This window comes from Copadichromis virginalis, linkage group LG22, assembly GCF_057382275.1.
Source record: "Copadichromis virginalis isolate Kocher_CV1m ecotype Utaka linkage group LG22, C_Virginalis_male_GT1.1, whole genome shotgun sequence".
NCBI classification, from domain to species: domain Eukaryota; kingdom Metazoa; phylum Chordata; class Actinopteri; order Cichliformes; family Cichlidae; genus Copadichromis; species Copadichromis virginalis.
In genome coordinates, this window is record NC_140638.1 from 25,620,088 (window position 1) to 25,691,212 (window position 71,125).

Consider the following 71,125-nt stretch of genomic DNA (forward strand, 5'->3'; position numbering starts at 1 on the left):
GCCCAAGGCATCTATAGAAATGTAAATCGCGGCTTGATTCATTCATTTTCTTAACTTGTTTTGGACCGTAAACAAAGCGCGAATAGGACACCGGAAACAAAGCTCCCCACAGGAGTTTCCGCACCGGAAGTAGCATATGCTAACGTGCACATAGTTTTTTTTTTTGTTTTTTTTTAACGTGCTCATAGTCTATCACCTGATTTCAACAGCAGCTGACGTAGGCCGTGTCCCAGATAACAGCGGCCTCCCATGGACGAACATGATAGAGCCTGCCTGAAACTAGGAGAAAAATTGAAACGGGAGTGGCATCCAGGGAGGGAAACGTGGGTGTACGGGGCGCGGGAGCCAACCCTGATGCGCGGCCTGTGAAATGCGACCCAGGGGTACTCTGGGACCCCCGGGGTCCGGAGCTGCCCCGAAGGGGAGCACAAGGGTTAAGCCCACGTTGGCAGCTTCAGTGCTAGCATAGCCATGGTCACTGACTTTAGCATGCGACGACGTCTTAACATTGGGGTTTGACGGCACAAATTGCAGCTTTGCATTCTTAATAACCTTTTAGACAAATTGCATCAATATGATTGTATTTGGTCCCCCTTTACAAGCTGGCTTTCTGTAACTTGAAGAACAGAGGAGTAATGACAGAGTGGTGGTGTGGGAATTGGTGTGCGAAGAAAGAATAGGATAACTTCCCTTTGTTTTTTTGTTGTTGTTGTTCTGTTGTTTTTGTTTGTTTGTTTTTAAACTATTTATTTATGTACTTATCCTTAAGCTCTGTTATTGAAGTTTAAAATGAATTAAATAAAAATTGTTGATGATAAAAAAAGTTTAAACTTCAAAGCTCATGCATGCATGCACATCCAGTGCTCAGTGTCTAATTGTGTGTTTGTGTTTTTACCTTTTTGCAGTAGCGCAGTGAAACATTTGGGCGGTGGATAAATAATGGAAAATAAAATTCAGACTACAGACAGCTTCAGGTGAGTACACGTGGTGCACAAGGACCAAATCTCACCTTCTCAACCTGGACAAAATGAATTATTTTACACTGATACTGTAAACTTTTGTTTGTGTGTCAGGTTTCCATACATCGGAAACAGCTGCTGCATCTGTAATTCTGTCCGTCCCGAGGAGGGTCCACACTCTACATCAGATCCTTGGCTCACCTATAATGACGCACAGGTGCTGCACACAACTAGATCTGCAGCTTGTGAGGAACAGCAGCACTCAGCCTACATCCTGTTTTACAAGATTAACGTAAGAAGACACAGCATCTCATCCTGAAGTGAGAGAATGGCACGCCAGCTGCAGCCTAATCCAATCTCTCTTCTTTTCTTTTTTCGGTGCCCAGACACCCTTCAGTTTCATCATGTCATCCCTAACAATACAATGTAGAGTTGGATGGAGGATGAAGACAGCAGAGAGCAAAAGAAACAGGTAAGAGCAGACAGGTAGTCAGAGTTAACAAAAACTTTTAAAGCCAGTGTAGCTTCTGTTTTGAACACATTTATTGATGACAATTTTACATAAATAAGCAGTGTGTTATACTGTTATCAGATGTGGAGTCTCACTAACCACTTTAATAGTGACTTGTGTCTCAAATACTGTTTATTTGTCTTAGTTACAGATAGTGAAATAAAAATGGAACGAGAAGCGTAGGATTTTGAATTGATACCATTGGTGCATCTACTAAAGTTCTGGGGTCAGTTTGAATATCAGTGACCTTGACCTTGAGTTCAAGTTTTCTGAAAATCTTGTGAATGCTACAACTCTGTAACGAGAAGTAAGTCTCCTAGGTCTTTAAATTTGTATATAGGTGAATCTAGTAGGAAGCTGAAGGGTTGCACTGCGGGCCATCTGTAGAGGTGTAGAGTCAACAACCTGTCTGTGAACGTGGACAAAACAAAAGAGATTGTTGACTTCAGGAGAGCACAGTGGGATCACTGCCCACTTAACATGAATGGATCCTCTGTGGAGGTCGTCAAGAGCACCAGATTTCTTGGTGTCCACCTGGCGGAGAACCTCTCCTGCTCCCTCAACACCAGCTCCATAACCAAGAAGGCCCAGCAGCGTCTCTACTTCAAGCAGAAGCTGAGGAAAGCCCATCTCCCACCATCCATTCTCACCACCTTTTACAGTGGGACTAACAAGAGCATCCTAAGTAGCTGCATCACTGTCTGGTATGGTAACTGCAGCGTATTAGATCGCAGTACCCTACAACGGATTGTGAGAGCAGCTGAGAAGATCATTGGAGTCCCTCTCCCCTCCTTATAACACCCGCTTGCTGGAGGACCCCACACAGCCTTCAAACACACTCTTCACCCTGCTGCCTTCTGGAAAGAGGTCCCAGAACATCCGGGCCCTCGCTACCAAACTACGGAAAAGTTTCTTCCCACAAGCCGTCAGACCCCTGAACACTCAGTGACTGCACTGGCACACGCACACCTTCACACATGTCACTACCAAGCACTTATCTGCAGTATCTCACACTCATACACATACATACAGACACCAAGTTACTTTTGCACAATACTCAGCATTTTGCACATTTCCATTGTCTTGTGTCTGTATCGTCCTGTTCTGTCTAGTTTTGCACTGTTTTGTCTTGTTTATTTTTGCAATTTATGCACACTGCACTTTATGTAGTCCTGGGTTTGTCCGTATATGTCATATATAGCACCAGGGTCTCGGAGGAACGCGGTCTCATTTCACTCTGTACAGTACCTCTGCACGTGGTTAAAATGACAATAAAAGCCACTTGACTTGACCTGTATTTTGTAGCAGTTGCTTGGAGACGAGCACCATACAGTTCAAATGAGCATACATTCCAAAATATGCAAATGAGCCCCATACATCATAATGCTGATGTTTGCTGTTCAGGGTATGAACGTTCTATGCTGAAAGTTTATAAATATACAACCTTTGACTGCTTGTTTTCAGTTGAACTTTTGCAAAGCTGAGGAGATTTTGGCTGCGATCACATCAAGTCCAAAGATGTTTAAACTTCTTTTTCACAGAAAGGTAAGTTTGAAGAGACTCGCAGCACATTTCTCTGAATGTTTTCTTATGGTAAATAAGCATTTTTGAAACTTTTAAGGAAGCTTCTTGGATGATTTCTGTAAAAACTGAATTTTGAATCCAAATGAAGGATATTGTATTTTCTTACCATATACTTTGTTTTATGCCATTACTGATGTTGCTTTTCTTGTTTCTAAACAGAAATCACACAAACAAAACGTGGCAGAGAAGGAAATTCCTTCTACGTCTCATCAGAGGTAAAGAAATGCGCCGCTCTTTAATGCTGCTGGAGATATTTATAGAGTAGAGTAGTAGTAGTAGAGTGTAAATGTACAAAATACATGATTTTGTTCCATTACAGTTATTAATTTTTATCTGCAATCTCCAGCATGTACTCCTTGTTAAAAATTTCCACTTTGAAAAATAACATTTACACTTTTGTCCTCATCAGCATCCCGGATGCTTGTGTTGCTGAAAATGGTCAAAAGAAGAAGAGAAAATGGAGACACCTCTGCTGTTCCTCGGTTTGCTTTTACACGAAACATATGAAATGCACATTCTCTTTAAATTGCACTTGTTAATTTAAAGTGACTTTACTTTTTTAATAAACTTATGTTTGTTCGTCCTCTGCAGCAAACTGACAGCGATGCAGAGGCAGAGAGCAACACTGTGAAGACACAAAAAAAGTGTCGCTGGTTTCTTTTTAAATTCTGGAAGGTATGTTTTATGGAAAGAGTCACTGTCATCAAGCATTTACTCATCACAGTTAAATGCGAAGAATTAAGAGCAATTTAGCACATCCATGTCCTCAAATTAAGTTCAAAGATGTTTAAATGTTTTTTTTTTTCACAGAAAGGTAAGTTTGAAGAGACTTGCAGGATGTTTCTCTAAATATTTTTTATGGTAAATAAGCATTTTTGAATCTTTTAATGAAGCTTGATGGATGATTTCTGTAAAAACTGAATTTTGATCAAAACCAAATGAAGGATTTTGTATTTCATAGGACAAACTTTAAAACTCAATTTAAAGCATGAATAAATTGTTTTTAATTTATTTAAAGATATTCCTATATATCTGCTTCATGAGCTGACAGCTCACTAAAGTGATAAATAATATGAAATAATACCAAATTTTCTAACTGGACACTTTTCATGGAGAGACTCCCTTGGTATGTTTGTTTTATGCCATTACTGATGTTGGTTTTCTTGTTTCTAAACAGAAATTACACAAACAAAACGTGGCAGAGAAGGAAATTCCTTCTACGTCTCATCAGAGGTAAAGAAATGCGCCGCTCTTTAATGCTGCTGGAGATATTTATAGCAGTGGTTTAGTTGGAGCTGTTTTATTTCCCTTTTATTGGCATTTTTCTTCCACCTTGTGTATTTACATCTTTTTTACTACTTTTGGACGTCCTCCAAAATGTTTCAACTTCAAAGCTCATGCATACATGCGCATACACTGCTCAGAATCTTGACATCTTTCCTAATTTTGTGTTTGTGTTTTTACCTTTTTGGAGCAGTGTAGCATGCGGTGGGAAAAAAATAGAAAGTCAAACTGGGACTATAGACTGCTTCGGGTGAGTACACGTGGTGCACAAAGACTCACTTTGTCAAAGTGGAGAAAATGAATTCTTTTACACTGATACTGTAAACGTTGCGCGTGTGTGTCAGGTTTCCAAACATCGGAAACACCTGCTACATGAACTCCTGCCTGCAGAGCCTCCTCAACATTGAGGAGTTCATAAGAGACATCAGGCGTCAGAGGGTTTTGTGGAGCACAGATCCAGAAGCTCAGCTCTTAAGGTGCGCTACGTCAACCTTCTACTTTCTTCAAAAACCTGAAGAACAAAGAGATCTAACAGCAGAAATGTCTGTTTACCCTTCCTTTCTACAGAAGGCTTATTGATGTCAGGGACTGTCACGAGTCAACAGATTATGGCCTTAAAGATCACCACCTAAGAGCTTTTAAGAAGGCATTCAGCAGTCAAGCTCCTGAATACACCGGCAGTGCACAGAAAGTGCGTCAGCTATTTGGACATTTCGTTTTTTGCTTTACCTTCTGATTTTGATGTACTGTTTTAAATCTCTCTGCTTTTCTTTCAGGACGCTCATGAATTCCTAACATTATTCCTCGATGAGGTCAAAAGGCTCACACCTCACCTGGAGAGGAACGCAGCTCTCCTGGGCCAAAGTTATAGCTGCCCAGTAGAAGACCATCACATTTTTAAAATGGAAAACATGAGGACATGCAAGAGGTAAGCCTGTCTTTCAGAAACGCAGAGCTGGTTGCAATATTTTCATATACCTCTTTTCCACGTACCTGATCTTTACTTTAACTACGTTACTCCTGAAATGTGTAGCTGCGGTCACCAATCATCACAGCAAGAGGAATTCACCAGCTTGTCTCTAGACCTTGTTCCAGAGGGGTCTATTATAAACATGTTAGAGACATACTTGAAGGTAAGATCACAAATTCCAATAGAGTTGTCGTATCAGCGATCTTAACACACCTTTTTTGTTAGTGTTTGTGTGCATGTGTGTGTGCATATGTTGAGATTTCTTTCTACCATAAAGCCTGTTTTCTCTGTGCTGTTGTTCAGGAACAAGAAATAGAATTTCGCTGTGATTGTGGAGGGACGGCCTCAGAACTGAAGTCGTCTTTTGATACACTGCCAAGGTGAGTAAGGTCACATCAGAATTGATCGACTGACCAGGTTTCCAAACTGTGGCGCATCAAATATCAGAGTTCTTCGAGACAATACTTGAGCAGTCGTTTTCTCCCATCTTCTGTTTGTGTTTGACACTCATTCTTCTTATTTTCTACCTTGTTTGTGTTTTTTTTCTTTTCTGCCAGAGTTCTGATCTTGCATCTAAAGAGGTTTGGCTTTACACAAACCTACAAGATTAAGAAGGTGGATGACCCCGTCAGGCTGCAGAGGGACTTGGTGGTGCCATCCAATCAGGTAAAAACAGACTGCAGAACGTCTCAGGCTACGTCCACACTAGCCCGGATAGATTTGAAAACTCCGTGTCCACACTGGCGTTTTCAGTCATTTTCAAATAGTTGTGCGTCTGCATTGAAACGGCCGAAAACGCTTACGTTCCAGTCCTGCGCATGCGCAAAAGTGAGTGAGAATTACAGAATTTGAAGAAAAGCTATCCGGAGCATGTACAAACTGATATTAATCTTTTTTAGGGCTGTCAAAGTTGAGAGCAATCAAAACAACTGCTGTCTAATGCACTCGGCTTATCTTTGTTTAATTGCTCACATGACTGCATCACATGACCAAAATGCGTCATCGTTTTAGAAAGTCTGCGTTTTCGAGTGTCCACACTGCGATGGGACAACTCCGTTTTGAAATGTATGCGTTTTCGAGAGCGTTTTCAAGATGCTGTGTTTTTCCTTGAGGAAAACGCCGTCTCGGTGTGGACGGGAGGTCAAAGCGGAGAGAAAACGATGCGTTTTCAAACGAAAACGCATTAGTGTGGACGTAGCCTCAGCAAATCAGCTTAATTATGGCACTGATGTGAGACTTTATGAAACTAACACTCTTTGGATTTGTTCCTTCTCAGGGTGGTGGCTGTTATAGTCTTTGCAGCATCATCAGTCATTATGGAGGCACAGAGTCAGGTAAAACAACAGACTTGTGACAAACAGAAAATGAAACTTGCTACTTTTCAGTGAAGGACTCACACACAAAAGCTTTTGATGTTCTAAGAAGCACTAAGTCAAAATCACTGTTTGCTTGAATCAGTTGACTTCCAGAAGTTGGATTCATTTGTCTTAATGTGATTTCAGGACACTACATCTGTAGTTCTGTCCATCCTGAGGAGAGTCAGCACTCTACATCAGATCGCTGGCTCACCTATAATGACGCACAGGTGCTCCACACAACTGGATCTGCAGTTTGTGAGGAACAGCAGCAGTCGGCCTACATGCTGTTTTATAAGAGAAACGTAAGAAGACACAGCATCTCATCCTGAAGTGAGAGAATTTTTAAATGTCCTGTTACCTTGTTAACCAGTTTTGTCTTCATTCTCAGTTCTGAAACAGGAAATGGAAGGAAGGAAGGAAGTTAAGGTCATCATCATGCTGAGAAGGAAAAGCAGTCGTCCCAGCCCACCATCGCACACTGGAGGACAAGTATAGGTAAGTATTGCCCTCAGGAGGGAGGGTCCTGCCAGAGAGCCTGGTCCTCCCAAGATTTCTTCCTCCAGGAGGGAGTTTTTTCTTGCCACCGTCGCCCCACATTCACTGGTCTCATCAGCAGGGACATTTTTAACCTCCTAAGACCTGAACTTTCATGGCATGCATTTTTAATTCCTCTGTGCCATTTAGGTTGATTGGGACCCGATGAAGGTAAAAACCAAGACATCAGATTCAGACTATCTTTTTTTTGTTTCTCAAAAGAATGAGATCCACATATGAGGACATTCATTTTAAATTTCGATTGAACAGTGGCAGTGTCATGTCCTCCCTCATAAGTGGATATCAGGTTTTTGAAGAGCAAAATTTTGTATTTTGGTCTAGACAACCCAAAATGTTATGTCTACATATGTGGACACCAGGTCCTAGGAGGTTAAAACAAAATCTACTAGAGATCGTCCTTTTCTGGACCAGTGTTTGGCTTGCTCTCTGGGAACAACAAATTAGTGCTGTCAGCGTTAACGTCATTAGGTAAAATGACGTTAACACTGACAGCACTAATTTGTTGTTATTATTATTAATATTATTATTAATTTATTTGTAAAATAAATTAAATTTAAAAAAACCAAAGAAATGATTTAATTCTTTATTTTATTTTGTTTTATTAAAATCAAAATAACAACAAAAACAAAAATAACTAATAAAAAAATATTAAAAGTATTCAGCAGTGTTTTGTGAATCTTGTAATGAGCCTTAGTTAAGTTGATGTCACAGAAGTTTCTGAATCATTTAGATTGTTCAACAAACTGATTCACTCAGGTAAAGATGGTGAGCTGGAGCAATGGTACCCTTGGAGTTCAGTTTAAGTTTTCAGACAAATATTCCCTCGATCAGTTGCAGCTTCTGCTTTTAAATAAATGATTTAGCTGCAAATGTTTAGCTACAGGTAGCAAAGTCCAAAAGTGACACCAGCCAAACATGCAAAAAATGCAAGATGGTGGTGCGCACAGATACAGCGGCTCTATGCTCTCCACTTACCCAATTTCACTGTGCAAGAAACTGCACAATGACAATAAAAAGCTCTAAGTCTAAAACAGTTTCCTGTCCAGTAAAATCGGGCAATTATTCGCTCCAGAGTTTTATCCTACTCCAGGTGAGCAGCCATCGACTTGTAATGAGCCAGCTAAAACAATAATTTCTCAGTGGCTCTTCTGGCACCAACAAGTGGGTGTGTTCTTCCATCGTGCAAGTGTCACGACACACTGAACATGGTCTGAACATGGATTTTCCCTCGATATGTCTTTTCCACCAGTACTATGGGGTATTTGTGAATATCCATGACTGACCCGGCCAGGTGGCCAGCTGGTCTTTGGACAGGGTCACGGCAGTTTCAAGGTTCAACAAAATCCCTTTCACTGACAGACTGAAGGAAAGCTCCTCAAAAAGGGAGGGTCTTCAAGCTCCTCAGTGGCAGGAAAAGGTTTCCCGGACCCAGTGTTGTATATTTGTTTCCCAAAAGATTGAACTAGTGGAGAGAAATCAGGTTCTGAAACCATCCAGAAGACAAAGTCTCCAACTGGTTTGTGGAAGTCCAGTTTCTCCAAATTAATCAGCGGGTGAAATGTCTCTTCATGGATGGTTTTGATTCTGTTGTTATTCACGAACAAAGCCGTCAAAGCAGCATATGAAAGAAAGTCATCTTTCATTGTTGTCTCCAGCGTGTTAAAAGAGAGATCGAGCTCAGTGATGAGTTTTGAAGCGGCTGCAGGGACTTCTCCAAGGTTTTGGCTCGAACAGTCGAAGGATGTTGTTCACAGTGGTGACACTGTTGACTGGTGATTGACAAGCACTGAGATACTAACATGACAAACACAAGAAACATCATGACTTATTCTCCTGAGTGCCTGCAAAACACAAACACAAAATCAAACTCAAAGCTTTTCTCTCAGATGCTGGTGTGGCACAATCTAATGATAAAAAAGGTCATGCTAACAGCTTTTGGAGCACAGCTGCACAAAATAACAGCTTTTGGAGCACAAAATGCATTACAGGTAAACCCAGTACCCAAACATGTTAACAAGGATAAAGAAAAAATCTGAAACAAAAGCAGGTAGTGTGGTGATTTATGTTGTGAGGATGCTTTCACTCCCATCAAAGTCACCCAGTGTTGAGAACCCAAATGAGCCCAAAAACCTCAAGTGGCTGCAACCAACAGCGAACGTCAAGAAGTGGATACTTGCATGTTGAGCCAGAAACATGCAGAAAACCCAAAAGAGGCAAGACAGCACATCTTGGTCCCACTCAGGCAGTACGAACACCTGGAAAGAGGAGCCCACAGTTCAGACCCAAGGTCACTGGTAAGGACACCAGCCAGTTATAAGTCTAGTTTTAATTTTCATTTTAGTTAGTGTTATGGCCTTTCTAAGGGTGGCCAGACCATAATATGAGGGTGATCCACCCCTGTCTGACCCCAAGCAGCACATCACACAACCAGTACAATTTTGATGGTGATTTTTTTTCACAGTGATTGAATTCTAACAAAGGAAAGGAGCGAACTATAGCTTCGGGGTGGACCCCAAAACAACAAACAAAAGGGACCGTATCTAAAGGATGTACAAAACTTATTTATGAAAAGAATAAAACCAAATGACAATGTCTTATCTCCCTAACTAAGAAAAACATGAGAAAAGGGTAATCAAATAAAAAGGCAGTCCACCCCTACATGCTCCTGTATAAAGAGACGGGTAACACAAAGCCTGCAGGTTGAGGTCCATGGCGGTGTCATCTTATATGTTGTCTCCAGGTCAAGGAGACAACATATAACATGGATAGACAGACAGATTTCAAAATAGCCAGCTGGAATGTTAAGGGGTTGAATAACGGGATTAAGAGGAAGAAAATATTAACATATCTAAAGTTATCAAGAGTTGATATAGCCTTTATTCAAGAAATGCACACGTGTAAGTCAGAAGCCTTAAAACTTAAATGTTCCTGGGTAGGTAAAGTCTTTTCCAGTCCTGGAACTGGTAAAAGTAGGGGAGTGTCGGTTCTGATTCATAAAGCAGTTAGCTTTACTGAAACAAAAGTAATAACAGATAAGGAAGGTAGATTTATATTGGTTTATGGACAACTACTGGACACACCAATAATTTTATGTAATATCTATGCACCTAATGCGGACATACTCGCCTTTTTTCACAACCTGTCACAGTATCTTTTGGAATTAGAAGGTGCACAAATAGTGGTAGGAAGAGATTTTAATCAAATACTGGATCAAGACCTAGATAGATCACTTCCTAGGAGAGGCACAGAGAGTAAATCTGTAGTTGCCATAAGGCAGATGACCTCAGGTTTAGGTCTGAATGATATTTGGCGGACAATGCATCCAGAAGGCAGGGAATATTCCTTTTACTCTCCGCCTCATAATGTTTATACTAGAATCGGCTACTTTCTTATTTCTGAAGCCTTAGTGAATAACTCTATAGATTCAAGTATTGGTAATATAGTATTCTCGGACCATGTGCCAATTTTTCTATGTCTTGGAAATATTTTACAGATTCCTCAAAGCCGCAGATGGCATTTAAATGTGTCCTTAATTAAAGACTCTGGGTTTATTAAATTGATAAGCGATGAAATACAATTTTACAAACAGACAAATAATCGAGAGGACACTACATTGGCTACTTGGTGGGATGCTATGAAGGCATACTTAACCCTCGTGCGCCCTGGACCAAAAAAAAAAAAGGGGGGGTCCCGCAGACCCCGGCAGCACGGACCCAGGTCTCGTCGCGAAACAGGGCGCCGGTTCACGGTGGGGACAGATGGGGGTCAGGCGGACCCCCAGCTATAGCGGGTCTCGTCACACCGTCGGACAAAGGCACCTAATTGGTTGTAACCCTCCATCGATCGCGTAAGTTACGATGGCAAACCTTGGGGTCTGGAGGGAACCCAAAGCGCCACGGCAACAACTCTCAACTTCACATCATCATCATCATCGTCTCCTTCTTGAGAGTGTTCGCGTAAATGGGCCTCAGTGAGGACCTCGGACTCTCCGTTCCTCCTCGTCTTCCTTGCTCCTTCTCTACCGTTGTCATGCGCCTCACTAGTGAAAGAGAAGCTGTTTGGCCTGCCTATTACGCGAACACCATCCTCCATTTATGCTCCTCGCTAGTGTACGCTTAGGTCTGCGGAGGGCGGGTTACCTGAACACAGCCTTCCGTTTAGACCTCGGACCCTCAGTGTCTCCTCATCCTCCTTTCCCTTTTTTTTAAAAAACATTTTCCTCGCTCTCACGCGCCTCGCTGGCGAGCCCTTAGCTTTGGGGAGGGTGGGTTTCGCGAACACCACCGTCTGTGAGGAACCCAGTACTTCCTTCACACACACACACACACACACACACACACACACACACACACACACACACACACACACACACACACAGGAGGCAGTGAGGAGTAGAAGGAGGTTGTTGCTACGCCTGCGTCGCGAAACCAGGGCTCATTGTGTGTGCGCCCGGAGGAGCTACGGGGGAAACACATGGGACAACCAACTAGTTTGGGGCCATGGTTTATTCAACGTGTATTTTCAGTGTGGTTTAACTTGCTAATCTGATCTGATATACTTTCCTTGAATGTGCCTTAATTCACCTCTTTTTTTCTTTCTTCTTTTCTTAGCTTACTGAAAATGTTGGCGACCAAAGGCCGGATCCAGGGATGTGTGCTGCTTGTGCTACTGGCGTTATGTGGGCAAACTGCTTGCTGTCAACATCAATACAAAGATAACAAAAAATAGCCTAGTGTAACGTAGTGTTTTATGTTTTTTTTTCTAGAATGATTCAAATGTTACTATCATTTCCCCAACCCTGCAGGCTCTGCGACCCGTGAAGAACTGAGACTCCTTCTGGTCGGTAAAACAGGATCGGGAAAGAGTGCATCCGGAAACACCATCCTGGGGGATGCGAACACTTTCAAAGAAGACGTTTCGCCTGAGTCTGTCACCGACGGCTGTCTCAGAAAAGAGGCAGAGGGCAAAGACGGAAGAAATATCGCTGTGATCGACACTCTGGGGCTGTCTTTTGGATGAAATTGATGAAATGGTGGATTTCAATGGAGGAAACCACTACACCAACGAGATGTATATGGCGGCCCAGAAGAAACTCGAAGGAGAAAGGCTGAAGAGGAGAAAGGAGGAAGAACAAAGAAAAAGGGAAGAAGAGGAGAGGATCGAATTGAAGGAGCGGTGTAAATTCTTCCGCCTCGCTTCCCTGGGATTATTTGGCACAGGAGCGTACTTTACATCTTATGTTCTCATGGGGCTCGGTGGAGCCCTTGGATATTCTCAGTTAAAGACGCCGAGCTTGATGGTTGGGCGTCTTCTTTACTCGTCGATACCGTGAAAACTGCGTAGGTGTATCACCTACTCGACCTAGTGATCAACGAGTACCGCACCGAAGCATGCAACGGGTGCAAGACCAATCACCCCAGCCAGAGACAACACGAGTGTCTGCGAGTCTTGGTGTCAGGGTCCCTGTGCCTACCCAGTCGGCTCAGTATGGCTACATATGTTTTTCATTTTGTTCCTGCTCTCTCCCTTCCTCTCTTTCCCTCCTCCCTCTGCCAGGGCGGAGCTCACCTGTGGGCTTCTGCCCTTGGTCCATGCACCTGGTCGCCATCACGCACCTGTGGCTCGTTACGAGAGTGTTCCAGCTCCTTTATAAGACGGCAGCTCTGTGTTTCTCGTCGCTGGACCGTTGCCGATCCGCATTCCCTGGACCAACCCCTGTGTTTCCTGAGTGATTGAGTGTGCGAGGAGTGGAGTACGTCATCGTGTTTTCTGTGGAGTGTGGAGAGGAGCGTGAGGAGTGGACGGAGTGCGTGTGGACTTTCAGCGTCTTTTCCCTTTGTGTGTGGACCCCCGGAGCCCGCCTTCCCCCTCACCTCTGTAAATAGATCACCTGGTGTGCTGTAATAAAGATTCTTGTGTTTCCCAACTCAGAGCCTGCGCGTGTGTCCGTTCCATCCCGCTGTGACACTTGGAGGATGACTTTTACGCTGAACATTATTACAGCATCAGGAAAAGACTCCTCATGCCGCGTTTCATTCCTTCCATTCAACGTCTCCTGATCATGTATTCACAGCCACCGAAGGCGCTGTACAGCACCGAGCACCTGAAACACGGACAGTTTGTTGATATTGTAATCAAAAATACAGCCCCGGGGGGGAGGGGGGGCATTTTAAAAACGCACCCTCCCTATTGCGCATGTCCCTAAAAGGTATGGCCTTCCAGATTGCCTCAGTTGTATCGTGAGTGTAATTTCAAATAAAATAAAACTCAGAAGCGTCTGTGTGTTGTATTCTTCTTCTTATTATTATTATTATTATCATTATTATCATTATTGTGATTATGCTTCATTTTTATGTACTGGGGTATCAATGACCCCCACGCTGCCGCAGCAGCTTCTGTGCGTGGCCCCCAAGTGCTACATTTTCTTTCCCGATCCCCTGACGAACCCATTAGAATCGCTCTGGGGCACTCTTCGACCCCAAATGATCGTTCTGGTTTTTTTTTCATTTTCATTCACCTGTCTCTACTGAGGGTGGGGTACTTTGGGACCCCCGGGGTCTGGGGCTGCCCCGAAGAGGAGCACAAGGGTTAAAGCCGGTCAGAGCGGACATGCTCCATTTTGCGTAACTATTTTTAAATCCCGGTAGCACTGCAACCACGTAAGCTAACGCAATAATTTTTTTTACATATGAAACCGGAGGAGTTGTGCTTACATCTTATGCCATCAGCTTGTCCTAGGTCACAGTTTCCTTCCACATATAGCTTTGCAGAAACTGCATAAAAAGCACTTGCAGCAACAAAAACATAATATTCCAGAAACACGCTTTGCCGATCCGATCAGCTGTTTGTAACACTTCCTACGTCCATCAGCGTGAACTGTCGCATGTCCGCCATGACCTGCCCGAAACCGGAAGAGACGTCATTTTGCGGAAATGTAGTTTTTTACGATCGGGGCCTTATGAGCCTATATTTGTGTTTTTAAAAGTTATGTTTGAGTTTATGACTTTCTGTGTCGTTTCTGGGATGCTTAGGACTCATATTGCACTGCTGGAAATAGTTTATTTTGATGCACATGCTGTTATTTTGCAAATTTGCATTATAATATTTATTTTCGTTTTTCCTGCAGTGTATAAAAATTGGTGTATTTCAAAAATAAAACTATGAAGACACTTAAAATAAATTTCCTGTGGTGGGAAACTAGTTTGTGCAACTTTTTTGTATTTACAGTTTTGAGGGAAAAGCCTCTTAAATTTCTCTGACTAGAAATATATGTTAAAAAAACAAAAACAATTTTCAATTTTTTTGTAGTTTATTGCACTTTTTTGCAATTTGTGTAATTACTGTGCACCTAATGCAGACATATTATTAAAGCTTGGGCTATAATGGTTGTATTGATGTATAGCAACTTGAAATGCTCCCAAAAATGGCTCCACAGCATGAAAAAATATAATATAAGCTCTGGCGGACTTGGTTCTATGGTAGGTCTTAAAGGGTTAATTAAGGACACATTTAAATGCCATCTGCGGCTTTGAGGAATCTGTAAAATATTTCCAAGACATAGAAAAATTGGCACATGGTCCGAGAATACTATATTACCAATACTTGAATCTATAGAGTTATTCACTAAGGCTTCAGAAATAAGAAAGTAGTCGATTCTAGTATAAACATTATGAGGCGGAGAGTAAAAGGAATATTCCCTGCCTTCTGGATGCATTGTCCGCCAAATATCATTCAGACCTAAATCTGAGGTCATCTGCCTTATGGCAACTACAGATTTACTCTCTGTGCCTCTCCTAGGAAGTGATCTATCTAGGTCTTGATCCAGTATATGATTAAAATCTCTTCCTACCACTATTTGTGCACCTTCTAATTCCAAAAGATACTGTGACAGGTTGTGAAAAAAGGCGAGTATGTCCGCATTAGGTGCATAGATATTACATAAAATTATTGGTGTGTCCAGTAGTTGTCCATAAACCAATATAAATCTACCTTCCTTATCTGTTATTACTTTTGTTTCAGTAAAGCTAACTGCTTTATGAATCAGAACCGACACTCCCCTACTTTTACCAGTTCCAGGACTGGAAAAGACTTTACCTACCCAGGAACATTTAAGTTTTAAGGCTTCTGACTTACACGTGTGCATTTCTTGAATAAAGGCTATATCAACTCTTGATAACTTTAGATATGTTAATATTTTCTTCCTCTTAATCCCGTTATTCAACCCCTTAACATTCCAGCTGGCTATTTTGATATCTGTGTCTATCCATGTTATATGTTGTCTCCTTGACCTGGAGACAACATATAAGATGACACTGCCATGGACCTCAACCTGCAGGCTTTGTGTTACCCGTCTCTTTATACAGGAGCATGTAGGGGTGGACTGCCTTTTTATTTGATTACCCTTTTCTCATGTTTTTCTTAGTTAGGGAGATAAGACATTGTCATTTGGTTTTATTCTTTTCATAAATAAGTTTTGTACATCCTTTAGATACGGTCCCTTTTGTTTGTTGTTTTGGGGTCCACCCCGAAGCTATAGTTCGCTCCTTTCCTTTGTTAGAATTCAATCACTGTGAAAAAAAATCACCATCAAAATTGTACTGGTTGTGTGATGTGCTGCTTGGGGTCAGACAGGGGTGGATCACCCTCATATTATGGTCTGGCCACCCTTAGAAAGGCCATAACACTAAAATGAAAATTAAAACTAGACTTATAACTGGCTGGTGTCCTTACCAGTGACCTTGGGTCTGAACTGTGGGCTCCTCTTTCCAGGTGTTCGTACTGCCTGAGTGGGACCAAGATGTGCTGTCTTGCCTCTTTTGGGTTTTCTGCATGTTTCTGGCTCAACATGCAAGTATCCACTTCTTGACGTTCGCTGTTGGTTGCAGCCACTTGAGGTTTTTGGGCTCATTTGGGTTCTCAACACTGGGTGACTTTGATGGGAGTGAAAGCATCCTCACAACATAAATCACCACACTACCTGCTTTTGTTTCAGATTTTTTCTTTATCCTTGTTAACATGTTTGGGTACTGGGTTTACCTGTAATGCATTTTGTGCTCCAAAAGCTGTTATTTTGTGCAGCTGTGCTCCAAAAGCTGTTAGCATGACCTTTTTTATCATTAGATTGTGCCACACCAGCACCTGAGAGAAAAGCTTTGAGTTTGATTTTGTGTTTGTGTTTTGCAGGCACTCAGGAGAATAAGTCATGATGTTTCTTGTGTTTGTCATGTTAGTATCTCAGTGCTTGTCAATCACCAGTCAACAGTGTCACCACTGTGAACAACATCCTTCGACTGTTCGAGCCAAAACCTTGGAGAAGTCCCTGCAGCCGCTTCAAAACTCATCACTGAGCTCGATCTCTCTTTTAACACACTGGAGACAACAATGAAAGATGACTTTCTTTCATATGCTGCTTTGACGGCTTTGTTCGTGAATAACAACAGAATCAAAACCATCCATGAAGAGACATTTCACCCGCTGATTAATTTGGAGAAACTGGACTTCCACAAACCAGTTGGAGACTTTGTCTTCTGGATGGTTTCAGAACCTGATTTCTCTCCACTAGTTCAATCTTTTGGGAAACAAATATACAACACTGGGTCCGGGAAACCTTTTCCTGCCACTGAGGAGCTTGAAGACCCTCCATTTTTGAGGAGCTTTCCTTCAGTCTGTCAGTGAAAGGGATTTTGTTGAACCTTGAAACTGCCGTGACCCTGTCCAAAGACCAGCTGGCCACCTGGCCGGGTCAGTCATGGATATTCACAAATACCCCATAGTACTGGTGGAAAAGACATATCGAGGGAAAATCGATGTTCAGACCATGTTCAGTGTGTCGTGACACTTGCACGATGGAAGAACACACCCACTTGTTGGTGCCAGAAGAGCCACTGAGAAATTATTGTTTTAGCTGGCTCATTACAAGTCGATGGCTGCTCACCTGGAGTAGGATAAAACTCTGGAGCGAATAATTGCCCGATTTTACTGGACAGGAAACTGTTTTAGACTTAGAGCTTTTTATTGTCATTGTGCAGTTTCTTGCACAGTGAAATTGGGTAAGTGGAGAGCATAGAGCCGCTGTATCTGTGCGCACCACCATCTTGCATTTTTTGCATGTTTGGCTGGTGTCACTTTTGGACTTTGCTACCTGTAGCTAAACATTTGCTGCTAAATCATTTATTTAAAAGCAGAAGCTGCAACTGATCGAGGGAATATTTGTCTGAAAACTTAAACTGAACTCCAAGGGTACCATTGCTCCAGCTCACCATCTTTACCTGAGTGAATCAGTTTGTTGAACAATCTAAATGATTCAGAAACTTCTGTGACATCAACTTAACTAAGGCTCATTACAAGATTCACAAAACACTGCTGAATACTTTTAATATTTTTTTATTAGTTATTTTTGTTTTTGTTGTTATTTTGATTTTAATAAAACAAAATAAAATAAAGAATTAAATCATTTCTTTGGTTTTTAAATTTAATTTATTTTACAAATAAATTAATAATAATATTAATAATAATAACAACAAATTAGTGCTGTCAGCGTTAACGTCATTTTACCTAATGACGTTAACGCTGACAGCACTAATTTGTTGTTCCCAGAGAGCAAGCCAAACACTGGTCCAGAAAAGGACGATCTCTAGTAGATTTTGTTTTAACCTCCTAGGACCTGGTGTCCACATATGTAGACATAACATTTTGGGTTGTCTAGACCAAAATACAAAATTTTGCTCTTCAAAAACCTGATATCCACTTATGAGGGAGGACATGACACTGCCACTGTTCAATCGAAATTTAAAATGAATGTCCTCATATGTGGATCTCATTCTTTTGAGAAACAAAAAAAAGATAGTCTGAATCTGATGTCTTGGTTTTTACCTTCATCGGGTCCCAATCAACCTAAATGGCACAGAGGAATTAAAAATGCATGCCATGAAAGTTCAGGTCTTAGGAGGTTAAAAATGTCCCTGCTGATGAGACCAGTGAATGTGGGGCAACGGTGGCAAGAAAAAACTCCCTCCTGGAGGAAGAAATCTTGGGAGGACCAGGCTCTCTGGCAGGACCCTCCCTCCTGAGGGCAATACTTACCTATACTTGTCCTCCAGTGTGCGATGGTGGGCTGGGACGACTGCTTTTCCTTCTCAGCATGATGATGACCTTAACTTCCTTCCTTCCTTCCATTTCCTGTTTCAGAACTGAGAATGAAGACAAAACTGGTTAACAAGGTAACAGGACATTTAAAAATTCTCTCACTTCAGGATGAGATGCTGTGTCTTCTTACGTTTCTCTTGTAAAACAGGATGTAGGCCGACTGCTGCTGTTCCTCACAAACTGCAGATCCAGTTGTGTGGAGCACCTGTGCGTCATTATAGGTGAGCCAGCGATCTGATGTAGAGTGCTGACTCTCCTCAGGATGGACAGAACTACAGATGTAGTGTCCTGAAATCACATTAAGACAAATGAATCCAACTTCTGGAAGTCAACTGATTCAAGCAAACAGTGATTTTGACTTAGTGCTTCTTAGAACATCAAAAGCTTTTGTGTGTGAGTCCTTCACTGAAAAGTAGCAAGTTTCATTTTCTGTTTGTCACAAGTCTGTTGTTTTACCTGACTCTGTGCCTCCATAATGACTGATGATGCTGCAAAGACTATAACAGCCACCACCCTGAGAAGGAACAAATCCAAAGAGTGTTAGTTTCATAAAGTCTCACATCAGTGCCATAATTAAGCTGATTTGCTGAGGCTACGTCCACACTAATGCGTTTTCGTTTGAAAACGCATCGTTTTCTCTCCGCTTTGACCTCCCGTCCACACCGAGACGGCGTTTTCCTCAAGGAAAAACACAGCATCTTGAAAACGCTCTCGAAAACGCATACATTTCAAAACGGAGTTGTCCCATCGCAGTGTGGACACTCGAAAACGCAGACTTTCTAAAACGATGACGCATTTTGGTCATGTGATGCAGTCATGTGAGCAATTAAACAAAGATAAGCCGAGTGCATTAGACAGCAGTTGTTTTGATTGCTCTCAACTTTGACAGCCCTAAAAAAGATTAATATCAGTTTGTACATGCTCCGGATAGCTTTTCTTCAAATTCTGTAATTCTCACTCACTTTTGCGCATGCGCAGGACTGGAACGTAAGCGTTTTCGGCCGTTTCAATGCAGACGCACAACTATTTGAAAATGACTGAAAACGCCAGTGTGGACACGGAGTTTTCAAATCTATCCGGGCTAGTGTGGACGTAGCCTGAGACGTTCTGCAGTCTGTTTTTACCTGATTGGATGGCACCACCAAGTCCCTCTGCAGCCTGACGGGGTCATCCACCTTCTTAATCTTGTAGGTTTGTGTAAAGCCAAACCTCTTCAGATGCAAGATCAGAACTCTGGCAGAAAAGAAAAAAAACACAAACAAGGTAGAAAATAAGAAGAATGAGTGTCAAACACAAACAGAAGATGGGAGAAAACGACTGCTCAAGTATTGTCTCGAAGAACTCTGATATTTGATGCGCCACAGTTTGGACACCTGGTCAGTCGATCAATTCTGATGTGACCTTACTCACCTTGGCAGTGTATCAAAAGACGACTTCAGTTCTGAGGCCGTCCCTCCACAATCACAGCGAAATTCTATTTCTTGTTCCTGAACAACAGCACAGAGAAGACAGGCTTTATGGTAGAAAGAAATCTCAACATATGCACACACACATGCACACAAACACTAACAAAAAAGGTGTGTTAAGATCGCTGACACTACAACTCTATTGGAATTTGTGATCTTACCTTCAAGTATGTCTCTAACATGTTTATAATAGACCCCTCTGGAACAAGGTCTAGAGACAAGCTGGTGAATTCCTCTTGCTGTGATGATTGGTGACCGCAGCTACACATTTCAGGAGTAACGTAGTTAAAGTAAAGATCAGGTACGTGGAAAAGAGGTATATGAAAATATTGCAACCAGCTCTGCGTTTCTGAAAGACAGGCTTACCTCTTGCATGTCCTCATGTTTTCCATTTTAAAAATGTGATGGTCTTCTACTGGGCAGCTATAACTTTGGCCCAGGAGAGCTGCGTTCCTCTCCAGGTGAGGTGTGAGCCTTTTGACCTCATCGAGGAATAATGTTAGGAATTCATGAGCGTCCTGAAAGAAAAGCAGAGAGATTTAAAACAGTACATCAAAATCAGAAGGTAAAGCAAAAAACGAAATGTCCAAATAGCTGACGCACTTTCTGTGCACTGCCGGTGTATTCAGGAGCTTGACTGCTGAATGCCTTCTTAAAAGCTCTTAGGTGGTGATCTTTAAGGCCATAATCTGTTGACTCGTGACAGTCCCTGACATCAATAAGCCTTCTGTAGAAAGGAAGGGTAAACAGACATTTCTGCTGTTAGATCTCTTTGTTCTTCAGGTTTTTGAAGAAAGTAGAAGGTTGACGTAGCGCACCTTAAGAGCTGAGCTTCTGGATCTGTGCTCCACAAAACCCCCTGACGCCTGATGTCTCTTATGAACTCCTCAATGTTGAGGAGGCTCTGCAGGCAGGAGTTCATGTAGCAGGTGTTTCCGATGTTTGGAAACCTGACACACACGCGCAACGTTTACAGTATCAGTGTAAAATAATTCATTTTCTCCACTTTGACAAAGTGAGTCTTTGTGCACCACGTGTACTCACCCGAAGCAGTCTATAGTCCCAGTTTGACTTTCTATTTTTTTCCCACCGCATGCTACACTGCTCCAAAAAGGTAAAAACACAAACACAAAATTAGGAAAGATGTCAAGATTCTGAGCAGTGTATGCGCATGTATGCATGAGCTTTGAAGTTGAAACATTTTGGAGGACGTCCAAAAGTAGTAAAAAAGATGTAAATACACAAGGTGGAAGAAAAATGCCAATAAAAGGGAAATAAAACAGCTCCAACTAAACCACTGCTATAAATATCTCCAGCAGCATTAAAGAGCGGCGCATTTCTTTACCTCTGATGAGACGTAGAAGGAATTTCCTTCTCTGCCACGTTTTGTTTGTGTAATTTCTGTTTAGAAACAAGAAAAGCAACATCAGTAATGGCATAAAACAAACATACCAAGGGAGTCTCTCCATGAAAAGTGTCCAGTTAGAAAATTTGGTATTATTTCATATTATTTATCACTTTAGTGAGCTGTCAGCTCATGAAGCAGATATATAGGAATATCTTTAAATAAATTAAAAACAATTTATTCATGCTTTAAATTGAGTTTTAAAGTTTGTCCTATGAAATACAAAATCCTTCATTTGGTTCTGATCAAAATTCAGTTTTTACAGAAATCATCCATCAAGCTTCATTAAAAGATTCAAAAATGCTTATTTACCATAAAAAATATTTACAGAAACATCCTGCAAGTCTCTTCAAACTTACCTTTCTGTGAAAAAAAAAACCTTTAAACATCTTTGAACTTAATTTGAGGACATGGATGTGCTAAATTGCTCTTAATTCTTCGCATTTAACTGTGGTGAGTAAATGCTTGATGACAGTGACTCTTTCCATAAAACATACCTTCCAGAATTTAAAAAGAAACCAGCGACACTTTTTTTGTGTCTTCACAGTGTTGCTCTCTGCCTCTGCATCGCTGTCAGTTTGCTGCAGAGGACGAACAAACATAAGTTTATTAAAAAAGTAAAGTCACTTTAAATTAACAAGTGCAATTTAAAGAGAATGTGCATTTCATATGTTTCGTGTAAAAGCAAACCGAGGAACAGCAGAGGTGTCTCCATTTTCTCTTCTTCTTTTGACCATTTTCAGCAACACAAGCATCCGGGATGCTGATGAGGACAAAAGTGTAAATGTTATTTTTCAAAGTGGAAATTTTTAACAAGGAGTACATGCTGGAGATTGCAGATAAAAATTAATAACTGTAATGGAACAAAATCATGTATTTTGTACATTTACACTCTACATTTTCAAACGCTAATCTCTGAATCAATAGAAATTATAGACAAGACTAGAAGTAGTAAAAAAGATGTAAATACAAAACACCAATAAAAGGGAAATAAAAGAGCTCCAACTAAACCACTGCTATAAATATCTCCAGCAGCATTAAAGAGCGGCGCATTTCTTTACCTCTGATGAGACGTAGAAGGAATTTCCTTCTCTGCCACGTTTTGTTTGTGTGATTTCTGTTTAGAAACAAGAAAAGCAACATCAGTAATGGCATAAAACAAAGTATATGGTAAGAAAATACAATATCCTTCATTTGGATTCAAAATTCAGTTTTTACAGAAAAAGAAGCTTCCTTAAAAGTTTCAAAAATGCTTATTTACCATAAGAAAACATTCAGAGAAATGTGCTGCGAGTCTCTTCAAACTTACCTTTCTGTGAAAAAGAAGTTTAAACATCTTTGGACTTGATGTGATCGCAGCCAAAATCTCCTCAGCTTTGCAAAAGTTCAACTGAAAACAAGCAGTCAAAGGTTGTATATTTATAAACTTTCAGCATAGAACGTTCATACCCTGAACAGCAAACATCAGCATTATGATGTATGGGGCTCATTTGCATATTTTGGAATGTATGCTCATTTGAACTGTATGGTGCTCGTCTCCAAGCAACTGCTACAAAAACAGGTCAAGTCAAGTGGCTTTTATTGTCATTTTAACCACGTGCAGAGGTACTGTACAGAGTGAAATGAGACCGCGTTCCTCCGAGACCCTGGTGCTATATATGACATATACGGACAAACCCAGGACTACATAAAGTGCAGTGTGCATAAATTGCAAAAATAAACAAGACAAAACAGTGCAAAACTAGACAGAACAGGACGATACAGACACAAGACAATGGAAATGTGCAAAATGCTGAGTATTGTGCAAAAGTAACTTGGTGTCTGTACGTATGTGTATGAGTGTGAGATACTGCAGATAAGTGCTTGGTAGTGACATGTGTGAAGGTGTGCGTGTGCCAGTGCAGTCACTGAGTGTTCAGGGGTCTGACGGCTTGTGGGAAGAAACTTTTCCGTAGTTTGGTAGCGAGGGCCCGGATGTTCTGGGACCTCTTTCCAGAAGGCAGCAGGGTGAAGAGTGTGTTTGAAGGCTGTGTGGGGTCCTCCAGCAAGCGGGTGTTATAAGGAGGGGAGAGGGACTCCAATGATCTTCTCAGCTGCTCTCACAATCCGTTGTAGGGTACTGCGATCTAATACGCTGCAGTTACCATACCAGACAGTGATGCAGCTACTTAGGATGCTCTTGTTAGTCCCACTGTAAAAGGTGGTGAGAATGGATGGTGGGAGATGGGCTTTCCTCAGCTTCTGCTTGAAGTAGAGACGCTGCTGGGCCTTCTTGGTTATGGAGCTGGTGTTGAGGGAGCAGGAGAGGTTCTCCGCCAGGTGGACACCAAGAAATCTGGTGCTCTTGACGACCTCCACAGAGGATCCATTCATGTTAAGTGGGCAGTGATCCCACTGTGCTCTCCTGAAGTCAACAATCTCTTTTGTTTTGTCCACGTTCACAGACAGGTTGTTGACTCTACACCTCTACAGATGGCCCGCAGTGCAACCCTTCAGCTTCCTACTAGATTCACCTATATACAAATTTAAAGACCTAGGAGACTTACTTCTCGTCACAGAGTTGTAGCATTCACAAGATTTTCAGAAAACTTGAACTCAAGGTCAAGGTCACTGATATTCAAACTGACCCCAGAACTTTAGTAGATGCACCAATGGTATCAATTCAAAATCCTACGCTTCTCGTTCCATTTTTATTTCACTATCTGTAACTAAGACAAATAAACAGTATTTGGGACACAAGTCACTATTAAAGTGGTTAGTGAGACTCCACATCTGATAACAGTATAACACACTGCTTATTTATGTAAAATTGTCATCAATAAATGTGTTCAAAACAGAAGCTACACTGGCTTTAAAAGTTTTTGTTAACTCTGACTACCTGTCTGCTCTTACCTGTTTCTTTTGCTCTCTGCTGTCTTCATCCTCCATCCAACTCTACATTGTATTGTTAGGGATGACATGATGAAACTGAAGGGTGTCTGGGCACCGAAAAAAGAAAAGAAGAGAGATTGGATTAGGCTGCAGCTGGCGTGCCATTCTCTCACTTCAGGATGAGATGCTGTGTCTTCTTACGTTAATCTTGTAAAACAGGATGTAGGCTGAGTGCTGCTGTTCCTCACAAGCTGCAGATCTAGTTGTGTGCAGCACCTGTGCGTCATTATAGGTGAGCCAAGGATGTAGAGTGTGGACTCTCCTTGGGACGGACAGAATTACAGATGCAGCAGCTGTTTCCGATGTATGGAAACCTGACACACAAACAAAAGTTTACAGTATCAGTGTAAAATAATTCATTTTGTCCAGGTTGAGAAGGTGAGATTTGGTCCTTGTGCACCACGTGTACTCACCTGAAGCTGTCTGTAGTCTGAATTTTATTTTCCATTATTTATCCACCGCCCAAATGTTTCACTGCGCTACTGCAAAAAGGTAAAAACACAAACACACAATTAGACACTGAGCACTGGATGTGCATGCATGCATGAGCTTTGAAGTTTAAACTTTTTTTTATCATCAACAATTTTTATTTATTTCATTTTAAACTTCAATAACAGAGCTTAAGGATAACTACATAAATAAATAGTTTAAAAAACAAACAAACAAAAACAAAACAACAACAACAAAGAAAAAAAAGGGAAGTTATCCTATTCTTTCTTCGCACACCAATTCCCACACCACCACTCTGTCATTACTCCTCTGTTCTTCAAGTTACAGAAAGCCAGCTTGTAAAGGGGGACCAAATACAATCATATTGATGCAATTTGTCTAATAAACCATAAGTCACTTTTTCGTAAGACGCCAACTTAGCCATTGTCTTTAGCCACTCTTCATAGGGAGGGGGGGTTCTTTTTCCGCCAATGTCTTAGCAGGACCCGTTTGGCCGTAGTAAGAGCCAAAATAATCCATCTTTTTGTATAACTGGAAAAATCTACAGGGAGTGCAGAATTATTAGGCAAGTTGTATTTCTGAGGAATAATTTTATTATTGAACAACAACCATGTTCTCAATGAACCCAAAAAACTCATTAATATCAAAGCTGAATGTTTTTGGAAGTAGTTTTTGTTTTTAGTTTGAGCTATTTTAGGGGGATATCTGTGTGTGCAGGTGACTATTACTGTGCATAATTATTAGGCAACTTAACAAAAAACAAATATATACCCATTTCAATTATTTATTTTTACCAGTGAAACCAATATAACATCTCCACATTCACAAATATACATTTCTGACATTCAAAAACAAAACAACAACAAATCAGCGACCAATATAGCCACCTTTCTTTGCAAGGACACTCAAAAGCCTGCCATCCATGGATTCTGTCAGTGTTTTGATCTGTTCACCATCAACATTGCGTGCAGCAGCAACCACAGCCTCCCAGACACTGTTCAGAGAGGTGTACTGTTTTCCCTCCTTGTAAATGGCTGTAGCTCAGGTGGCAGAGCAGGGCCCTGTTTCAGGAAGCCGGTTTAGTGGAAAAACTGAGTAAGTATACCCTGAGTTAACGAAAACTCTGGGTTTTCGGTTTCACAAAGCGAGTTCAGCTGAAGCCTGAGTGAGTCACTATGACGACACACGCCGTGAAGCTAACCTGCCCCCTAGCAGGTTTACTACAACTAACCCTGACTGTCTCCGCCCCTTTGTCGGAAACCTGACAGTAGGAAGTGTCAGACATGGCGTGTCCCTTCCTTGAAGAGCCAGTAGATCGTGAAGCCCAAATTCTCCGCAGAGCTCTCCGCCGGGAGAGAGTGATCAGAGCGCGTTTGGACATTTTATCATTTCCTGATGATTGTCTGTGCGAACGTTACCGTTTTTCAGCACAATCTATAAGTTATTTGGATAACATCCTCAGGCCATATATTACGCATGTGACACATCGCGGACATTCTCTCAGTTCTGTACATATTATTTGTATTGCACTTCGGTTTTTTGCAAACGGGAGCTTTCTGTATAATATTGGTGATGCTGAGCACGTTTCCAAGGCTACCGTCTGTCGGGCAGTCAGGAATGTTACAGTTGCACTGAAACGTCTCCTGTACTCGTCTGTGGTGTTCCCCGGTCACAGACCCACAAGATTTATCAAAGAGGGATGCCACAAAATTGCAGGTATCAGGATGACCAAAACTTAATGTATGATGTGGTGATACTTGGACTACTACTTAAATTTTACATTTATTTTCAGGGTTCCCAGGCGTGATTGGCTGTACAGATGGCACTCACATTCCAATCATTGCTCCTTCAGTAAATGAAGGAGACTATGTGAACAGGAAGTCTTTCCACAGCATTAATGTACAGGTACATAGTTCCCTGTAGCATTTCAAACTAACAAATTATTTCATTATAGTAATGGATGCTAATTTGTGTTCTCTGCACTGTGAAGATCATATGTGATGCTGCCAACATTATGACAAATGTGGAAGCCAAGTGGCCAGGCTCTGTCCATGACTCACAAATATTCCGTGAATGTACACTGAGCACAAAATTTGGACATGGTGAGTTGAAAATACTTTAAAATATATAAAGACCAATTGCTTCAGGGACATTTGAACTGAAGTGTATCCTTCTGTCTTAGGAGAGTTCACTGGCTACTTGCTTGGTGATAGGGGGTATCCATGTTTACCCTATTTGCTTACCCCTTACCCTGACCCTGAACCGGGCCCACAGCAGCGATATAATCTGGCTAATTGCAGGACAAGAGCCAGAATTGAAATGACTATCGGAATGCTTAAGGCCCGGTTCCAGTGCCTGCAAAGACTCAGGGTCACCCCAGAAAGGGCATGTGACATTATTGTGGCATGTGTGATTCTTCACAACATTGCCACAATTAGAGGAGAACACTGTCCTTCTGAACCAAACAGCAGTGATCCAAACCATGAACATCCTGACCCTCCCACGGACATACAAGATGGAAGCGCAGTCAGAGACACCATATGTCACAATCATTTCTTTTGACCCATCACCTCAACATGTTGAAAGAAGAATAAACAGATTTTTTGTTCAACTGGCTTTATTGGTCGCCTGTATTTCCTGTACACAAAGTATTAAAAGATGTAAACCTCATAAAGTGTCTCTGTTGCTTCCTCCTCTGTAACAGCTGTCAATGTTTCTTCATTATTTTCCTGTAGTAAAGAAATAAACAACATTGCTGTTCTACTGTAAACTCATATAATCTGTGGAGTATTACTCACAACTGCATGTTGGTCTGGCTCAACAGGAGGCTGCACCAGATGCAGTACACCATCACCATCAACTGATAGAATATGAGGTTTATACAGGTCACTTATAACTTACAAGGGACCAAATGGCAATTAACAAACATACCAATCACCTTACACTTCATTGTCATTATGCTCTCAAAGACAACCAAGACTGAGGGAAGGCAAAATCAGTCGGAAAATAACTTCACTACAAAATAATCCATTATGGTAAAGAGTTTATCAAATGAATGAGCAGCACTGCAAAGGTGACTGTGAAGAAAGGATGTATACACATCATGTATTATTTTGAATTTACCCCTTATGTCGGCACTTGTGTCTTGCGGGGTTATTGACTCAGAGGATGTCCCCGCAGAGATGCCTTCAGCCACAGGGCGCCCACTGTTTTGGCTGAGGGCCAACTGCTCAGCCTCTGTGAGTGGTGGTGGTGGAGGACCCCCACCTGTTTTTCGGGCCTCCGCTTTTTTTCTGTTGGCTATAACGGGCCACATTTGAGCATACAGAGTAAGCAAATATGTACTTGTAATGTGCTCAGATAATTTCAATAAGTGCTTACAGAAAGAAAATTAATGTAGCCTCTAACTGCAATTGATTTACATGGGACAAACAGACCAAGCACTGTGGCTCATAATACAATTACACCTTACCTGTTTGGACTATATTTTTATATTTCATTTTTACTTGCTGCCAGGAACGTTTGGGGCCTGTTGGGTTGCACCTGCGCTCACATCACGTCACAAAATAAAATGTATAAAATAACAAATAAAATAACATATGATAAAATAACGTGTTAAATGGGTGGAAATCCCTAGATCAATGTTTATATTAACACTCACGCATTGACTCTGTCGGCTATGTTTTGCCATGCATGCTCACTTTCTTTTGCAGCTGTGGCTGCGTTACTTTTTTCCGCGGAATTTGTATGTTATCGGCATATGCTGCCATCAGAATTTCGGCCTCAAGCGCTGTAAAATACATTGACCGCACCTTCTTTCCCTCCGTCTCCATGGTGACTCGCTTAATCTGTGCTCCGCTTATCAGGGCTTTATGTATCCTCGTCCTGCGCGCTTCACTTGGGGTTAAAGCAACTCCGCGTTGACTGAACTAATTGTTATCATCCTTTCTGAAACCGAATATTCCGAGTTGGACAGTTCGGGGTTACTCAACCCTGAGTATCGTTTTTCACTCTGAGTTTTCTAAACCGGCTTCCTGAAACAGGGCCCAGGTCAGCCACTAATCAGAAGGTCGGTGGTTCGATCCCAGGCTGCATCCTGGCTGCATGCCAAATATCCTTGGGCAAGATACTAACCCCATGTTTGCCTACTGGTGGTGGTCAGAGGGCCCGGTGGCGCCAGTGTCCGGCAGCCTTGCCTCTGTCAGTGCGCCCCAGGGCAGCTGTGGCTACAATGTAGCTTGCCCTCGCCAGTGTGTGAATGGGTGAATGACTGAATGTAGTGTGAAGCGCTTTGGGGTCCTTAGGGACTAGAAAAGCGCTATACAAATGCAGGCCATTTACCATAAATCTCACATTTGATGATGGACCACAGGTTCTCAATGGGGTTCAGATCAGGTGAACAAGGTGGCCATGTCATTAGTTTTTCTTCTTTTATACCCTTTCTTGCCAGCCACGCTGTGGAGTACTTGGACGCGTGTGATGGAGCATTGTCCTGCATGGAAATCATGTTTTTCTTGAAGGATGCAGACTTCTTCCTGTACCACTGCTTGAAGAAGGTGTCTTCCAGAAACTGGCAGTAGGACTGGGAGTTGAGCTTGACTCCATCCTCAACCCGAAAAGGCCCCACAAGCTCATCTTTGATGATACCAGCCCAAACCAGTACTCCACCTCCACCTTGCTGGCGTCTGAGTCGGACTGGAGCTCTCTGCCCTTTACCAATCCAGCCACGGGCCCATCCATCTGGCCCATGTTAAGGTTCAAATATTGAGGAAGGAGAGTAAACACAACCATGGTCCAGAAGAGCTTGGTCAGACAATTGATTTTAATGAATACACGCGTGGGAAGACCAGTTCCGTTCGCAGACAGGGCTGATCTCCGACTTAAAGCATAAACAGATTTTTTATACCATCAGGGCTTGAACTTACTGACGCCCCCCTCATCAAGACTCACTCTCATGTCATCAGTCCATAAAACCTTAGAAAAATCAATCTTGAGATGTTTCTTGGCCCAGTCTTGACGTTTCAGCTTGTGTGTCTTGTTCAGTGGTGGTCGTCTTTCAGCTTTTCTTACCTTGGCCATGTCTCTGAGTATTGCACACCTTGTGCTTTTGGGCACTCCAGTGATGTTGCAGCTCTGAAATATGGCCAAACTGGTGGCAAGTGGCATCTTGGCAGCTGCACGCTTGACTTTTCTCAGTTCATGGGCAGTTATTTTGCGCCTTGGTTTTTCCACACGCTTCTTGCGACCCTGTTGACTATTTTGAATGAAACGCTTGATTGTTCGATGATCACGCTTCAGAAGCTTTGCAATTTTGAGACTGCTGCATCCCTCTGCAAGATATCTCACTATTTTTGACTTTTCTGAGCCTGTCAAGTTCTTCTTTTGACCCATTTTGCCAAAGGAAAGGACGTTGCCTAATAATTATGCACACCTGATATAGGGTGTTGATGTCATTAGACCACACCCCTTCTCATTACAGAGATGCACATCACCTAATATGCTTAATTGGTAGTAGGCTTTCGAGCCTATACAGCTTGGAGTAAGACAACATGCATGAAGAGGATGATGTGGACAAAATACTCATTTGCCTAATAATTCTGCACTCCCTGTACATCAGAAATTTCTGTGGTTATACCAAGTATGGACTGTTTTGGTGAGATAACAAATCTCCTTTTTAAAACACTGAAAATTACCTCCATTATATTTTCCCACCAATCCCGAAGTGCCGAACAGCTCCATAAGATATGTAAAATCAAAGCATTTTGACCATCACATCTCCAACATTCGTCCGTAGAGGCCAGGTTCCATTTATACAATTGTTGCGGTGTTCGATGCCACCTATGGATTATCTTAAATTGAATCAATCTACTGCCTGTTTCTTTATACATAGTATTAATATTTTGAAAACATGAATCCCATTCAACTGAAGATATGTCCAATGCCATGCCCTGGGCCCAGTAGCCCTTAACTTTAAGGAGAGGGTCAGCTGACCGTTCTTGCAATAAGTGATAAATCTTAGAGGTAATGCCTTTACCCAAGGATGATCTTGAGAGCAGGACTTCCACAGGGCTGCCCACAGGACAACTCAAAGGGGTTCCCAGCCACTTCGATAATGAACTATGTATTTGGACATATCTCCAGAATTGATTACGCTGCAACTTATATAACTCCACAATTTTATCAAAGCTTAAAAAACATTTAGTACCACAGTCAAATAAATCTGATACATTAAGGATGCCTGCTTTACGGCACTGTAACCAGTCAACCGATGTCCCTCCAATTAAAATTATTTTATTACTCCATAAGGTTGCCGAAGGTGATTTAATAAAGTCCCAGCGACCTGCCCTATGTAATTTAAACCACAATATCTTTGCAATTATAGGATGGGTAGTTTTATGACTGGTATCAAACAGCTCCCTCCAAGGAGAAATACCGCCATTAACTTCCGTCTCTATATGGGACCAGATGGGTTTAACTGGTGCAGTAGGTAACCAAGCTCTAAGTTGTTTCACGTTCATCACCCAATAATACCATTGGAAATTAGGCAATGAAAAACCTCCTTGTTTTGCACTCGCTTGAAGTTTCTTAATACTTAAACGATGTGGTGAGCTATCCCAAAGAAACTGCCGCATTAAAAAGTCTAGATCTTTGAAATACTTATCTGGAATGTGTAATGGAATATTAGATAAAATATAAAAGATCATGGGTGCAGTCATCATCTTAATACAACTAATTTTACCCCATATTGTGAGACACACTCTGGACCATCTACCAAATTCCATTTTTATCCTTTCAAACATTGGCTCCATATTTGCTGGAACCATCTTAGTGTAATCCGAGGTAATTTGTATCCCCAAATACCTCAAACCATTCACGGACCACAGAAACTCCCTGTCACGGCGAGTGAGATAAGCCGTATAAAAATAATAAATGAGGATCCAATCGCAGGCAGTAGTGGAGGAGTGAAGGTGGTTTATTGGACACGAAATAAATATAGACAAACAGCAAATGGAGCACAAACTAAACTAGACTGGAGACAACTAAACTACTGAATACGAACCGGAACTCAAACATGAAGCAAGGTGGACGACGGTACAAGATGGTGACGGCAGGGAACACACGGATGAAACATGGTAGAAAACACAGACAGACCAGCAACTACAATGACAGAGGACACGACTTAAATACACACAGAGAAACACAGGGGAATTACACACAGGTGGTGGACACAGCTGGGAATAATCAACAAGACGAGACAGAGGTAAAACTGAACACACTCACATGGGACGCAGACCTTCACAATAAAACAGGAAACGAGAACACTACACCAAGACGCAGACCTGACACAGAGACAGACAGAATGACACATGGAACTAGGGCTGAACGATTATGGAAAATAATCTAATTGCGATTTTTTGCCCCAATATTGCGATGCGATATGCGATTATTTTTTAAGGTCTTTGTCTTCTGTATTATTAAACAAAGACAAGCAATACATCATATAGTATGGCCAATACTATATTACATTAATTTTAAACTGTTCTTTCCTGGAAGACAGACCTCTGTTATGATGACATGAGGTGATGCATGAATTGATGACTGACATTTTTATTTAACTTCTTCAATCACAACAGTATATTTGAACATACACAATAGTTTATTTTTAGCTTACAAACATCTGAGCATAAAGTGCTGACAAGGAACCCTGGTGTAAACATTAAAATGAAAGTCAGTACAATGTGCAGATTGCAGAAATATACATAAAAAAAAACAGTGGCTTTACCACACTCAGTTTTTCGACAAACTACTAGACAGTCATTCAATTAAAAAATAATATTAAATAAATAAAACTAATAAATAAAAAATACACACATCTTACTGATCTCTGCAGTCAGTAACATTACACATAAAGTGCAAACATAATAGCAATTGTATAAACACACACACAAACACGCCTTTAAAGTTTAAAGGCGTGAAATTGGACGGTCTAGCCTTCTGATTAGCTAATCAGAATCTGATTAGCGTCACCGCTGTCTCGGTGGAGTTTAATAAACTCGGCCGTCTGCTTCTTGCTATCTAAAATATAACCAGACACTGGTGTAAATTCTCGACTGTCTCATACTTCTGTTTAATAAGTTTTCTGTTTGACGTTTAGTCAGCTGTGTGAAAACCAAGGAGGAACCCACCCGGGGGATTAATAAAGTTTTATTTTATCTAATCTAATAACTTTAATCTCAGCCAAACCGATTTACTCACGAACAAACAAAACACTGAAAAAAGCCCAACAATAACATTTTTAGGTTGTCTAAGTGACTTATATATTACGTTTAACCCGAGCAGCGAAACTCCGCGGTGATCTGAAAATGATGTGCCGGGAGTTGTGCCGTTCTCGGCCGCATCAGTAATCCTCGAGCTCCCGGCTAGCTGTCGAGCTGGTGGGTAGCAGACGCCTCTGAAAACGTCGAAGCACTTTTGCAAATATGGGATATCTTGATAAACCGAGCAGATATTTGATGTTTACACAACTACTTTCTCGCCTGAAAATATGTTAAAAGTTTATTTTGTGACCCTGAAAGATTAGTATGAGTAATTTTAAAACTTAGTAGCGGCCGCCATTGCTGGAAACTGGAGTTTGGCTGGGCCGCGCTATGAATTCTGGGATATGGTAGTAATTTGGACAGCCTTCGGCGCGTCGCTGTGACGTAATCGGTCTACAAATGCGGCCTCAGGAGGATGCAGCCCATGAATTTGGACATGTCCAGAGTATAATCGCAGCCTTTGCGGTTAGAAAATTGCACTTGATCATGTCGCGATATTATCGCAAATGCGATATCGTTCAGCCCTACATGGAACCTGAACTAAACTAAACGTGAGATACAACCGAGAACAAATCCTTAAACATGAATAAACAGAAACATAGAATTCTAATAATAATAATAATAATAATAATAATAATAATAGGTCAGCACGGTGGCACGGTGGTTAGCACTGTTGCCGCACAGCAAGAAGGTCCTGAGTTCAATTCCAACATCAGGCCGGGGTCTTTCTGTGTGGAGTTTGCATGTTCTCCCCGTGTTTGCGTGGGTTCTCTCCGGGTACTCCGGCTTCCTCCCACCGTCCAAAGACATGCAGCTTGTGGGGATAGGTTAATTGGATAATCCAAATTGTCACTAGGTGTGAATGTGCGAATGAATGTGAGTGCGAATGGTTGTCTGTCCCTGTGTGTTGGCCCTGCGACAGACTGGCGACCTGTCCAGGGTGTACCCCGCCTCTCGCCCTATGACAGCTGGGATAGGCTCCAGCGCCCCCCGCGACCCTGAAAAGGATAAGCGGAAGCGAATGGATGGATGGATGGATGGAATAATAATAATAATAATAATAATAATAATAATACTCATAACGCCCAAAACCACAACAAACATTCAAAAATAAACTAATCAATCAAAACTCAAAATACTGGGTCGAAACTGACCCAGAACCATGACAGTACCCCCCCCCCCACCCCACCTCCAAGGGCTGGCCCCCGACAGCCCCAAACAAAAAGACAGCAACAAAACAGAGCACCAGACCAGGGTGGGTGGAGGGGGTCAAGGAAGGAGGGTACGAAACCAAAAACAAGGGGCTGAAGCCCAACCAGATGAAGGCGGAGCTGAAGCCGGACCAAACGAAGACGAGGCAGGGCCAGACGAAGGCGGAGCCGGACCAGATGAAGGCCAAAACCAGTCCAAAAACACAAGAAAACAGTCCACGAACACAGGAAAACAGATCAAAAACAAAACCAAACTAGAGCTCAACAAGAGTCTAAGAAAAGTTCAGGGGGTCGACAACACAAGGACCAAGACAGTTCTGGAGGCCGGCCGTGCACACGGCAACGGCGGCGACGGGCAAACAGTTCTGGAGGCCGACCGTGCACACGGCAACGGTGGTGATGGGCAAACAGTTCTGGAGGCCGACCACTTGGAAGGCAGTGGCGGCCACTGAGCAGGTCCGGAGGTCGGCCGCGATGCCAGCGGCGGCGACGAACTCTTTCCGGAGGCCGTCCCCGAAGGCCATGATGCCAACTTAGAGGCCCGGAAAACGGCCGGCAGAGGCGAGGCAGAACGGGTCGAGCTGGCTCTGATGGCGGTGTGGCAACCGCAGGACCAGACGAGGCAGGACCAGACGAAGACGAGGCAGGACCAGACGAAGGCGGAGCTGAAGCCAAACCAGATGAAGGCGGAGCTGAAGCCGGACCAAACGAAGACGAGGCAGGGCCAGACGAAGGCGGAGCCGGACCAGATGAAGGCACGGAGGCTGGACCAGGCGTGGATGAAGGCACGGCAGCGGGACGGCTGCGGAACCAGACAGTGGTGATGCTGCAGGCAGTGATGCTGCAGGAGGTGATGTGGATGCAGGCAACGGTGTAGAAGCCACAGGGGATGATTCAGCAGGTGGTGGCTAAACAAACTTCCCCGGACCGTCAGCAGACGTGAGGATGTGCTTGCTGGGTCCTCCAGGACCCCCAGCAGACGAGGCATGGTGCTGGGTGGGCTCCTCAGACCCACCATCTGACTTGGCTTGAGGCTGGACGGGCAACTCGGGCCCCCCAGCTGACGACAGTTGAGGCTGGCTGGGTTCTCCCGAACCCCCAGCAGACGACACTTGAGGCTGGCTGGGCTCCTCAGGCCCTCCAGCCGACGAGGCAGGATGCTGGCTGGGTTCACCTGAACCCCCAGCTAACATGGCTTGAGACTGGACGGGCCCCTCTGGCCCTCCAGTGGAAACAGACACTGAAGCAGCAGGCACGGAGACCTCTGCCAGTGTGGACACTGGCTGGGACTGAGCAGCACAGTGGCTAGACTCAGGCAGCAACAGTGGGATGCAGTCCTCAGAGGGCTGAAAGTGTTCCCCAATACACTCAGCAGAGGACGGAGGCGGACGGGTGAACTCACTTGAACTCTCAGGGGGTGCTGAGAGCTGAGACTGTTCTGGTGAGTTCTCCGGTGAGGCTGCTGGCGCTGGCGTCTTGACCTCTAGGGGTCCAGAGTTGGCTGGTGACTGACACCCAGCCTCTGGGGAGGCCCTAGAGGGAGCAACTGTCTCTGACATGGCCAGCTTAAGAGAACCAGCAGATATTGTGGTGAAGTGTGTTCCCTGCTTTGAATGAGATAGTGAGGATGGTGGCTGAGTAAACGAGCGGACAGACAGCTGAACTGGTGGCGACAGAGCAATAGGCAGCGAAGCGGCTACAGAGTGACCTACAGGTAGCGGAGACGACTGTAGTGGAGTTGTAATAAGTGGTGGAGTGGGTGACTGAACTGAGGGCAGCGCGGCTGCAAACTGAACTGAGGGCAGCGCGGCTGCTGACTGAACTGAGGGCAGCGCGGCTGCTGACTGAACTGAGGGCAGCATTACAGGCCTGGCATTTGACTGGGATGGAAGTGAGGATGGGACAATGGAGCGGACACGGTCATAAACATGGAACGAGGGTTCAGAACAGGCAGTCTTAGAAGCTATGGCCATGGGTGAGAAATCATTGTTATCCTCAGTAGAAACACAAAAAATTGCGGTAGCGGCGGGGGGGTGTAGGTGAAGCTCGTGGAGAACGAAACTCTGCACGAGCGGATGCAGAGAGTCCAATAGCCAGGGATAACCGGAAATAAGGTGTTGTAGGTTGGCTTCCACAGTGTAAAGAGAGGCGTCTCCCTCATGCTCTAACCACTGGTTAATTAATCTAGAAGCAGAGTCAATAACGGCCTCCCGAAGCTCCCTGGGTGGACTGAATGCCGCTGGATCCATAGCTGGCTGGTGCGTATTGTCACGGCGAGTGAGATAAGCCGTATAAAAATAATAAATGAGGATCAATCGCAGGCAGTAGTGGAGGAGTGAAGGTGGTTTATTGGACACGAAATAAATATAGACAAACAGCAAATGGAGCACAAACTAAACTAGACTGGAGACAACTAAACTACTGAATACGAACCGGAACTCAAACATGAAGCAAGGTGGACGACGGTACAAGATGGTGACGGCAGGGAACACACGGATGAAACATGGTGGAAAACACAGACAGACCAGCAACTACAATGACAGAGGACACGACTTAAATACACACAGAGAAACACAGGGGAATTACACACAGGTGGTGGACACAGCTGGGAATAATCAACAAGACGAGACAGAGGTAAAACTGAACACACTCACATGGGACGCAGACCTTCACAATAAAACAGGAAACGAGAACACTACACCAAGACGCAGACCTGACACAGAGACAGACAGAATGACACATGGAACCTGAACTAAACTAAACGTGAGATACAACCGAGAACAAATCCTTAAACATGAATAAACAGAAACATAGAATTCTAATAATAATAATAATAATAATACTCATAGCGCCCAAAACCACAACAAACATTCAAAAATAAACTAATCAATCAAAACTCAAAATACTGGGTCGAAACTGACCCAGAACCATGACACTCCCAACTGTTTAAATAAAGTATGGGGGCAGTGTCCTGACATAGGCATTGCCTCTGATTTATCCCAGTTGACGCGATACCCTGAAAGCAGCGTAAAGCTTTCTATACATTCTAATAGGGCTGGAATTGACTTCCCAGGCTGGGTCATAAGTAACAACACATCATCTGTATATAATAGAAGCTTATGTTGACTATTACCCATCGAAATTTCAAATATATTTACATTATTTCTCAGTTTTTGTGCCAAAGGCTCTATAGCAATTACAAAAAGACCGGGGCTAAGGGGACAACCCATTTTTGTGGATCTCAGTAAAAGGAATAGGTCTGATATGAGCCCATTCGTCAATACTCGCGCTGAAGGCGAATCATATAATATCTTTATCCACCTAATAAAATTGTCACCAAAACCAAACTTTTCTAATGTCTTAAACAGATAATCCCACTCAACACAATCAAAAGCTTGTGCAGCATCCAGCGATAGGGCCACTGTTGGATATACTGAATCATATACATAATTTTGCAAATTAACCAACCGCCTAATATTATCTGAACCATAGCGGTTTGGAACAAAACCAGATTGGTCTGCATGAATTATTTTCGCCATTACTACTTTTAATCGACCCGCTAAGACCTTTGCCAAGATTTTTTGGTCAGAATTCAGCAAAGATATGGGGCGGTAACCACTTGGGTCTAAAGGGTCTTTCCCAGTTTTAAGAATAAATGTTATAAGTCCAGAGTGCATTGACTGAGGTAATGAGCCTACTCTGAACGCCTCATTATAAACATCGAGCAACAGGGGACTTAACATATCCTCAAATGCTCTATCCACAGTATTTCTGATTTCGCGCCATTACCCCGATTCATAGCGGAAGCCGGTTTTTTACTTCCGCTTGCGCTGTTGTTGACAGTTGCGGGGTTACACCTTCACTGTTGATAAAGATTTCTCTCACTGCAGTTTGTTTTACCTGGAGTAAATGGCAACACATCGAAGGTGGATACACAGTAAAGATGTTTTAAAAAGCAGCGAGGACAGTTCAGTTGCAGTGCCTCACCCGTCACTTCTCACGGAGTGGGTAGATGACATGAAACTATGGCCCGATGTTAGCTACATCGACATTATTAATTACCTTGTATTTTCCGAAGGCGTTGATGGCGAGGAATTACGTAATTACAAGAGCACCGAGGCGTATAATTACCTGCACAGCAACAAAATTGATAAAGTACTGCTCAACAAACAAGGCGACTTTATTTTTCTTAAAGCAGCTGTAGAGCCGAGCCAGAGTATTAATCAAGCGAAACACTTAGCATGGGCAATGCTAAGAGAAAGTGGAGTAGTGGAGACAGTCGGCTGTTCCTGTATCGCCGGATTAGGGAGATCATGTAGCCATGCGGCTGCTATTCTGTGGAAGGTATATCACTTATCTGGATATCACAATGTTTAAATCACTGAAACAGAAACACTGGACTGGTCAAAGGCTGTGATTAAGGAGTCACGCTACTGCCATCTAGCCAAGTATTACGTGGAGCACTGTTTACATGTGAAAGCCACTCGTTAACTTTGTGTGGGCTGTATGCTGTACAATCACATGAAGATAAAATATAAAAAAAATAAAAGACTGAACATTAAGGTCAAATTTACAAGACAAGAAAAACTATAGTTATAAGAAGTGACACAGAGTAGTATAATACATGTTTGTTTATATATATGTATATTTGTACACACACACACTACTTTGAAAAAAATTAGACTGTGGATGTATATTTCTGCATCAAAAAGTAACTGACTATTAATATGAAATGGATAATATGGGTGACTTTGCCAGTGTTTATATCTGTTTTGGATATGATTCAGGTGTATTGACCCAGGGTCATATCTATAACATGCAGGACACCAACCGTGTACTGCTTTTGTTAGTGTAAACTTCCTCGTTATGTTAAATCTTGAGTATTGACAGTGAGAAAAAACTATTAATGTTTGTTACAGGTGCAGAATGCTGCGATCAGTGGAAAGACAGGGCTTGCGTGTACAGACGAGCAGCGCAGGTGGAATGCAGGGACAGCAAAGAACCTTGAACCTAAACGTCTAAGCCAGATAAACTTCAGACATCACAGGGCAGAGCAGCAGTACGATGTGAACTCCCGGACTGCAGTGACACAATCTCTCCCTAACACACCATATCACCTTACACATCAAGACTTTATTGACAGTGTTAGCAAAGCACCAGTGAAGCCACTTTTCCTCCTCAAGAACACATTAATTGGAAAGTGTTACAATGCCTCGCCATCTGCAGGTCCTCACCGCAACAGTAAAGTTGATGAGCAATTTTTTCAGCCACACCAAGCACACAGTTACAAACTAAGCTGTAATCCATGCAGGGCATTCTACCAGGCATACATTCAAGTTTCTGAAGAGCAAGCAGAACAATTACAAGAAGAAACAAAAGAGCAAAGTGCATCTGATTTGTGGCACAACTGCAGGAAAATCAGACTTACAGCAAGCTCTGCTAAAAAAGTTCCAGTACGTGCCACCACAAAAAATGACAAATTTTTATCTGAGCACATGTACCCTTCCTTTCGTGGGAATTATGAAACAAACTATGGTAAAGAAAATGAAGTTAAAGCTTGTCATCAGCTGAAAGAACAGGGTATGAACATCCTTCACATGGGTAGTGTTATCAGCATCCAGGAGCCATGGCTCTCTGCGAGTCCTGACGGGGTCATTGACTCAGATGTGCTTCTAGAAATAAAATGTCCTGTGCAGACTTATCCTTCACTCACGGAGCAGCTTACCCAGAAATGCAGCGATATCAAACTGGTAGATGGAGAACTGCAGCTGCAGAAAACTGGCAGCAGAGGCTATTACATGCAAGTGCAACTTACAATGTTTTGCACAGGGCTCAAGACTGCCACACTTGTGATCTGGACACCTACTGAGCATGTTTCATTTACAGTGCAATATGATGAAGCATTTGTAAAGGAACAAGTAAAACGCTTGAGAGGGTTTTACTTCTCATATTTCTTACCTCGACTTGTAGAGGAGTATGCAGCAGGACGGTTTCAGTTAAATGAGAGATACTTGAAGATAATGGGCAAGCTTTAATACATGTTACAACTATAAATGGGACAGTCAGACACCAACATGTCTGCAGAGTTTGGTCTCTGTCTTGTGAATGAAAGGAGACATTCAATATGAAATCTGTTAAATATTTCAATACAACTAAAATGTACGTAGTTGTAACATATGGTGGGAAATGAATGACAAACTGACAACATTAAATGTTGTGAATAGTTCTGTATTTCTGTAATCTTCCAACACAAAAAAATGTCAAGAATGCACAACTAATTATTGTAGATTTGAGAAAAACATTTTTTTTTCATTTAAGAAATTTATCACATTGTGGTTGAATAAAAAAGTAATAATTGTTCAATTGATTGATTGCAATTGTTTTATATATACACATACATACATACATACATACATACGCACACACACACTGTATCACATAACCTTTCATCTAGAACACAAGATAAAAAAGTGAGACCTGGAATTATTTACTCTCTACATATATGTACATCAAATTTTAAAATAATTACATTACACTATGCAACTTTATGTCCTGAGTAACCATCTTAATATCCCCGAGTCCACAATTGTTCATAACATACACAATTATTGTGTATCACGAATGAGATCCTCTCTTAAGTTCACTAGAGCAGCACATATTCTCAGTATCTTGTCTACTTTAGGAGCCATGCTTATAGGAACAATTTGTGAAAGTATTTTGTAGACTTTCAAGCGTCTGATTGCTCTTTCAACATGGATTCTTACATTTGCAATCCGACGTGTGTATGTTACCTGTTCCTCAGTTAGCTGTCTACGTTTTTTTGTGAAAGCGGGTATTACTAATCTAACTTTTCTCTCAAAGAGTAAGTCTTTAATTGTAAAACCTCTATCTGCCATGACTTCATCACCAGGTTTTAGGTATGTTAATATTCCAGAGTCCATTGTGATAAATTTGTCACTACATCGGCCGCCATATGCCGCAGACACAAACATGATTAGTCCACATGGTGCAACAGCAACCAAATATTTGACTGTGTTGTGTGAATAATAATGGCTGTATGATTCCCCTCTTGAGCCCAGATTTCTGGGTTTCTGTAAAAGGGTCTCACTGCAGTCTATAATGCATGTACTATTTGGAAAGTTCTTCTTGAAGGCTTCAGGCATAGTTGCTTGAATAGTTTCTTTTGGCAGCCATGGAATTAATGGTCGGAGAACTTCCTCCAGCTTGTCTAACCAGTGTGAGATGATCTTGCTGGCCATGCTTTGTGATATATGAAACTGGCGGCTTAGGTCACCTATTACACGGTTACTCTTTAATTTCATAAGTGTCATGAGGACTTGATCTCGGACAGGCATGGTAAATTCATTGTTGTCATATCCTTCCAGTGTCGACACAAGTGTGTTAAATGTTTCTAAGGCTATCCCAGTGTACAGCAAAGCGTCTGCATCATTTTGAAGAATGAAATATGCAACTTCATCACACTGAGTCATCTTATCCTGCACATCTTTTCTGCGAGACCTGTTGCAGTATTGATGGTCTTGTTGCGAAGGATCCTCCCACTGTGTGTGGACTGAGTGCAGATGTGGCTCAGGGGGTTGTGTGGAGATGCTGGCCTGGTCTAATTCCACTGAACGTAACACTGTGGAGTCTGAATAAGACAAAAATATGATCAGATGTACAGTCAAACTGTTAGCATAAGAGAAACTGTAAAGTGTCACTTAGCTTATTATATTTGAGTGAAATTTCTCATTCTACATTTTTTCACACAAATGCAAAATCATAAATGTCAACATAAAATGTTCCTAAGTCCCCTAAAAATTTGTCACAATTTTATTCAATTAATGTGATTAGATTTTATTTTACATTCTAAAAAAAAGTCACAACTGTTGGTATTTTTGCAAAGGTTGCCTTTAACTTTTTTACTTGAGTTTTCTCGACTTGAAAAAACATGTTCTTTATAAACACAAACCTAAGACTTTTACAGCCCTTGGAGCTAATCTTTTGGCATTACTATTATTATTATAAACTTTCGTTAAAATTTAGACTTTGCTGCTAATAACCAGCTAGTGCTGATACTAACGCCATTCACCATAGGCTATTATTTAGTAAAAGTAAAGAATTGCGTGTTTAAAATGCGAAACGGTGGCAAACCACATTTACACTTTCACTTACCGGGTACAGATTCTGTGTTTTTGTTCGTATTACTGGAAGCTGTCACACTCAAAGTGGTCCGAGTGAGCCTTCTTCTTTTCTTCGGTGGGGGTCGGTCATAGCCCAGATAAAGCTCCGGGTCGGGGTGTAGCTCTGTGGGCTTTTTATCGATAAAATGAAAGGAGCAAACATAAACTCTCTTTGGAGGGTGTTTGAGTCTTAAAGCTGCCAGCCACGCCAGTTTCCGATCCTCCTTCCGCGGCATAGAGTGCAGTGCGTAGGGCGGTGGGCACGGACAGGCCTTTCTAAGTTGTTGATGCTCAAGGCAAAATGTTTCTAATGCGTTTTTCAGTTTTCTTGAATTATTGTGGCAGCCGACGACAGCACACGTTGAACCCGAGCTCATCTTCGAACAGGTAAAGCCACTTATTACCGCACAAAGTAACTGATTTTGTTGTTAGCAACGACTGAACGCTGGGTCTCGCTTTGAGTAACCGGAAGTATAAAACCGGGCAACGGAAGTAGTGGTCTGTCATGGCAGCCTACGTACGCTCTTACAGAAACCTGTGGATAGAAATCCAATGGTAACCCTGGAGCTTTATTAAGTGGCATACTGTTAATTGCACGGGTAATCTCCTCCACTGTAATTGGAGCATCTATAATCTGCTGGTCAGTGTAGAAAGCTGTGGCAGGTTTAAATCAGTAAAGAATGCTTCGAATTTCTGTTCATCTAAACTCCCTTGTGTAGAATAAAGATTATTGTAAAAGGCCCTGAATCCATCATTTATATGTCTAAAAGAAGTTAAAATAACCCCATCTGATTGTCGTATGCCTGGGATATGGTTCATACTGTCTTTCTGTTTAAGACGGTATGCTAATAAACGACTCGGCTTTTCTCCCATTTCCCAATATGCTTGATTAATGCGAAATAAAGCGTATTCTGCCTTTCTGTTGTACAGTACATTCAACTTATATTTAACTTTAACAATTTTATTCAACGTAACTCTGTCTTTTGTATGGGAATGTACTGCCTCAAGTGCCTTTAATTTGGCTTCTAACGTAATGATATTCTTGTTAGCTGCCTTCTTTTTAAAGGAAGCGTAAGAAATTGTCCTCCGCCTTAAGTATGCCTTCATAGCATCTGTCAATGGAAAATTGTATTTAGTAGTCAGTATAATCTTTTAGTGATATAAGTTTGCATATGGTAGAATACTGCTTGTAGTTATTTGTATTAGGAAATATTTAACCATGTATGCTTAGAGGCATATAATTAATTGTGTAGTGACAGGATGTGTGATCTCTAACAGGCTGCAGGCTTGGTGTGCACCCCAGGAATGCACCCCCACGTCCTGGGAGCATGAGAGGTTGCACCTTGTTTTATTGTTTTAACATAGCTATGTCTGTTTTAGTCTAAGTGCCTTTTGTTTAGATGAACTGCTGGACTTCCCCACCGTGTTATCTAGGGTGAACCATCTAGGGTGGGGGAGACTACCCTCTTTGTGACCAAGGATGTACCTTTTGTGCTTTTATGTATATGACCCTTTGACAAGCAGTAACACACACACACACACACACACACACACACACACACACACACTGAAGTATAAAATAAAGACAAGGGCAAAGCTCAGCGCGAGTCTCAGTCTGGAGGCTGCCCTTGCTAGCAAGAAGTTCTGTGTGTTTCTCTTCTCTGAGTCTTTACTGAAGAAGTGTTTTAGAATATTTTCCCTAACAGCATCCCACCAAGTAGCCAATGTAGTGTCCTCTCGATTATTTGTCTGTTTGTAAAATTGTATTTCATCGCTTATCAATTTAATAAACCCAGAGTCTTTAATTAAGGACACATTTAAATGCCATCTGCGGCTTTGAGGAATCTGTAAAATATTTCCAAGACATAGAAAAATTGGCACATGGTCCGAGAATACTATATTAGATTAGATTAGATTAGATAGAACTTTATTAATCCCTCGGGTGGGTTCCTCTGGGAAATTCGATTTCCAAAAAAAGCACAGCACCGACAGAAGTTACAGAGTTACAGAATATTATATATATATATATATAAATATATAATACACACACACACACACACACACATATATATAAATACAGAGACAATATAAATAAAATATACGAAGGGGATAAATAGAATAAATAGGAATAAAAATAAAAATACAAGTGAATTGCACATTTCAAGTATTGAGTCTATTGCACCGTTGACTATTTACAAAAGTATTGCACAAAAGGTATTGCACAGTGAGGTGAAGAGGCACTACAGCTTAGTTACCAATACTTGAATCTATAGAGTTATTCACTAAGGCTTCAGAAATAAGAAAGTAGTCGATTCTAGTATAAACATTATGAGGCGGAGAGTAAAAGGAATATTCCCTGCCTTCTGGATGCATTGTCCGCCAAATATCATTCAGACCTAAACCTGAGGTCATCTGCCTTATGGCAACTACAGATTTACCCTCTGTGCCTCTCCTAGGAAGTGATCTATCTAGGTCTTGATCCAGTATTTGATTAAAATCTCTTCCTACCACTATTTGTGCACCTTCTAATTCCAAAAGATACTGTGACAGGTTGTGAAAAAAGGCGAGTATGTCCGCATTAGGTGCATAGATATTACATAAAATTATTGGTGTGTCCAGTAGTTGTCCATAAACCAATATAAATCTACCTTCCTTATCTGTTATTACTTTTGTTTCAGTAAAGCTAACTGCTTTATGAATCAGAACCGACACTCCCCTACTTTTACCAGTTCCAGGACTGGAAAAGACTTTACCTACCCAGGAACATTTAAGTTTTAAGGCTTCTGACTTACACGTGTGCATTTCTTGAATAAAGGCTATATCAACTCTTGATAATGTAACACACGATACTTTACCACTACTGAATGTAGAGAAAGTTAGGATCTTAGGCTTATGGTGTCTAGGAATCGACTAAGGCGCGAATGACACACAGCTAAAAGAACAGTCAACATTTATTCAAAACAAACCAAAAACAGTCATTCAACAGTTCACAACAGTTCCAATTGTCCATATTTGTCAGTCTGTGTATTCAGTTTTAGAGTTCAGTGTTCAGAGTTCTTTTCAGTCTTTTCAGTTCAGGTGTGTGAGTATAGTGTTAATGTTAGTAGTACTACCCGGGTAGTGTATTGTTCTGAGATCTCATAAGCTTATCTGTCAAGAAGCAACGCAGTTGTCACTTTAAGTAGGCTGGAAATCTTTCCTGCATCGCAGCTGGGGATCCGGAATCCTGGCTCGCAACTTTAGACTCCAACAAAAAAACCAACCTGCACAGGGCAGTGAACATATTTTACATGAATATCATATAACAACTTAATCAACACTAGTGACCAAATGTCTCTCACTCTTTGTATATAACGACTTAATGCAATCAATAATAAAATTAATCAAAGAGCCTTAAAACAATTTCCACATCATACAAATTTAACTCAAATCTCATATTTTGTGAACAGCAGTCACATCAATCCAATGAATTGAGAGAATGTACATTACTGATGCACGAGGAAAGTGCAAAACGTGGTCGCAGTACTATTTAGCCAAAGACTGCTCATATTTATCATCTCATTACAATAAATAAAACTTACCTACTAGCTTCCAAAGAAATATTTCCGATTGGTTTAAAACATTCACAAGTGAAGAAATAAAAAGATAATACAGCACTTAAAAGGAACACATGAAATTTACATTATACTAAGCTAATGATTAGCTGACGATTAGCTTGCTATGCTAGCGCAGTTAGTCAACTCACCGGAAATGAACAAAAAACACAAAAACAGAGGTACATCAGCATCAACAAGCGGAAAAGTAAAATCCAATTTGTGTCTTCACACACAACCTTTTTCTTGAACAAGGATTAAAGAAAAACTCGGTGAGTAGCTCCGACCAGCATACGTAGCCTTAGCGCTATTCTCCTTCTCTACAGTTCTCAACTCAAGTTCACAAGCACTAAACAATCTCATAGTGCCACCTACTGACATTCTTTGGGAACAGCAGTTCATTTTCATGAGGCAAATTTTAGGTGGGTTACAATAACTTTAGATATGTTAATATTTTCTTCCTCTTAATCCCGTTATTCAACCCCTTAACATTCCAGCTGGCTATTTTGAAATCTGTCTGTCTATCCATCTTATATGTTGTCTCCTTGACCTGGAGACAACATATAAGATGACACCACCATGGACCTCAACCTGCAGGCTTTGTGTTACCTGTTTCTTTATACAGGAGCATGTAGGGGTGGACTGCCTTTTTATTTGATTACCCTTTTCTCATGTTTTTCTTAGTTAGGGACATTTTGGGGGACGTTATACTCTTACTTGTTAAACACATGCTCCCATCCACTCTCTTGGTCCAGAAGCTCCATAATCCAAGTGTCCCAACTCAGGTCTGATGGCATTTTTTCAGTGGTGTTTTTAACCTCTTGGGAACTTTCACTACATTCCTTACTTGATGCAGAAAGAAGAAACGAGTCAGGGATGCATAGCAAGCACAACAAGACACCAGCAGCCCAGACCTTTCACCAACTGAAGACATTTGCAGCACCATAAAACATGACAGAGAAGAGCTGGGACTATGTGAAAGGGTGAAGTGCTGCAGTCAAGTTGCAATGGTCCTATCTTTTATACAGTCTATGGTTCACTCTATTAAGATGTGATTATTTCCAAGGTCCATTTAGTTTTAGTTAGCTGAAGCTAAACCAGAAGTTAAAACGAGATGGTGAAAAACATTTTTAGTTAATGTTACGACTGTTGTCGTAATGTTGTCTCATATGTAAATCTGAGTGTGCAGGTGCCTTTCCGTGATTGGTGCATCCATGGGACGGCCCATACAGATTGGCTAATGACCTGGAGACAACATATAAGATGACACCGCCATGGACCTCAACCTGCAGGCTTTGTGTTACCCGTCTCTTTATACAGGAGCATGTAGGGGTGGACTGCCTTTTTATTTGATTACCCTTTTCTCATGTTTTTCTTAGTTAGGGAGATAAGACATTGTCATTTGGTTTTATTCTTTTCATAAATAAGTTTTGTACATCCTTTAGATACGGTCCCTTTTGTTTGTTGTTTTGGGGTCCACCCCGAAGCTATAGTTCGCTCCTTTCCTTTGTTAGAATTTAATCACTGTGAAAAAAAATCACCATCAAAATTGTACTGGTTGTGTGATGTGCTGCTTGGGGTCAGACAGGGGTGGATCACCCTTATATTATGGTCTGGCCACCCTTAGAAAGGCCATAACACTAAAATGAAAATTAAAACTAGACTTATAACTGGCTGGTGTCCTTACCAGTGACCTTGGGTCTGAACTGTGGGCTCCTCTTTCCAGGTGTTCGTACTGCCTGAGTGGGACCAAGATGTGCTGTCTTGCCTCTTTTGGGTTTTCTGCATGTTTCTGGCTCAACATGCAAGTATCCACTTCTTGACGTTCGCTGTTGGTTGCAGCCACTTGAGGTTTTTGGGCTCATTTGGGTTCTCAACACTGGGTGACTTTGATGGGAGTGAAAGCATCCTCACAACATAAATCACCACACTACCTGCTTTTGTTTCAGATTTTTTCTTTATCCTTGTTAACATGTTTGGGTACTGGGTTTACCTGTAATGCATTTTGTGCTCCAAAAGCTGTTATTTTGTGCAGCTGTGCTCCAAAAGCTGTTAGCATGACCTTTTTTATCATTAGATTGTGCCACACCAGCATCTGAGAGAAAAGCTTTGAGTTTGATTTTGTGTTTGTGTTTTGCAGGCACTCAGGAGAATAAGTCATGATGTTTCTTGTGTTTGTCATGTTAGTATCTCAGTGCTTGTCAATCACCAGTCAACAGTGTCACCACTGTGAACAACATCCTTCGACTGTTCGAGCCAAAACCTTGGAGAAGTCCCTGCAGCCGCTTCAAAACTCATCACTGAGCTCGATCTCTCTTTTAACACGCTGGAGACAACAATGAAAGATGACTTTCTTTCATATGCTGCTTTGACGGCTTTGTTCGTGAATAACAACAGAATCAAAACCATCCATGAAGAGACATTTCACCCGCTGATTAATTTGGAGAAACTGGACTTCCACAAACCAGTTGGAGACTTTGTCCTCTGGATGGTTTCAGAACCTGATTTCTCTCCACTAGTTCAATCTTTTGGGAAACAAATATACAACACTGGGTCCGGGAAACCTTTTCCTGCCACTGAGGAGCTTGAAGACCCTCCATTTTTGAGGAGCTTTCCTTCAGTCTGTCAGTGAAAGGGATTTTGTTGAACCTTGAAACTGCCGTGACCCTGTCCAAAGACCAGCTGGCCACCTGGCCGGGTCAGTCATGGATATTCACAAATACCCCATAGTACTGGTGGAAAAGACATATCGAGGGAAAATCCATGTTCAGACCATGTTCAGTGTGTCGTGACACTTGCACGATGGAAGAACACACCCACTTGTTGGTGCCAGAAGAGCCACTGAGAAATTATTGTTTTAGCTGGCTCATTACAAGTCGATGGCTGCTCACCTGGAGTAGGATAAAACTCTGGAGCGAATAATTGCCCGATTTTACTGGACAGGAAACTGTTTTAGACTTAGAGCTTTTTATTGTCATTGTGCAGTTTCTTGCACAGTGAAATTGGGTAAGTGGAGAGCATAGAGCCGCTGTATCTGTGCGCACCACCATCTTGCATTTTTTGCATGTTTGGCTGGTGTCACTTTTGGACTTTGCTACCTGTAGCTAAACATTTGCAGCTAAATCATTTATTTAAAAGCAGAAGCTGCAACTGATCGAGGGAATATTTGTCTGAAAACTTAAACTGAACTCCAAGGGTACCATTGCTCCAGCTCACCATCTTTACCTGAGTGAATCAGTTTGTTGAACAATCTAAATGATTCAGAAACTTCTGTGACATCAACTTAACTAAGGCTCATTACAAGATTCACAAAACACTGCTGAATACTTTTAATATTTTTTTATTAGTTATTTTTGTTTTTGTTGTTATTTTGATTTTAATAAAACAAAATAAAATAAAGAATTAAATCATTTCTTTGGTTTTTAAATTTAATTTATTTTACAAATAAATTAATAATAATATTAATAATAATAACAACAAATTAGTGCTGTCAGCGTTAACGTCATTTTACCTAATGACGTTAACGCTGACAGCACTAATTTGTTGTTCCCAGAGAGCAAGCCAAACACTGGTCCAGAAAAGGACGATCTCTAGTAGATTTTGTTTTAACCTCCTAGGACCTGGTGTCCACATATGTAGACATAACATTTTGGGTTGTCTAGACCAAAATACAAAATTTTGCTCTTCAAAAACCTGATATCCACTTATGAGGGAGGACATGACACTGCCACTGTTCAATCGAAATTTAAAATGAATGTCCTCATATGTGGATCTCATTCTTTTGAGAAACAAAAAAAAGATAGTCCGAATCTGATGTCTTGGTTTTTACCTTCATCGGGTCCCAATCAACCTAAATGGCACAGAGAAATTAAAAATGCATGCCATGAAAGTTCAGGTCTTAGGAGGTTAAAAATGTCCCTGCTGATGAGACCAGTGAATGTGGGGCGACGGTGGCAAGAAAAAACTCCCTCCTGGAGGAAGAAATCTTGGGAGGACCAGGCTCTCTGGCAGGACCCTCCCTCCTGAGGGCAATACTTACCTATACTTGTCCTCCAGTGTGCGATGGTGGGCTGGGACGACTGCTTTTCCTTCTCAGCATGATGATGACCTTAACTTCCTTCCTTCCTTCCATTTCCTGTTTCAGAACTGAGAATGAAGACAAAACTGGTTAACAAGGTAACAGGACATTTAAAAATTCTCTCACTTCAGGATGAGATGCTGTGTCTTCTTACGTTTCTCTTGTAAAACAGGATGTAGGCCGACTGCTGCTGTTCCTCACAAACTGCAGATCCAGTTGTGTGGAGCACCTGTGCGTCATTATAGGTGAGCCAGCGATCTGATGTAGAGTGCTGACTCTCCTCAGGATGGACAGAACTACAGATGTAGTGTCCTGAAATCACATTAAGACAAATGAATCCAACTTCTGGAAGTCAACTGATTCAAGCAAACAGTGATTTTGACTTAGTGCTTCTTAGAACATCAAAAGCTTTTGTGTGTGAGTCCTTCACTGAAAAGTAACAAGTTTCATTTTCTGTTTGTCACAAGTCTGTTGTTTTACCTGACTCTGTGCCTCCATAATGACTGATGATGCTGCAAAGACTATAACAGCCACCACCCTGAGAAGGAACAAATCCAAAGAGTGTTAGTTTCATAAAGTCTCACATCAGTGCCATAATTAAGCTGATTTGCTGAGGCTACGTCCACACTAATGCGTTTTCGTTTGAAAACGCATCGTTTTCTCTCCGCTTTGACCTCCCGTCCACACCGAGACGGCGTTTTCCTCAAGGAAAAACACAGCATCTTGAAAACGCTCTCGAAAACGCATACATTTCAAAACGGAGTTGTCCCATCGCAGTGTGGACACTCGAAAACGCAGACTTTCTAAAACGATGACGCAATTAAACAAAGATAAGCCGAGTGCATTAGACAGCAGTTGTTTTGATTGCTCTCAACTTTGACAGCCCTAAAAAAGATTAATATCAGTTTGTACATGCTCCGGATAGCTTTTCTTCAAATTCTGTAATTCTCACTCACTTTTGCGCATGCGCAGGACTGGAACGTAAGCGTTTTCGGCCGTTTCAATGCAGACGCACAACTATTTGAAAATGACTGAAAACGCCAGTGTGGACACGGAGTTTTCAAATCTATCCGGGCTAGTGTGGACGTAGCCTGAGACGTTCTGCAGTCTGTTTTTACCTGATTGGATGGCACCACCAAGTCCCTCTGCAGCCTGACGGGGTCATCCACCTTCTTAATCTTGTAGGTTTGTGTAAAGCCAAACCTCTTCAGATGCAAGATCAGAACTCTGGCAGAAAAGAAAAAAAACACAAACAAGGTAGAAAATAAGAAGAATGAGTGTCAAACACAAACAGAAGATGGGAGAAAACGACTGCTCAAGTATTGTCTCGAAGAACTCTGATATTTGATGCGCCACAGTTTGGAAACCTGGTCAGTCGATCAATTCTGATGTGACCTTACTCACCTTGGCAGTGTATCAAAAGACGACTTCAGTTCTGAGGCCGTCCCTCCACAATCACAGCGAAATTCTATTTCTTGTTCCTGAGCAACAGCACAGAGAAAACAGGCTTTATGGTAGAAAGAAATCTCAACATATGCACACACACATGCACACAAACACTAACAAAAAAGGTGTGTTAAGATCGCTGATACGACAACTCTATTGGAATTTGTGATCTTACCTTCAAGTATGTCTCTAACATGTTTATAATAGACCCCTCTGGAACAAGGTCTAGAGACAAGCTGGTGAATTCCTCTTGCTGTGATGATTGGTGACCGCAGCTACACATTTCAGGAGTAACGTAGTTAAAGTAAAGATCAGGTACGTGGAAAAGAGGTATATGAAAATATTGCAACCAGCTCTGCGTTTCTGAAAGACAGGCTTACCTCTTGCATGTCCTCATGTTTTCCATTTTAAAAATGTGATGGTCTTCTACTGGGCAGCTATAACTTTGGCCCAGGAGAGCTGCGTTCCTCTCCAGGTGAGGTGTGAGCCTTTTGACCTCATCGAGGAATAATGTTAGGAATTCATGAGCGTCCTGAAAGAAAAGCAGAGAGATTTAAAACAGTACATCAAAATCAGAAGGTAAAGCAAAAAACGAAATGTCCAAATAGCTGACGCACTTTCTGTGCACTGCCGGTGTATTCAGGAGCTTGACTGCTGAATGCCTTCTTAAAAGCTCTTAGGTGGTGATCTTTAAGGCCATAATCTGTTGACTCGTGACAGTCCCTGACATCAATAAGCCTTCTGTAGAAAGGAAGGGTAAACAGACATTTCTGCTGTTAGATCTCTTTGTTCTTCAGGTTTTTGAAGAAAGTAGAAGGTTGACGTAGCGCACCTTAAGAGCTGAGCTTCTGGATCTGTGCTCCACAAAACCCCCTGACGCCTGATGTCTCTTATGAACTCCTCAATGTTGAGGAGGCTCTGCAGGCAGGAGTTCATGTAGCAGGTGTTTCCGATGTTTGGAAACCTGACACACACGCGCAACGTTTACAGTATCAGTGTAAAATAATTCATTTTCTCCACTTTGACAAAGTGAGTCTTTGTGCACCACGTGTACTCACCCGAAGCAGTCTATAGTCCCAGTTTGACTTTCTATTTTTTTCCCACCGCATGCTACACTGCTCCAAAAAGGTAAAAACACAAACACAAAATTAGGAAAGATGTCAAGATTCTGAGCAGTGTATGCGCATGTATGCATGAGCTTTGAAGTTGAAACATTTTGGAGGACGTCCAAAAGTAGTAAAAAAGATGTAAATACACAAGGTGGAAGAAAAATGCCAATAAAAGGGAAATAAAACAGCTCCAACTAAACCACTGCTATAAATATCTCCAGCAGCATTAAAGAGCGGCGCATTTCTTTACCTCTGATGAGACGTAGAAGGAATTTCCTTCTCTGCCACGTTTTGTTTGTGTAATTTCTGTTTAGAAACAAGAAAACCAACATCAGTAATGGCATAAAACAAACATACCAAGGGAGTCTCTCCATGAAAAGTGTCCAGTTAGAAAATTTGGTATTATTTCATATTATTTATCACTTTAGTGAGCTGTCAGCTCATGAAGCAGATATATAGGAATATCTTTAAATAAATTAAAAACAATTTATTCATGCTTTAAATTGAGTTTTAAAGTTTGTCCTATGAAATACAAAATCCTTCATTTGGTTGTGATCAAAATTCAGTTTTTACAGAAATCATCCATCAAGCTTCATTAAAAGATTCAAAAATGCTTATTTACCATAAAAAATATTTAGAGAAACATCCTGCAAGTCTCTTCAAACTTACCTTTCTGTGAAAAAAAAAACCTTTAAACATCTTTGAACTTAATTTGAGGACATGGATGTGCTAAATTGCTCTTAATTCTTCGCATTTAACTGTGGTGAGTAAATGCTTGATGACAGTGACTCTTTCCATAAAACATACCTTCCAGAATTTAAAAAGAAACCAGCGACACTTTTTTTGTGTCTTCACAGTGTTGCTCTCTGCCTCTGCATCGCTGTCAGTTTGCTGCAGAGGACGAACAAACATAAGTTTATTAAAAAAGTAAAGTCACTTTAAATTAACAAGTGCAATTTAAAGAGAATGTGCATTTCATATGTTTCGTGTAAAAGCAAACCGAGGAACAGCAGAGGTGTCTCCATTTTCTCTTCTTCTTTTGACCATTTTCAGCAACACAAGCATCCGGGATGCTGATGAGGACAAAAGTGTAAATGTTATTTTTCAAAGTGGAAATTTTTAACAAGGAGTACATGCTGGAGATTGCAGATAAAAATTAATAACTGTAATGGAACAAAATCATGTATTTTGTACATTTACACTCTACTACTACTACTCTACTCTATAAATATCTCCAGCAGCATTAAAGAGCGGCGCATTTCTTTACCTCTGATGAGACGTAGAAGGAATTTCCTTCTCTGCCACGTTTTGTTTGTGTGATTTCTGTTTAGAAACAAGAAAAGCAACATCAGTAATGGCATAAAACAAAGTATATGGTAAGAAAATACAATATCCTTCATTTGGATTCAAAATTCAGTTTTTACAGAAATCATCCAAGAAGCTTCCTTAAAAGTTTCAAAAATGCTTATTTACCATAAGAAAACATTCAGAGAAATGTGCTGCGAGTCTCTTCAAACTTACCTTTCTGTGAAAAAGAAGTTTAAACATCTTTGGACTTGATGTGATCGCAGCCAAAATCTCCTCAGCTTTGCAAAAGTTCAACTGAAAACAAGCAGTCAAAGGTTGTATATTTATAAACTTTCAGCATAGAACGTTCATACCCTGAACAGCAAACATCAGCATTATGATGTATGGGGCTCATTTGCATATTTTGGAATGTATGCTCATTTGAACTGTATGGTGCTCGTCTCCAAGCAACTGCTACAAAAACAGGTCAAGTCAAGTGGCTTTTATTGTCATTTTAACCACGTGCAGAGGTACTGTACAGAGTGAAATGAGACCGCGTTCCTCCGAGACCCTGGTGCTATATATGACATATACGGACAAACCCAGGACTACATAAAGTGCAGTGTGCATAAATTGCAAAAATAAACAAGCAAAACAGTGCAAAACTAGACAGAACAGGACGATACAGACACAAGACAATGGAAATGTGCAAAATGCTGAGTATTGTGCAAAAGTAACTTGGTGTCTGTATGTATGTGTATGAGTGTGAGATACTGCAGATAAGTGCTTGGTAGTGACATGTGTGAAGGTGTGCGTGTGCCAGTGCAGTCACTGAGTGTTCAGGGGTCTGACGGCTTGTGGGAAGAAACTTTTCCGTAGTTTGGTAGCGAGGGCCCGGATGTTCTGGGACCTCTTTCCAGAAGGCAGCAGGGTGAAGAGTGTGTTTGAAGGCTGTGTGGGGTCCTCCAGCAAGCGGGTGTTATAAGGAGGGGAGAGGGACTCCAATGATCTTCTCAGCTGCTCTCACAATCCGTTGTAGGGTACTGCGATCTAATACGCTGCAGTTACCATACCAGACAGTGATGCAGCTACTTAGGATGCTCTTGTTAGTCCCACTGTAAAAGGTGGTGAGAATGGATGGTGGGAGATGGGCTTTCCTCAGCTTCTGCTTGAAGTAGAGACGCTGCTGGGCCTTCTTGGTTATGGAGCTGGTGTTGAGGGAGCAGGAGAGGTTCTCCGCCAGGTGGACACCAAGAAATCTGGTGCTCTTGACGACCTCCACAGAGGATCCATTCATGTTAAGTGGGCAGTGATCCCACTGTGCTCTCCTGAAGTCAACAATCTCTTTTGTTTTGTCCACGTTCACAGACAGGTTGTTGACTCTACACCTCTACAGATGGCCCGCAGTGCAACCCTTCAGCTTCCTACTAGATTCACCTATATACAAATTTAAAGACCTAGGAGACTTACTTCTCGTCACAGAGTTGTAGCATTCACAAGATTTTCAGAAAACTTGAACTCAAGGTCAAGGTCACTGATATTCAAACTGACCCCAGAACTTTAGTAGATGCACCAATGGTATCAATTCAAAATCCTACGCTTCTCGTTCCATTTTTATTTCACTATCTGTAACTAAGACAAATAAACAGTATTTGGGACACAAGTCACTATTAAAGTGGTTAGTGAGACTCCACATCTGATAACAGTATAACACACTGCTTATTTATGTAAAATTGTCATCAATAAATGTGTTCAAAACAGAAGCTACACTGGCTTTAAAAGTTTTTGTTAACTCTGACTACCTGTCTGCTCTTACCTGTTTCTTTTGCTCTCTGCTGTCTTCATCCTCCATCCAACTCTACATTGTATTGTTAGGGATGACATGATGAAACTGAAGGGTGTCTGGGCACCGAAAAAAGAAAAGAAGAGAGATTGGATTAGGCTGCAGCTGGCGTGCCATTCTCTCACTTCAGGATGAGATGCTGTGTCTTCTTACGTTAATCTTGTAAAACAGGATGTAGGCTGAGTGCTGCTGTTCCTCACAAGCTGCAGATCTAGTTGTGTGCAGCACCTGTGCGTCATTATAGGTGAGCCAAGGATGTAGAGTGTGGACTCTCCTCGGGACGGACAGAATTACAGATGCAGCAGCTGTTTCCGATGTATGGAAACCTGACACACAAACAAAAGTTTACAGTATCAGTGTAAAATAATTCATTTTGTCCAGGTTGAGAAGGTGAGCTTTGGTCCTTGTGCACCACGTGTACTCACCTGAAGCCGTCTGTAGTCTGAATTTTATTTTCCATTATTTATCCACCGCCCAAATGTTTCACTGCGCTACTGCAAAAAGGTAAAAACACAAACACACAATTAGACACTGAGCACTGGATGTGCATGCATGCATGAGCTTTGAAGTTTTTTTTATCATCAACAATTTTTATTTATTTCATTTTAAACTTCAATAACAGAGCTTAAGGATAACTACATAAATAAATAGTTTAAAAAACAAACAAACAAAAACAAAACACAACAACAAAAAAAACAAAACAAAGGGAAGTTATCCTATTCTTTCTTCGCACACCAATTCCCACACCACCACTCTGTCATTACTCCTCTGTTCTTCAAGTTACAGAAAGCCAGCTTGTAAAGGGGGACCAAATACAATCATATTGATGTAATTTGTCTAATAAACCATAAGTCACTTTTTCGTAAGACGCCAACTTAGCCATTGTCTTTAGCCACTCTTCATAGGGAGGGGGGGGGGGGTTCTTTTTCCGCCAATGTCTTAGCAGGACCCGTTTGGCCGTAGTAAGAGCCAAAATAATCCATCTTTTTGTATAACTGGAAAAATCTACAGGGAGTGCAGAATTATTAGGCAAGTTGTATTTCTGAGGAATAATTTTATTATTGAACAACAACCATGTTCTCAATGAACCCAAAAAACTCATTAATATCAAAGCTGAATGTTTTTGGAAGTAGTTTTTGTTTTTAGTTTGAGCTATTTTAGGGGGATATCTGTGTGTGCAGGTGACTATTACTGTGCATAATTATTAGGCAACTTAACAAAAAACAAATATATACCCATTTCAATTATTTATTTTTACCAGTGAAACCAATATAACATCTCCACATTCACAAATATACATTTCTGACATTCAAAAACAAAACAAAAACAAATCAGTGACCAATATAGCCACCTTTCTTTGCAAGGACACTCAAAAGCCTGCCATCCATGGATTCTGTCAGTGTTTTGATCTGTTCACCATCAACATTGCGTGCAGCAGCAACCACAGCCTCCCAGACACTGTTCAGAGAGGTGTACTGTTTTCCCTCCTTGTAAATGGCTGTAGCTCAGGTGGCAGAGCAGGTCAGCCACTAATCAGAAGGTCGGTGGTTCGATCCCAGGCTGCATCCTGGCTGCATGCCAAATATCCTTGGCAAGATACTAACCCCATGTTTGCTTACTGGTGGTGGTCAGAGGGCCCGGTGGCGCCAGTGTCCAGCAGCCTCGCCTCTGTCAGTGTGCCCCAGGGCAGCTGTGGCTACAATGTAGCTTGCCATCGCCAGTGTGTGAATGGGTGAATGACTGAATGTAGTGTGAAGCGCTTTGGGGTCCTTAGGGACTAGAAAAGCACTATACAAATGCAGGCCATTTACCATAAATCTCACATTTGATGATGGACCACAGGTTCTCAATGGGGTTCAGATCAGGTGAACAAGGTGGCCATGTCATTAGTTTTTCTTCTTTTATACCCTTTCTTGCCAGCCACGCTGTGGAGTACTTGGACGCGTGTGATGGAGCATTGTCCTGCATGGAAATCATGTTTTTCTTGAAGGATGCAGACTTCTTCCTGTACCACTGCTTGAAGAAGGTGTCTTCCAGAAACTGGCAGTAGGACTGGGAGTTGAGCTTGACTCCATCCTCAACCCGAAAAGGCCCCACAAGCTCATCTTTGATGATACCAGCCCAAACCAGTACTCCACCTCCACCTTGCTGGCATCTGAGTCGGACTGGAGCTCTCTGCCCTTTACCAATCCAGCCACGGGCCCATCCATCTGGCCCATGTTAAGGTTCAAATATTGAGGAAGGAGAGTAAACACAACCATGGTCCAGAAGAGCTTGGTCAGACAATTGATTTTAATGAATACACGCGTGGGAAGACCAGTTCCGTTCGCAGACAGGGCTGATCTCCGACTTAATCAAAGCATAAACAGATTTTTTATACCATCAGGGCTTGAACTTACTGACGCCCCCCTCATCAAGACTCACTCTCATGTCATCAGTCCATAAAACCTTAGAAAAATCAGTCTTGAGATATTTCTTGGCCCAGTCTTGACGTTTCAGCTTGTGTGTCTTGTTCTGTGGTGGTCGTCTTTCAGCTTTTCTTACCTTGGCCATGTCTCTGAGTATTGCACACCTTGTGCTTTTGGGCACTCCAGTGATGTTGCAGCTCTGAAATATGGCCAAACTGGTGGCAAGTGGCATCTTGGCAGCTGCACGCTTGACTTTTCTCAGTTCATGGGCAGTTATTTTGCGCCTTGGTTTTTCCACACGCTTCTTGCGACCCTGTTGACTATTTTGAATGAAACGCTTGATTGTTCGATGATCACGCTTCAGAAGCTTTGCAATTTTGAGACTGCTGCATCCCTCTGCAAGATATCTCACTATTTTTGACTTTTCTGAGCCTGTCAAGTCCTTCTTTTGACCCATTTTGCCAAAGGAAAGGACGTTGCCTAATAATTATGCACACCTGATATAGGGTGTTGATGTCATTAGACCACACCCCTTCTCATTACAGAGATGCACATCACCTAATATGCTTAATTGGTAGTAGGCTTTCGAGCCTATACAGCTTGGAGTAAGACAACATGCATGAAGAGGATGATGTGGACAAAATACTCATTTGCCTAATAATTCTGCACTCCCTGTACATCAGAAATTTCTGTGGTTATACCAAGTATGGACTGTTTTGGTGAGATAACAAATCTCCTTTTTAAAACACTGAAAATTACCTCCATTATATTTTCCCACCAATCCCGAAGTGCCGAACAGCTCCATAAGATATGTAAAATCAAAGCATTTTGACCATCACATCTCCAACATTCGTCCGTAGAGGCCAGGTTCCATTTATACAATTGTTGCGGTGTTCGATGCCACCTATGGATTATCTTAAATTGAATCAATCTACTGCCTGTTTCTTTATACATAGTATTAATATTTTGAAAACATGAATCCCATTCAACTGAAGATATGTCCAATGCCATGCCCTGGGCCCAGTAACCCTTAACTTTAAGGAGAGGGTCAGCTGACCGTTCTTGCAATAAGTGATAAATCTTAGAGGTAATGCCTTTACCCAAGGATGATCTTGAGAGCAGGACTTCCACAGGGCTGCCCACAGGACAACTCAAAGGGGTTCCCAGCCACTTCGATAATGAACTATGTATTTGGACATATCTCCAGAATTGATTACGCTGCAACTTATATAACTCCACAATTTTATCAAAGCTTAAAAAACATTTAGTCCCACAGTCAAATAAATCTGATACATTAAGGATGCCTGCTTTACGGCACTGTAACCAGTCAACCGATGTCCCTCCAATTAAAATTATTTTATTACTCCATAAGGTTGCCGAAGGTGATTTAATAAAGTCCCAGCGACCTGCCCTATGTAATTTAAACCACAATATCTTTGCAATTATAGGATGGGTAGTTTTATGACTGGTATCAAACAGCTCCCTCCAAGGAGAAATACCGCCATTAACTTCCGTCTCTATATGGGACCAGATGGGTTTAACTGGTGCAGTAGGTAACCAAGCTCTAAGTTGTTTCACGTTCATCACCCAATAATACCATTGGAAATTAGGCAATGAAAAACCTCCTTGTTTTGCACTCGCTTGAAGTTTCTTAATACTTAAACGATGTGGTGAGCTATCCCAAAGAAACTGCCGCATTAAAAAGTCTAGATCTTTGAAATACTTATCTGGAATGTGTAATGGAATATTAGATAAAATATAAAAGATCATGGGTGCAGTCATCATCTTAATACAACTAATTTTACCCCATATTGTGAGACACACTCTGGACCATCTACCAAATTCCATTTTTATCCTTTCAAACATTGGCTCCATATTTGCTGGAACCATCTTAGTGTAATCCGAGGTAATTTGTATCCCCAAATACCTCAAACCATTCACGGACCACAGAAACTCCCTGTCACGGCGAGTGAGATAAGCCGTATAAAAATAATAAATGAGGATCCAATCGCAGGCAGTAGTGGAGGAGTGAAGGTGGTTTATTGGACACGAAATAAATATAGACAAACAGCAAATGGAGCACAAACTAAACTAGACTGGAGACAACTAAACTACTGAATACGAACCGGAACTCAAACATGAAGCAAGGTGGACGACGGTACAAGATGGTGACGGCAGGGAACACATGGATGAAACATGGTGGAAAACACAGACAGACCAGCAACTACAATGACAGAGGACACGACTTAAATACACACAGAGAAACACAGGGGAATTACACACAGGTGGTGGACACAGCTGGGAATAATCAACAAGACGAGACAGAGGTAAAACTGAACACACTCACATGGGACGCAGACCTTCACAATAAAACAGGAAACGAGAACACTACACCAAGACGCAGACCTGACACAGAGACAGACAGAATGACACATGGAACTAGGGCTGAACGATTATGGAAAATAATCTAATTGCGATTTTTTGCCCCAATATTGCGATTGCGATGCGATATGCGATTATTTTTTAAGGTCTTTGTCTTCTGTATTATTAAACAAAGACAAGCAATACATCATATAGTATGGCCAATACTATATTACATTAATTTTAAACTGTTCTTTCCTGGAAGACAGACCTCTGTTATGATGACATGAGGTGATGCATGAATTGATGACTGACATTTTTATTTAACTTCTTCAATCACAACAGTATATTTGAACATACACAATAGTTTATTTTTAGCTTACAAACATCTGAGCATAAAGTGCTGACAAGGAACCCTGGTGTAAACATTAAAATGAAAGTCAGTACAATGTGCAGATTGCAGAAATATACATAAAAAAAAAATCAGTGGCTTTACCACACTCAGTTTTTCGACAAACTACTAGACAGTCATTCAATTAAAAAATAATATTAAATAAATAAAACTAATAAATAAAAAATACACACATCTTACTGATCTCTGCAGTCAGTAACATTACACATAAAGTGCAAACATAATAGCAATTGTATAAACACACACACAAACACGCCTTTAAAGTTTAAAGGCGTGAAATTGGACGGTCTAGTTCTGATTAGCGTCACCGCTGTCTCGGTGGAGTTTAATAAACTCGGCCGTCTGCTTCTTGCTATCTAAAATATAACCAGACACTGGTGTAAATTCTCGACTGTCTCATACTTCTGTTTAATAAGTTTTCTGTTTGACGTTTAGTCAGCTGTGTGAAAACCAAGGAGGAACCCACTCGGGGGATTAATAAAGTTTTATTTTATCTAATCTAATAACTTTAATCTCAGCCAAACCGATTTACTCACGAACAAACAAAACACTGAAAAAAGCCCAACAATAACATTTTTAGGTTGTCTAAGTGACTTATATATTACGTTTAACCCGAGCAGCGAAACTCCGCGGTGATCTGAAAATGATGTGCCGGGAGTTGTGCCGTTCTCGGCCGCATCAGTAACCCTCGAGCTCCCGGCTAGCTGTCGAGCTGGTGGGTAGCAGACGCCTCTGAAAACGTCGAAGCACTTTTGCAAATATGGGATATCTTGATAAACCGAGCAGATATTTGATGTTTACACAACTACTTTCTCGCCTGAAAATATGTTAAAAGTTTATTTTGTGACCCAGAAAGATTAGTATGAGTAATTTTAAAACTTAGTAGCGGCCGCCATTGCTGGAAACTGGAGTTTGGCTGGGCCGCGCTATGAATTCTGGGATATGGTAGTAATTTGGACAGCCTTCGGTGCGTCGCTGTGACGTAATCGGTCTACAAATGCGGCCTCAGGAGGATGCAGCCCATGAATTTGGACATGTCCAGAGTATAATCGCAGCCTTTGCGGTTAGAAAATTGCACTTGATCATGTCGCGATATTATCGCAAATGCGATATATCGTTCAGCCCTACATGGAACCTGAACTAAACTAAACGTGAGATACAACCGAGAACAAATCCTTAAACATGAATAAACAGAAACATAGAATTCTAATAATAATAATAATAATAATAATAATAGGGCAGCACGGTGGCACGGTGGTTAGCACTGTTGCCGCACAGCAAGAAGGTCCTGAGTTCAATTCCAACATCAGGCCGGGGTCTTTCTGTGTGGAGTTTGCATGTTCTCCCCGTGTTTGCGTGGGTTCTCTCCGGGTACTCCGGCTTCCTCCCACCGTCCAAAGACATGCAGCTTGTGGGGATAGGTTAATTGGATAATCCAAATTGTCACTAGGTGTGAATGTGCGAATGAATGTGAGTGTGAATGGTTGTCTGTCCCTGTGTGTTGGCCCTGCGACAGACTGGCGACCTGTCCAGGGTGTACCCCGCCTCTCGCCCTATGACAGCTGGGATAGGCTCCAGCGTCCCCCGTGACCCTGAAAAGGACAAGCGGAAGCGAATGGATGGATGGATGGATGGATGGATGGAATAATAATAATAATAATAATACTCATAACGCCCAAAACCACAACAAACATTCAAAAATAAACTAATCAATCAAAACTCAAAATACTGGGTTGAAACTGACCCAGAACCATGACAGTACCCCCCCACCTCCAAGGGCTGGCCCCCGACAGCCCCAAACAAAAAGACAGCAACAAAACAGAGCACCAGACCAGGGTGGGTGGAGGGGGTCAAGGAAGGAGGGTACGAAACCAAAAACAAGGGGCTGAAGCCCAACCAGATGAAGGCGGAGCTGAAGCCGGACCAAACGAAGACGAGGCAGGGCCAGACGAAGGCGGAGCCGGACCAGATGAAGGCCAAAACCAGTCCAAAAACACAAGAAAACAGTCCACGAACACAGGAAAACAGATCAAAAACAAAACCAAACTAGAGCTCAACAAGAGTCTAAGAAAAGTTCAGGGGGTCGACAACACAAGGACCAAGACAGTTCTGGAGGCCGGCCGTGCACACGGCAACGGCGGCGACGGGCAAACAGTTCTGGAGGCCTACCGTGCACACGGCAACGGCGGTGATGGGCAAACAGTTCTGGAGGCCGACCACTTGGAAGGCAGTGGCGGCCACTGAGCAGGTCCGGAGGTCGGCCGCGATGCCAGCGGCGGCGACGAACTCTTTCCGGAGGCCGTCCCCGAAGGCCATGATGCCAACTTAGAGGCCCGGAAAACGGCCGGCAGAGGCGAGGCAGAACGGGTCGAGCTGGCTCTGATGGCGGTGTGGCAACCGCAGGACCAGACGAGGCAGGACCAGACGAAGGCGGAGCTGAAGCCGAACCAGATGAAGGCGGAGCTGAAGCCGGACCAAACGAAGATGAGGCAGGGCCAGACGAAGGCGGAGCCGGACCAGATGAAGGCATGGAGGCTGGACCAGGCGTGGATGAAGGCACGGCAGCGGGACGGCTGCGGAACCAGACAGTGGTGATGCTGCAGGCAGTGATGCTGCAGGAGGTGATGTGGATGCAGGCAACGGTGTAGAAGCCACAGGGGATGATTCAGCAGGTGGTGGCTAAACAAACTTCCCCGGACCGTCAGCAGACGTGAGGATGTGCTTGCTGGGTCCTCCAGGACCCCCAGCAGACGAGGCATGGTGCTGGGTGGGCTCCTCAGACCCACCATCTGACTTGGCTTGAGGCTGGACGGGCAACTCGGGCCCCCCAGCTGACGACAGTTGAGGCTGGCTGGGTTCTCCCGAACCCCCAGCTGACGACACTTGAGGCTGGCTGGGCTCCTCAGGCCCTCCAGCCGACGAGGCAGGATGCTGGCTGGGTTCACCTGAACCCCCAGCTAACATGGCTTGAGACTGGACGGGCCCCTCTGGCCCTCCAGTGGAAACAGACACTGAAGCAGCAGGCACGGAGACCTCTGCCAGTGTGGACACTGGCTGGGACTGAGCAGCACAGTGGCTAGACTCAGGCAGCAACAGTGGGATGCAGTCCTCAGAGGGCTGAAAGTGTTCCCCAATACACTCAGCAGAGGACGGAGGCGGACGGGTGAACTCACTTGAACTCTCAGGGGGGGCTGAGAGCTGAGACTGTTCTGGTGAGTTCTCCGGTGAGGCTGCTGGCGCTGGCGTCTTGACCTCTAGGGGTCCAGAGTTGGCTGGTGACTGACACCCAGCCTCTGGGGAGGCCCTAGAGGGAGCAACTGTCTCTGACATGGCCAGCTTAAGAGAACCAGCAGATATTGTGGTGAAGTGTGTTCCCTGCTTTGAATGAGATAGTGAGGATGGTGGCTGAGTAAACGAGCGGACAGACAGCTGAACTGGTGGCGACAGAGCAATAGGCAGCGAAGCGGCTACAGAGTGACCTACAGGTAGCGGAGACGACTGTAGTGGAGTTGTAATAAGTGGTGGAGTGGGTGACTGAACTGAGGGCAGCGCGGCTGCAAACTGAACTGAGGGCAGCGCGGCTGCTGACTGAACTGAGGGCAGCGCGGCTGCTGACTGAACTGAGGGCAGCATTACAGGCCTGGCATTTGACTGGGATGGAAGTGAGGATGGGACAATGGAGCGGACACGGTCATAAACATGGAACGAGGGTTCAGAACAGGCAGTCTTAGAAGCTATGGCCATGGGTGAGAAATCATTGTTATCCTCAGTAGAAACACAAAAAATTGCGGTAGCGGCGGGGGGGTGTAGGTGAAGCTCGTGGAGAACGAAACTCTGCACGAGCGGATGCAGAGAGTCCAATAGCCAGGGATAACCGGAAATAAGGTGTTGTAGGTTGGCTTCCACAGTGTAAAGAGAGGCGTCTCCCTCATGCTCTAACCACTGGTTAATTAATCTAGAAGCAGAGTCAATAACGGCTTCCCGAAGCTCCCTGGGTGGACTGAATGCCGCTGGATCCATAGCTGGCTGGTCCGTACTGTCACGGCGAGTGAGATAAGCCGTATAAAAATAATAAATGAGGATCAATCGCAGGCAGTAGTGGAGGAGTGAAGGTGGTTTATTGGACACGAAATAAATATAGACAAACAGCAAATGGAGCACAAACTAAACTAGACTGGAGACAACTAAACTACTGAATACGAACCGGAACTCAAACATGAAGCAAGGTGGACGACGGTACAAGATGGTGACGGCAGGGAACACACGGATGAAACATGGTGGAAAACACAGACGGACCAGCAACTACAATGACAGAGGACACGACTTAAATACACACAGAGAAACACAGGGGAATTACACACAGGTGGTGGACACAGCTGGGAATAATCAACAAGACGAAACAGAGGTAAAACTGAACACACTCACATGGGACGCAGACCTTCACAATAAAACAGGAAACGAGAACACTACACCAAGACGCAGACCTGACACAGAGACAGACAGAATGACACATGGAACCTGAACTAAACTAAACGTGAGATACAACCGAGAACAAATCCTTAAACATGAATAAACAGAAACATAGAATTCTAATAATAATAATAATAATAATACTCATAACGCCCAAAACCACAACAAACATTCAAAAATAAACTAATCAATCAAAACTCAAAATACTGGGTCGAAACTGACCCAGAACCATGACACTCCCAACTGTTTAAATAAAGTATGGGGGCAGTGTCCTGACATAGGCATTGCCTCTGATTTATCCCAGTTGACGCGATACCCTGAAAGCAGCGTAAAGCTTTCTATACATTCTAATAGGGCTGGAATTGACTTCCCAGGCTGGGTCATAAGTAACAACACATCATCTGTATATAATAGAAGCTTATGTTGACTATTACCCATCGAAATTTCAAATATATTTACATTATTTCTCAGTTTTTGTGCCAAAGGCTCTATAGCAATTACAAAAAGACCGGGGCTAAGGGGACAACCCATTTTTGTGGATCTCAGTAAAAGGAATAGGTCTGATATGAGCCCATTCGTCAATACTCGCGCTGAAGGCGAATCATAATATCTTTATCCACCTAATAAAATTGTCACCAAAACCAAACTTTTCTAATGTCTTAAACAGATAATCCCACTCAACACAATCAAAAGCTTTTGCAGCATCCAGCGATAGGGCCACTGTTGGATATACTGAATCATATACATAATTTTGCAAATTAACCAACCGCCTAATATTATCTGAACCATAGCGGTTTGGAACAAAACCAGATTGGTCTGCATGAATTATTTTCGCCATTACTACTTTTAATCGACCCGCTAAGACCTTTGCCAAGATCTTTTGGTCAGAATTCAGCAAAGATATGGGGCGGTAACCACTTGGGTCTAAAGGGTCTTTCCCAGTTTTAAGAATAAATGTTATAAGTCCAGAGTGCATTGACTGAGGTAATGAGCCTACTTTGAACGCCTCATTATAAACATCGAGCAACAGGGGACTTAACATATCCTCAAATGCTCTATAGAAATCCAATGGTAACCCATCTAATCCTGGAGCTTTATTAAGTGGCATACTGTTAATTGCACGGGTAATCTCCTCCACTGTAATTGGAGCATCTATAATCTGCTGGTCAGTAGTAGAAAGCTGTGGCAGGTTTAAATCAGTAAAGAATGCTTCGAATTTCTGTTCATCTAAACTCCCTTGTGTAGAATAAAGATTATTGTAAAAGGCCCTGAATCCATCATTTATATGTCTAAAAGAAGTTAAAATAACCCCATCTGATTGTCGTATGCCTGGGATATGGTTCATACTGTCTTTCTGTTTAAGACGGTATGCTAATAAACGACTCGGCTTTTCTCCCATTTCCCAATATGCTTGATTAATGCGAAATAAAGCGTATTCTGCCTTTCTGTTGTACAGTACATTCAACTTATATTTAACTTTAACAATTTTATTCAACGTAACTCTGTCTTTTGTATGGGAATGTACTGCCTCAAGTGCCTTTAATTTGGCTTCTAACGTAATGATATTCTTGTTAGCTGCCTTCTTTTTAAAGGAAGCGTAAGAAATTGTCCTCCGCCTTAAGTATGCCTTCATAGCATCTGTCAATGGAAAATTGTATTTAGTAGTCAGTATAATCTTTTAGTGATATAAGTTTGCATATGGTAGAATACTGCTTGTAGTTATTTGTATTAGGAAATATTTAACCATGTATGCTTAGAGGCATATAATTAATTGTGTAGTGACAGGATGTGTGATCTCTAACAGGCTGCAGGCTTGGTGTGCACCCCAGGAATGCACCCCCACGTCCTGGGAGCATGAGAGGTTGCACCTTGTTTTATTGTTTTAACATAGCTATGTCTGTTTTAGTCTAAGTGCCTTTTGTTTAGATGAACTGCTGGACTTCCCCACCGTGTTATCTAGGGTGAACCATCTAGGGTGGGGGAGACTACCCTCTTTGTGACCAAGGATGTACCTTTTGTGCTTTTATGTATATGACCCTTTGACAAGCAGTAACACACACACACACACACACACACTGAAGTATAAAATAAAGACAAGGGCAAAGCTCAGCGCGAGTCTCAGTCTGGAGGCTGCCCTTGCTAGCAAGAAGTTCTGTGTGTTTCTCTTCTCTGAGTCTTTACTGAAGAAGTGTTTTAGAATATTTTCCCTAACAGCATCCCACCAAGTAGCCAATGTAGTGTCCTCTCGATTATTTGTCTGTTTGTAAAATTGTATTTCATCGCTTATCAATTTAATAAACCCAGAGTCTTTAATTAAGGACACATTTAAATGCTATCTGCGGCTTTGAGGAATCTGTAAAATATTTCCAAGACATAGAAAAATTGGCACATGGTCCGAGAATACTATATTAGATTAGATTAGATTAGATAGAACTTTATTAATCCCTCGGGTGGGTTCCTCTGGGAAATTCGATTTCCAAAAAAGCACAGCACCGACAGAAGTTACAGAGTTACAGAATATTATATATATATATATTAGGGGTGCAACGATATTCGTATCGATATTGAACCGTTCGATACAGTGCTTTCGGTTCGGTACGCATATGTATCGAACAATACAACATTTGTAATTTATTTTATCAACTTTCCTTCTGACGATGCTGTCTGTGTGGAGCGCTCAGTGAATCTGCGTTCGACTACTCCGCCTAGGCTGCACTGTCGACCCTAGGCGGAGCAGTCGAACGCAGATTCACTGAGCGCTCAACACAGACAGCATAGTCAGAAGGAAGAGCGCAGGGCAAGCTAGCAAGACAGAAGTTAAGCTCTCCTTGCAACATGGACGTTCCCCACTCTCATTCAGATCTGGCGTTTGGAATTATTTTGGTTTTCATGTGACGTATGACCCTGAACATAAGCGAGTCATGGACTAAAGTAAAACAGTATGTTGGATGCGCCATGCAATGCTCAATTACATGGGTGGGAACTAGTGTGTTAGCGCAGTTAGCTCGTTAACGTGTTGGCCGTCTAGCCCCACGTACGGGGCGATCGGCGGTAGCTCGTTAACGGAGATTTGCCGTGTTGTGGCGTTAAGGTCATTTCAACGAGATTAACCTGAAAGCACTAGTGGGAACACAACGAATATGACTGCACATTTACATCATCTTAGTGCAAAGACAAAAACAACAAGCATGCTACTAACTTTAGCCGAGTCATTTAGACAGCTGTTAGCACATGATTCTCCTTATGCTGCTGAGAATATAGCCCAGAAGAAGCGGATAGTATAGCTTTTATTTTGGAAAGAGACATTTCTCTGTAATAAACTCTCTTTTCCAAAGATGAGTGATTCCTCAATCAGATACAGGGCTTGCAATATCGCTAGCCCGACGTCCCGGGGCGACAGCACTGATCTGTGAGTGATGATAATTTGTGCACCAATTCCTCTGACATCGTCTTATTAATCGTTAGCTTACTATGCAAACATGACAAGTGAAATCTCCCGCAGCAAGCTTAAACATGTGAGAGGTTGATCGCGCAGAGAATCGCTGAGCTTATGTGAGTGCATGTGTAAAAGCAGCAGGATTTATATTTGACTACGATGACCTGGATGACTGAGAACCTTCACAGACAGATATATATTTTAGTTCTGCTGAGCCAAATAAGACAGGTCAGGGTGAAGAAGTGACAGCCAAAGAAAAGCTTACCACAAAACTGAGAAGTTATGACAAATCAGACTATAAGGCAAAAAGAAAGTGCAGCTTTATGGTTTCATGGACAAAAGAATTTCTGTGGCTGCAATATGATGAGCTAAATAACCAGGGCTGCACATAAGTGGTCCGCAGGTGCGCATTCGCTGTCAAAATAAAAAACGCGCACAAGGGTTAGAGTTAAATTTAAAAACTGTACTTTTGAGTTAAAATATATATTTATAATTTTAATAAATGACAAATTAAAAAGGCATGAACATTTTATTTTATATCGAAAAAATATCGAACCGTGACACCAAAGTATCGAACCGAACCGAACCGTGAATTTTGTGTATCGTTGCACCCCTAATATATATATAATACACACACACACACACACACACACACACACACACACACACACATATATATATATATATATATATATATATATATATATATATATATATATATATATATATATATATATATATACAGAGACAATATAAATAAAATATACGAAGGGGATAAATAGAATAAATAGGAATAAAAATAAAAATACAAGTGAATTGCACATTTCAAGAATTGCACATTTCAAGTATTGAGTCTATTGCACCGTTGACTATTTACAAAAGTATTGCACAAAAGGTATTGCACAGTGAGGTGAAGAGGCACTACAGCTTAGTTACCAATACTTGAATCTATAGAGTTATTCACTAAGGCTTCAGAAATAAGAAAGTAGTCGATTCTAGTATAAACATTATGAGGCGGAGAGTAAAAGGAATATTCCCTGCCTTCTGGATGCATTGTCCGCCAAATATCATTCAGACCTAAATCTGAGGTCATCTGCCTTATGGCAACTACAGATTTACTCTCTGTGCCTCTCCTAGGAAGTGATCTATCTAGGTCTTGATCCAGTATTTGATTAAAATCTCTTCCTACCACTATTTGTGCACCTTCTAATTCCAAAAGATACTGTGACAGGTTGTGAAAAAAGGCGAGTATGTCCGCATTAGGTGCATAGATATTACATAAAATTATTGGTGTGTCCAGTAGTTGTCCATAAACCAATATAAATCTACCTTCCTTATCTGTTATTACTTTTGTTTCAGTAAAGCTAACTGCTTTATGAATCAGAACCGACACTCCCCTACTTTTACCAGTTCCAGGACTGGAAAAGACTTTACCTACCCAGGAACATTTAAGTTTTAAACTCTACAGCCTTAGCCAAGCTGGCAACCATAGCTGCACTTTGTCTGTTTTGTTCCTTGATATCCTCCAGTTGTGCTTCAAATTTTTTGTCAAGTCCCATAATGGCTTCAAAAATAGTTTTATTGGAGATATCATCTTCCTTCTCTGAAGATTTTGTTCTTTTCTCCTCTGGCGGTTGTTTTGATGGAGTTGGCGGCGCCGAGTCTGCTCCCCGTTCTCGCTTGTTTAAGCCCACGTTGGCAGCTTCAGTGCTAGCATAGCCATGGTCACTGACTTTAGCATGCGACGACGTCTTAACATTGGGGTTTGACGGCACAAATTGCAGCTTTGCATTCTTAATAACCTTTTAGACAAATTGCATCAATATGATTGTATTTGGTCCCCCTTTACAAGCTGGCTTTCTGTAACTTGAAGAACAGAGGAGTAATGACAGAGTGGTGGTGTGGGAATTGGTGTGCGAAGAAAGAATAGGATAACTTCCCTTTGTTTTGTTTTTTGTTGTTGTTCTGTTGTTTTTGTTTGTTTGTTTTTAAACTATTTATTTATGTAGTTATCCTTAAGCTCTGTTATTGAAGTTTAAAATGAAATAAATAAAAATTGTTGATGATAAAAAAAAGTTTAAACTTCAAAGCTCATGCATGCATGCACATCCAGTGCTCAGTGTCTAATTGTGTGTTTGTGTTTTTACCTTTTTGCAGTAGCGCAGTGAAACATTTGGGCGGTGGATAAATAATGGAAAATAAAATTCAGACTACAGACAGCTTCAGGTGAGTACACGTGGTGCACAAGGACCAAAGCTCACCTTCTCAACCTGGACAAAATGAATTATTTTACACTGATACTGTAAACTTTTGTTTGTGTGTCAGGTTTCCATACATCGGAAACAGCTGCTGCAT

The 71,125-nt window shown here is 42.0% G+C and overlaps 4 protein-coding genes and 3 long non-coding RNA genes across 7 annotated transcripts; 4 read left to right on the top strand and 3 right to left on the bottom strand.

Annotated features, from left to right (window-relative positions):
* The first annotated feature begins 852 nt into the window (after nucleotides 1-852).
* Nucleotides 853-3,009, top strand: LOC146683458 (uncharacterized). Its single transcript, XM_085446691.1, has 4 exons — nucleotides 853-974; nucleotides 1,074-1,251; nucleotides 1,346-1,431; nucleotides 2,935-3,009. The coding sequence occupies exons 1-4, from the start codon at nucleotides 940-942 to the stop codon at nucleotides 2,936-2,938; spliced, it is 303 nt and encodes a 100-aa protein (XP_085302817.1). The 5' UTR covers nucleotides 853-939; the 3' UTR covers nucleotides 2,939-3,009.
* A 1,671-nt stretch (nucleotides 3,010-4,680) lies between these two features.
* LOC146683459 (ubiquitin carboxyl-terminal hydrolase 37-like) lies at nucleotides 4,681-5,692 on the top strand (the record flags this gene model as incomplete). The annotated part of the gene is made up of 5 exons (XM_085445552.1): nucleotides 4,681-4,814; nucleotides 4,906-5,029; nucleotides 5,115-5,266; nucleotides 5,372-5,471; nucleotides 5,612-5,692. Coding segments are annotated over 5 exons (591 nt in total), but the record flags the coding sequence as incomplete, so codon positions are not given.
* Nucleotides 5,693-17,762: 12,070 nt separating this feature from the next.
* Nucleotides 17,763-21,230, bottom strand: LOC146683460 (ubiquitin carboxyl-terminal hydrolase 37-like). The gene is made up of 11 exons (XM_085445201.1): nucleotides 21,178-21,230; nucleotides 20,877-20,933; nucleotides 20,651-20,782; nucleotides 20,436-20,559; nucleotides 20,199-20,350; nucleotides 19,994-20,093; nucleotides 19,777-19,853; nucleotides 19,491-19,599; nucleotides 18,823-18,880; nucleotides 18,497-18,654; nucleotides 17,763-18,410 (listed from the first exon to the last, which is right to left on the bottom strand). The coding sequence occupies exons 3-11, from the start codon at nucleotides 20,752-20,754 to the stop codon at nucleotides 18,405-18,407; spliced, it is 888 nt and encodes a 295-aa protein (XP_085301327.1). The 5' UTR covers nucleotides 20,755-20,782; nucleotides 20,877-20,933; nucleotides 21,178-21,230; the 3' UTR covers nucleotides 17,763-18,404.
* A 1,322-nt stretch (nucleotides 21,231-22,552) lies between these two features.
* On the bottom strand, nucleotides 22,553-24,425 carry LOC146683461 (uncharacterized). Its single transcript, XR_014917373.1, has 3 exons — nucleotides 24,310-24,425; nucleotides 24,130-24,215; nucleotides 22,553-22,627 (listed from the first exon to the last, which is right to left on the bottom strand). It is a non-coding gene; the product is annotated as an uncharacterized LOC146683461 (long non-coding RNA).
* A 1,253-nt stretch (nucleotides 24,426-25,678) lies between these two features.
* Nucleotides 25,679-27,234, top strand: LOC146683462 (uncharacterized). Its single transcript, XR_014917372.1, has 2 exons — nucleotides 25,679-26,523; nucleotides 26,609-27,234. It is a non-coding gene; the product is annotated as an uncharacterized LOC146683462 (long non-coding RNA).
* A 10,688-nt stretch (nucleotides 27,235-37,922) lies between these two features.
* LOC146683463 (uncharacterized) lies at nucleotides 37,923-40,510 on the top strand. Its single transcript, XR_014917374.1, has 2 exons — nucleotides 37,923-38,491; nucleotides 39,067-40,510. It is a non-coding gene; the product is annotated as an uncharacterized LOC146683463 (long non-coding RNA).
* Nucleotides 40,511-50,108: 9,598 nt separating this feature from the next.
* Nucleotides 50,109-56,223, bottom strand: LOC146683464 (ubiquitin carboxyl-terminal hydrolase 37-like). Its single transcript, XM_085446665.1, has 17 exons — nucleotides 56,109-56,223; nucleotides 55,837-56,009; nucleotides 55,657-55,742; nucleotides 54,075-54,155; nucleotides 53,821-53,876; nucleotides 53,554-53,626; nucleotides 53,361-53,444; nucleotides 52,804-52,859; nucleotides 52,503-52,559; nucleotides 52,277-52,408; nucleotides 52,062-52,185; nucleotides 51,825-51,976; nucleotides 51,620-51,719; nucleotides 51,403-51,479; nucleotides 51,117-51,225; nucleotides 50,479-50,536; nucleotides 50,109-50,310 (listed from the first exon to the last, which is right to left on the bottom strand). The coding sequence occupies exons 3-17, from the start codon at nucleotides 55,690-55,692 to the stop codon at nucleotides 50,126-50,128; spliced, it is 1,380 nt and encodes a 459-aa protein (XP_085302791.1). The 5' UTR covers nucleotides 55,693-55,742; nucleotides 55,837-56,009; nucleotides 56,109-56,223; the 3' UTR covers nucleotides 50,109-50,125.
* Between the last annotated feature and the right edge of the window lie 14,902 nt (nucleotides 56,224-71,125).

Bases quoted from the DNA above. Each gene is read 5' to 3' on its own strand.
- LOC146683458 (XM_085446691.1), top strand. From the start codon at position 940: ATGGAAAATAAAATTCAGACTACAGACAGCTTCAG. The intron at 975-1,073 runs GTGAGTACACGT...TTTGTGTGTCAG, and splicing joins CAGACTACAGACAGCTTCAG to GTTTCCATACATCGGAAACA. The intron at 1,252-1,345 runs GTAAGAAGACAC...TTCGGTGCCCAG, and splicing joins TCCTGTTTTACAAGATTAAC to ACACCCTTCAGTTTCATCAT.
- LOC146683460 (XM_085445201.1), bottom strand. From the start codon at position 20,754: ATGAACTCCTGCCTGCAGAGCCTCCTCAACATTGAGGAGTTCATAAGA. The intron at 19,854-19,993 runs GTAAGATCACAA...GCTGTTGTTCAG, and splicing joins TGTTAGAGACATACTTGAAG to GAACAAGAAATAGAATTTCG. The intron at 19,600-19,776 runs GTGAGTAAGGTC...CTTTTCTGCCAG, and splicing joins TCTTTTGATACACTGCCAAG to AGTTCTGATCTTGCATCTGA.
- LOC146683464 (XM_085446665.1), bottom strand. From the start codon at position 55,692: ATGGAGGATGAAGACAGCAGAGAGCAAAAGAAACAG. The intron at 52,860-53,360 runs GTATGTTTTATG...GTTTCTAAACAG, and splicing joins TTCTTTTTAAATTCTGGAAG to AAATTACACAAACAAAACGT. The intron at 52,186-52,276 runs GTGCGCTACGTC...TCCTTTCTACAG, and splicing joins CCAGAAGCTCAGCTCTTAAG to AAGGCTTATTGATGTCAGGG.